The sequence below is a fragment of the Zingiber officinale genome, chromosome 7B (genome assembly GCF_018446385.1).
Source record: "Zingiber officinale cultivar Zhangliang chromosome 7B, Zo_v1.1, whole genome shotgun sequence".
NCBI classification, from domain to species: Eukaryota; Viridiplantae; Streptophyta; class Magnoliopsida; order Zingiberales; family Zingiberaceae; genus Zingiber; species Zingiber officinale.
This window is the reverse complement of record NC_055999.1, coordinates 112,637,891-112,698,838: the sequence shown is the minus strand read 5'-3', so window position 1 is coordinate 112,698,838 and position 60,948 is coordinate 112,637,891. Positions and strand designations below refer to the sequence as shown.

The window sequence follows — 60,948 nt, the reverse complement described above, 5'->3', positions numbered from 1 at the left end:
GGATGGCATTAAAAGCTATGAGCTGCCTTTTGTTTTCAAAAGTTTATTTTTTGTGGCTTAAAGATTCCTTTCACACGGTCGCCGAGGAAGAGAGTCGTGTGGAGATCGTGAGTCATCCACACGCGCATCCGACTGAAAATGATCTGACTGTCCACTTGTCGCCCATCCAGTCTCTCCCTCGCCCTTTTTATATCCCCGCGTCCTCACCCTTTCATTCCCCACCGATCATCCTTCGAGCGAGAAGACATGCCTCTCGAAGCTTCCGCGGCCGCTGCCTTGGAGGAGATCGGGAAGGAGCTCGCTCTGATTCCGACGTCCCCAGATCTGTCTTTGGGCCGTCAGAAATACGCCGATGAGTGCGAATCTGCCATCAATCAACAGATCAAGTCGGTTCTATTTCTCTCTCTCATTCATTTAACCTTATGTTTATTGTAATATTTTTTCCCTGCCATCGTTCATTCATCTTTTCAATGAAATTTCTTTGTCATTCTCGAGATAAATGACCTGGGATCTCCACAATGCGAGCGAGTTCTTAGCTGCCTTGTTAGTTGATAGTTCTTGGAAAACGCGTCTTGTTTGACTTACCTTTCGTTTGTTCTGTTCTTTAAATTCCTTCTATGAGAAATTTAATTAGATCAATCTCAGTGATCTCGTCAACATTGTTCCATTCGCAGTGTCGAATACAATAATTCGTACGTCTATCATGCCTTGTTCGCTTACTTCGATCGCGACAACGTTGCGCTGAAAGGCCTCGCAAAGTAAGTAGGCGTTTATTCTCTATTTTCATACATGTGTTGTGATTCTTGAGTATATTTGACTTGCTTTTGCTCATTACAGATTTTTCAAGGAGTCAAGTGAAGAGGAAAGGGACCATGCCGAGAAACTGATGGAATACCAAGTAAGTTACAGATTCAAATTTCAAGGTGTTTGTTATTGTCTCTGAACTACGACAACTGATTAATCTCTCCGTGATCAGAACAAGCGAGGAGGAAGAGTGAAACTCCAGTCTCTTGTTATGCCACCGTTTGAATTCGATCATCCCGAGAAGGGAGAAGCATTGCATGGTAAGTTCGAATCTGTGCATCAGCACAAATCTACTCTGTCGTTTTATGTAACTGTTGCATATAAATATTTGTTTCGTCCATTCTCCTCAATATCGATGAACTCTATCCTGTTATTACTTATTCATTAACGATGTTCCAGGAAAGAGACTTTTTTTTTTAAACAAGGATGGCGACTATTCCTAAATTTTTACAATTTAATGTTGGCTCCAAGAATCCTAATATTTTCATTCGGAATCCTAAATTTTTACATCGAGATTGAATTATTTGGTTTTGTACCATACCATTTTATTTATTTTTTTTACTACTCTGCTAAGTTTGATCGAACCTTAGATTTTGTAGAGTCTTTGGTGACATTGTTTTGCTTTGTTTCAGCTATGGAATTGACTTTGGCTCTTGAGAAGTTGACGAACGAGAAGCTGATCCAGCTACACAATGTAAGTGATACTGAACCATGGTCCAATTAGTTAGCGTTATCTCATATTTTAACTTTTACATTGTCTTGAAATTTAATCCAGATTGCTGAAAATTGCAACGATGCTCAACTGGCTGACTTTATTGAGAGTGAATTTCTCGGAGAGCAGGTGACATAATTATGAGGATGGTTTAGCTGATTGTCAACTTTGACACAATTGTTAATTTGTTCAGAAAAATTCAACATAATATCAATAAAATCAGAAAAATTATAGACAAAAACCTATAATAAGATTGAAAGGTCAAGGTAAAAAAAGAAAGCAAAAGCTTTATTTCCAGTTTCTACTCTCCAATAACCAATCTCTATACCGCTATTAGAATACTGTTGGAGTAAATAAGTAATAGCAAACTTATGAACATGTCAAACAACAAGTTAGAAAAATCAAATTTGCTTGCTACTGCTGAAATTTGTAATCTTCATCTTTTTTTTAGGTGGAAGCCATAAAGAAGATATCTGAGTACGTTGCTCAGCTGAGAAGGATAGGGAAAGGACATGGTAAGGATTCCATTATTAAGATAATCTCTAGATGTCTGTTTTGAAATGTTGTAGATAACCTTCAGATGTCTTTTTTGTGATTGGGTATTATATGCAGGGGTTTGGCATTTCGACCAGATGCTCCTCCATTAGTGAGATGTTGTGGCTGCCTAAAGTGTTGAGGTCCTGATCAGTTACATCTGTCTCTAGCTGTAGGTTGTCATTTGCTTCATTCTGTATGTGTAATCTTTATTGCTGTCGAAAGTAGAGAGCAGAACCAGACGGGGTTTCTGGAGGAAATAATATTTGATGTATGACGTCTAGTCTCGATTGACTATGAAACTTGGTTCAAGCATTCGCAATCAACTACATTAACACTACATGTTGGAATAAACAAATGCAATTGTGGGTGGTTGTCATCACTTGAATGGGTTGACCTAATGCCATGGATTTGGGATCCTTCGTTCATAAAAAAAAGTGAATTAGGGGATGGATCACTTATAATTACGACTAGATTATGGCCGTGATCCGGTCATAATTGGTTATGCTTCCTCCCTTGGTTCACTTTGCCTAGATTATAGTTTGGGTTGAGGCAAGTGGTCGGAGGCCACCGAGTGGTCGGAGGCCGCCTCCCGCTCGTCGCCCGACAGCTTGGCAACTTGCCCATTGCTGGCGACCTCCAAGCGGCCTTTGGTTACCCGTCATGGCCCAAACTATAACAGGGGGTAGTGCGATCCAGCTGCAATTGCAAGTGGTCAATTCCCCAGTCCATTTTTTTTTGGACCATGGGCTCTATGCTCATTAAACATAGAGTGATTGTTCTATTTGTTTAATATTTTACTTTCTTTAATTATTCAAAGGAGTATAACTGCTATTTTAGACGCTCATTGAGTAAATCTACAAAGTCCCAATTTGAATAAAGGAGTTTGTTCATAGTGAAATTGTTATTTTACTATGGGAAGCCTCATTAAAATAGATCAAATTGTATTCTTGGATTCGAGAACTAAATTTTCTAGACCAATTGTGTTGATAAATTTGAATAAGCTTTCTCTACAAGGTTTATGAATTGGGATTGGAAGTGGAACATTTTTCAAATCATTAGTTTATGAAACTATTCCCATCCATTTTCTCTCTTGCAGACCATTGGGAATAAGAAGGATGGGAGTATGAACACACGCCTAATAGATTAGGAGAGTAAGTCTCCAAAGGAGCGTGTAGATGAGTAATATGTGAGCGCATGGAATGTGCTAAGGTGCTAATGGAGTTCTAGGGGCCTTGATAGTTGATACAAGTACGAGAGAAGGGGGAGGGGCAAATAATAAGTACTTGTGAAAGATAATCAGGATGACCTTTTTTTTTTTTTTGGCTCTAGTAGATGTGATGCTGCCGAAATCTGTGCGGCTTAAAATTCTCTCATGATGTGGTCGGACCTGTATGGATTGTACAGAGTATCACAGAGTCATCTCGGTAAAGTTCCTATACTTAAATCATAGTGGGATCATGTAAGGAATAGAATATAGACAAAAAAATTATCATTAGACACCGTAGATTCCCTTTTACACCACTTCGAATCATACTATGAAACTCTAATAGGAAATTTAGGGTCCCAATTTTAGGGTTGTGAATTTCGAGTCCAGTGTTAGAAGGACAATTTTACCTGGGGCATCACTACGTGATGTCTCGAGTTGCTTTCGAATGTTCAATGTCCCAGTACCCCATTCCAACACCATGACCCAACTTTCTGACTTGGCCTCCTGAATCACTTTTATAGCTCAAGAGTCCTAACACATCACGCTCCATATGCAAGATCACATCCCAAGCTCCTTTAATCATATTTCATTCAACTTCACTTCTTAGTTTGACATGAAGAGAGAACTAGTAGCCCCTAGGACGTAACACAGATGGTAGACTCATGGTATCTCTGACGTAATAATCAGGGATCGATTCTCAGGAACTGACGACCTATGATTTTCCTACCATGCACCTAATACCTATGTACTTACATTTACCTCCCTCCATATCCGTGGATCAAATACTAGGAGGACTCCTAAGATAGTGGATCTACCTTTTTGAAGAGAAAACTAGTGATAATACCCCTACAACCCACAATCTCAATATCCAATAACCTAGATTTCATAGCAAGATTCTCCAAGTGGTATGGAAGGGAATATATGGTATGTTAGCTTTGCTTCTTCTATATTTTTATTATTCTATTCCTTCTATGATTCTATGATAATTTAAATAGAGATTGTTAGGTTATAATGGTTGCAAATAAAGTTTCATATTAAAAATATATGAAAAAAATCATGGATTTATAAGAGAAAGATATCTCCATTAGTATGAGACATTTGAGGTAGAGTCCAAAAATAAATCATAAAAGCTTAGGCCTAAAGTGGAGAATATAATACCATTATAGAGATATCTTAATTCTTTTGGTCCTAGCAATTAGTATTAGAGCCCGAATTTCTAGAAGGACTAACCGCCGACTATGCACAAGTCATAGTCTAATCGAGCCATATGGGTGGACTATTGACTTCTAATGAAGGAAGTGGGGGCTCTCATGTCTGGATTAAGATGACCAGACATCAGGCAGAGAAGTCTTAGTTGTGCCTAGGAAAGGAAGTCCTAGTAGATCGATTAGAACGAGGGGCAGAAAAGTCTTACTGGGTCAAGGATCAGATGACATCAAGCGAATAGGCTTGAGGAAGCGGTCCATCGTTTGAAGGGGGATTGTTAGGATGCAATAGTTGTAAACAAAGTTTCACATTGAAAACATATGAAATTGATTATAGACTTATAAAGGAAAGATATTTGCATTGGTATGAGGCCTTTGGAGTAGAGACCAAAAATAAAATCATGAGTATTTAGGCCTAAAAGTGGACAATATCATATCATTGTAGAGATATATTAATTTTTTTAGTCCTAACATCAGAGGGACCTTACTAGGATGACTTCAAGCTCTCTCTAACATGTTTTGATCCATGTAGGTTTGACCACATCATAAGAGAAAGCTTCGTCAGTAACTTCCAATAAGGCTGCTCTATTTTGTGATAGGATCATATATCAATAATAATATAAGCGGATGGTATGTCTCCAGTAGACCTAGGAGGAAAGCCGCTCAAAATAGGTGGCAATGTTGATGGTATTGTGTTGGAGTGTTGTCGGATGTGTTAGAATTGTTGACATCACTAGAGGGAGGCTGAATAGTGATTCACTTTGTTTCAATCAATCGACCGTGTGCTCACTTGCAAAAGGTTAATATGCAGTGGAAAAATAAAAAGAAACAAACGAAAAACAAACATAAACTTGAGTTTTTTTATGTGATTCGGCCCCCCCCCCCCCCCCCCACACACACACACATTCCAACTCTATAGCCTGACATCCTAACATAAATACCACTATTCTTTCTCTTTGTCAAAGACCTTCCAGAAACGGGCGCGACGCCGAGTATCTTGTCGTACTCGATGTCATAGTCCTTCTTGTTATCCAGCTCCACGACATCCTCCTCATCCATGTCGTAGTCGATGTCAATTTTTTTTTCTTTTCCCCTTCCCCTTCCAAAACAACTTTTACTTCTTTTATATTTTTTCAACATTACTTTTAGATACCTCAATCAATTGTACTCCTTTCTATGTCATGTTTATGGAAGGATCGAAGATTTCTGTCTTACTCCTCTTCCTCTAAGGTACCATCTTGAGGCATATAGGACTATCAATAGTAGCAACTCTATAATTATAGTGACTTCGGTCACATCTTCTCCTAGTCCTGGTTTTAGAAGCAACTAGTTCAAGATGAGGATCCACTACATGGTCTCTTGGTTCAGACTGGATAACTTTATCTTCTATCATTTTAAGTAATTATTTCACCCTTTTATTTATTTGAATATTTTTTTTATTATTAGCTCCTTGATTTAGTTTTGATGAATAATGCAGTTACGACATTCACTATTACTAGGGTATCTTGCTTCTATAGCAAGTAATGATGATGTCTCAGATGGATGCGAAAAATCATCGAGATAAGGAAGATTTTCAACCAATATATTTTCAAAAGGAGTAGGGACTAGCTCAACAATAACTTATCAAAAAAAATAAAATTATTTAGAAATTGACAATAACTTAGAAATGAAGAGGAGCCTTGGCGTAACGGTAAAGTTGTTGATAAATGACCAAAAGGTCACGAGTTTTAATCCTGTAAATAGCCTCTTATAAAAAAGTGGGGTAAAATTGCGTACAATGGATCCTTCTATGAGACCCCGTATGGCAGGAGCTTCATACACCGAGTTACCCTTTTTTTTATTTAGAAATTGTCAATGAAAGAAAGTTAGGTGAAATTCTTGATATTTACCTCTCTAAATGAGATTTAGCTCAACAATGCCCTAACCTTACTAATATATATAGGAGTAGTCATCCACTTATTTATTCATGTCTATTCATTATTATAATATGATCTCTGATTGAGACATGCTCCAAAAATCAAACTTATTTCATAAACTAAGTATTACATACATACTAATGTCATCCATATAAAAAATCAAATTGACTAACAAAAAATAATTTATAGCCAAAAGACCCGCAAATCCCTTTAGGTAAGGAAGTGAGATGGTTGTTTGATATATTTTAGAGAAATAAATTGATCAATAACTTCAACTCAATTGAATCTACCTAGATTGTCAAAAACTCGTAAATCCCTTTAGGTAAGGAAGTGAGATGGTTGTTTGATATATCTTAGAGAAATAAATTGATCAATAACTTCAACTCAATTGAAGCTACCTAAATTGTCAAAATCATCAATAATATCTAGAAGATTTATAGGAATCTTATATGTAATAGAAGAAAACAATACACAAATAAATATATATATATACAAAATATACAATTTACAAAATACTAAAACATCATCATTTACTTCAATTCTATAGGACTATATTTAAAGAAACTCAATTTTTGATCTAGTAGGTTCTTTTATAAAAAAAAAAAAATGAGCAAGAAAGAGGTCACCGTATGCATTAGTTGAATTTATAGGAACTTAAACATCTTTGTCTAGAATACCAAGCAATAGAGACACATCTCTTCTGGTGAAAGTAACTAGAACACCTGAAAATCCAAAATATTTGAGACGTTGAATTCCAAATATGAAATATATTCACCAATAGATCCACAATTTACTTAATATCTTATATATCTAAAAAAAATAGTAAAAGTGAACTGTTTAATGATATCTTTGTGTGTATCATGTAAATGAACAGAATCATGTTGCTTTCCTTTACTTATTGTACAACCAAAAAAATATTAAAGTGACCTAAAACAATAGTCCATTGGAATTTTTGCCAACACCTACAATTTTAAAAAATAAAAATTAATAAATGAAAAAACCAAATTCTCACATTCCTATTAATTTGATGATGCACAAAGTGTGGTTACTGTAAGTACCCTGGGTTGATTTTGATACGATCAGCCAAGTTAAGTTAGTTCATGTTTATTTTTTATGCCTTGTGTCTAAGTGTGCAAGAGCTTAGGAACACAAAAAGTCAAGCGAAAGACACAGCGGATGAGAAGGATGATATGGGAAGTGAGTCGACGGGCTCGGTACATCCGAGTGACGATAAACTATGGAAGAGTATACTGGTGGAGCGAGGACACACACAACAATCCGAGGGACGAGAAGTCAGGGAGGAAACCTGCTTAAAGAGAAGACTGGAGTTGAGTTCGGGTGAGCCCAATTCCGAACAGTCGGAGCATCTCCCAAACGAGAATGGGAAAGAGATTGTTCAAATGAATAGTGCTCGAGAAGCCTCCAATGGCTTTGGAGGTGTCTTAAGCTTCGGTAGAGAAGTTGTCGCATTCGAGACCCGAGGTGCCTCAAATGTGCCTGAGGCGCCTAGCATAAAAAAGCACGAAGGCGCCTTGAGCGAACTCGAATGTACCTTAAGCAGAGGTGTGAAGGCGTCGTCAATCCTCATGAAGGTGCCTTTCAACGTGGCAGAGACATTGGTGACTATGCCACTAAGGATAAAACTTTAACCACACTAGAGGCGTCTTAGATCCTTTTGGAGGTGCCTCCGAGCCACATCAACCAATGGTAACATCATCTCAGGAGACTATAAAAAACACCATGGAGTTGCGAATTTAACAACAATAATTGTATTGATTTTCCTTGTTTTTTTTAAGCATTCAAAGTTTGTAAGAGACTACTACGCCTGCACGAAAGAGATTTTTCTTAGTGAAGCTTATAATTGTCTTGGATTAACAATCACCTAGGTTGTAACCAAGTAAATCTTTTTATTCTCTTACTTTATTTTTGTTATTGATTTTAATGTTAATTATTTGTGAGTAATTAATTTGACTATCCTTGCTAAGTAAAAGTCGATTAACTTATTTTCAGGATTATTCACCCCCTCTAACCAGTCTAATACAGTCTACCCGTTATAAGATTTTAAAATTGATAAAACTCTATGTCACGCCCACCAATGAATTTTGATTAAAAGTTATCGATGGATTTTCAGATTTCAAGAAAATAGCGTGGTGGTTAAGGACAATGCAAACCAATACAAAATTAAATCAAAGGAATGCAAGTTAAAGTGTGACAAAGTCTAAACATGTGTAAGAGATGGAGACTACAATAGAAATATGAAACATACCTGATCGAGAAGTTGAAATACAATACTAGGTCAGCGATCCAAGATAGGAGAGGAGACAGATGACCAACGTCAGGATACAGAATGAGAAGTCAAACTAAACCCTAAACTTGAATGGGAGAGGGAAAGATTATCAATAGATCCTAAGTCACTTTCGGCGAGCTGATAGATCTACGTGGAGGATTTCGACTTTTGAGGAAATTATTTTCGACGAGCTAATAGAGAGAGAGGAGATTTAATTTCTGTGAACTGGGAGAGCGAAGAGATGTCTAGATTGTATGCATCCGAATCAAATATTTTTTTTTTATTTTGAATATGTTGCTCTGATTTTTGGGAATGGGATAAGCAGTTGGCGAGAGGCGTATTATCTGAAATAAATGCACTTTTTGAAAAATAACTACTTTAGTGTGTTCTTTAATTAGGAATTCTGAAATTTTATAGGTGAGCTTTAGTCAATCACCGAATATCTTTTTGTACATTTACTTTCTTGATTTCTTTTAGAACGTTGTTTCACTTTAAATCAACACAAAGACCATGATCAACTGGGAAGCAACACGCGACTTCTGTGGGTCTCATTTGCTATTGTCTTCGCAACAAGCGCGAGGCTGCCACACGTCTTCCTTATTAGGGCATCCATGCGGATCCTCTCCATAATATATTTTTAAAAAATACATAAAAAATATTATAAAAAAAGACGGGCTTTGCATTGGGGGCACGTGGGTGACGTGTAGCAGGGGCCACCAAAAAAAGTGGGCATTGATTACTTATTTAATTTTATTATTTTTTTTTTGAAATCTAATTTTTTAAGGAGAGAATTAAAGATATTTGATATTCAACGAATTTATCTATAAATATTTACTTAATTAAATATTTAATTATAAATTTTAAAATATTTGAAAAATGAAATATCTGAATGATAATATGAAAATCAGATAAAAATATCAAAAAAAGGAAATGGAATTATTAGTTCCGTTTGCACCGTGGATGGCATTAAAAGCTATGAGCTGCCTTTTGTTTTCAAAAGTTTATTTTTTGTGGCTTAAAGATTCCTTTCACACGGTCGCCGAGGAAGAGAGTCGTGTGGAGATCGTGAGTCATCCACACGCGCATCCGACTGAAAATGATCTGACTGTCCACTTGTCGCCCATCCAGTCTCTCCCCCGCCCTTTTTATATCCCCGCGTCCTCACCCTTTCATTCCCCACCGATCATCCTTCGAGCGAGAAGACATGCCTCTCGAAGCTTCCGCGGCCGCTGCCTTGGAGGAGATCGGGAAGGAGCTCGCTCTGATTCCGACGTCCCCAGATCTGTCTTTGGGCCGTCAGAAATACGCCGATGAGTGCGAATCTGCCATCAATCAACAGATCAAGTCGGTTCTATTTCTCTCTCACATTCATTTAACCTTATGTTTATTGTAATATTTTTTCCTTGCGATCGTTGATTCATCTTTTCGATGAAATTTCTTTGTCATTCTCGAGATAAATGACCTGGGATCTCCACAATGCGAGCGAGTTCTTAGCTGCCTTGTTAGTTGATAGTTCTTGGAAAACGCATCTTGTTTGACTTACCTTTCGTCTGTTCTGTTATTTAAATTCCTTCTATGTGAAATTTAATTAGATCAATCTCAGTGATCTCGTCAACATTGTTCCATTCGCAGTGTCGAATACAATAATTCGTACGTCTATCATGCCTTGTTCGCTTACTTCGACCGCGACAACGTTGCGCTGAAAGGCCTCGCAAAGTAAGTAGGCGTTTATTCTCTATTTTCATACATGTGTTGTGATTCTTGAGTATATTTGACTTGCTTTTGCTCATTACAGATTTTTCAAGGAGTCAAGTGAAGAGGAAAGGGAGCATGCCGAGAAACTGATGGAATACCAAGTAAGTTACAGATTCAAATTTCAAGGTGTTTGTTATTGTCTCTGAACTACGACAACTGATTCTAAATCTCTCCTTAATCAGAACAAGCGAGGAGGAAGAGTGAAACTCCAGTCTCTTGTTATGCCACCGTCTGAATTCGATCATCCCGAGAAGGGAGAAGCATTGCATGGTAAGTTCGAATCTGTGCATCAGCACAAATCTACTCTGTCGTTTTATGTAACTGTTGCATATAAATATTTGTTTCGTCCATTCTCCTCAATATCGATGAACTCTATCCTGTTATTACTTATTCATTAACGATGTTCCAGGAAAGAGACTTTTTTTTTTAAACAACGATGGCGACTATTCCTAAATTTTTACAATTTAATGTCGGCTCCAGGAATCCTATTATTTTCATTCGGAATCCTAAATTTTTACATCGAGATTGAATTATTTGGTTTTGTACCATTCCATTTTTTTATTTTTTTTTACTAAGTTTGATCGAACCTTAGATTTTGTAGAGTCTTTGGTGACATTGTTTTGCTTTGTTTCAGCTATGGAATTGACTTTGGCTCTTGAGAAGTTGACGAACGAGAAGCTGATCCAGCTACACAATGTAAGTGATACTGAACCATGGTCCAACTTGTTAGCGTTATCTCATATTTTAACTTTTACATTATCTTGAAATTTAATCCAGATTGCTGAAAATTGCAACGATGCTCAACTGGCTGACTTTATTGAGAGTGAATTTCTCGGAGAGCAGGTGACATAATTATGAGGATGGTTTAGTTGATTGTCAACTTTGACACAATTGTTAATTTGTTCAGAAAAATTCAACATAATATCAATAAAATCAGAAAAATTATAGACAAAAACCTAGAATAAAATTGAAAGGTCAAGGTAAAAAATGAAAGCAAAAGCTTTATTTCCAGTTTCTACTCTCCGGTAACAAATCTCTATACCGCTATTAGATTACTGTTGGAGCAAATAAGTAATAGCAAACTTATGAACATGTCAAACAACAAGTTAGAAAAATCAAATTTGCTTGCTACTGCTGAAATTTGTAATCTTCATCTCATTTTTAGGTGGAAGCCATAAAGAAGATATCTGAGTACGTTGCTCAGCTGAGAAGGATAGGGAAAGGACATGGTAAGGATTCCATTATTAAGATAATCTCTAGATGTCTGTTTTGAAATGTTGTAGATAACCTTCAGATGTCTTATTTGCGATTGGGTATTATATGCAGGGGTTTGGCATTTCGACCAGATGCTCCTCCATTAGTGAGATGCCGTGGCTGCCTAAAGTGTCGAGGTCCTGATCAGTTACATCTGTCTCTAGCTGTAGGTTGTCATTTGCTTCATTCTGTTTGTGTAATCTTTGATGCTGTCGAAAGTAGAGAGCAGAACCAGACGGGGTTTCTGGAGGAAATAATAATTGATGTATGACGTCTAGTCTCGATTGACAATGAAACTTGGTTCAAGCATTCGCAATCAACTACATTAACACTGCATGTTGTAATAAACATATGCAATTGTGGGTGGTTGTCTTCACTTGAAAGGGTTGACCTCATGCCATGGATTTGGGATCCTTCGTTCATAAAAAAAAAGTGAATTAGGGGATGGATCAGTTATAATTACGACTAGATTATAGCCGTGATCCGGTCATAATTGGTTATGCTTCCTCTCTTGGTTCACTTTGCCTAGATTGTAGTTTGGGTTGAGGCGAGTGGTCGGAGGCCACCTTCCGCTCGTCGCCCGGCAGCTTGGCAACTTGCCCACTGCTGGCGACCTCTGAGCGGCCTTTGGTTACCCGTCATGGCCCAAACTATAACAGGGGGTGGTGCGATCCAGCTGCAATTGCAAGTGGTCAATTCCCTAGTCCATTTTTTTTGGACCATGGGCTCTAGGCTCATTAAACCTAGAGTGATTGTTCTATTTGTTTAATATTTTACTTTCTTTAATTATTCAAAGGAGTATAACTGCTATTTTAGACTCTCATTGAGTAAATCTACAAAGTCCCAATTTGAATATAGGAGTTTGTTCATAGTGAAATTGTTATTTTACTATGGGAAGCCTCATTAAAATAGATCAAATTGTATTCTTGGATTCGAGAACTAAATTTTCTAGACCAATTGTGTTGATAAATTTGAATAAGCTTTCTCTACAAGGTTTATGAATTGGGATTGGAAGTGGAACATTTTTCAAATCATTAGTTTATGAAACTATTCCCATCCATTTTCTCTCTTGCAGACCATTGGGAATAAGAAGGATGGGAGTATGAACACACGCCTAATAGATTAGGACAGTAAGTCTCCAAAGGAGCGTGTAGATGAGTAATATGTGAGCGCATGGAATGTTCTAAGGTGCTAATGGAGTTCTAGGGGCCTTGATAGTTGATACAAGTACGAGAGAAGGGGGAGGGGCAAATAATAAGTACTTGTGAAAGATAATCAGGATGACCCCTTTTTTTTTTTTTTTTTGGCTCTAGTAGATGTGATGCTGCCGAAATCTGTGCGGCTTAAAATTCTCTCATGATGTGGTCGGACCTGTATGGATTGTACAGAGTATCACAGAGTCATCTCGGTAAAGTTCCTATACTTAAATCATAGTGGGATCATGTAAGGAATAGAATATAGACAAAAAAATTATCATTAGACACCGTAGATTCCCTTTTACACCACTTCGAATCATACTATGAAACTCTAATAGGAAATTTAGGGTCCCAATTTTAGGGTTGTGAATTTCGAGTCCAGTGTTAGAAGGACAATTTTACCTGGGGCATCACTACGTGATGTCTCGAGTTGCTTTCGAATGTTCAATGTCCCAGTACCCCATTCCAACACCATGACCCAACTTTCTGACTTGGCCTCCTGAATCACTTTTATAGCTCAAGAGTCCTAACACATCATGCTCCATATGCAAGATCACATCCCAAGCTCCTTTAATCATATTTCATTCAACTTCACTTCTTAGTTTGACATGAAGAGAGAACTAGTAGCCCCTAGGACGTAACACAGATGGTAGACTCATGGTATCTCTGACGTAATAATCAGGGATCGATTCTCAGGAACTGACGACCTATGGTTTTCCTACCATGCACCTAATACCTATGTACTTACATTTACCTCCCTCCATATCTGTGGATCAAATACTAGGAGGACTCCTAAGATAGTGGATCTACCTTTTTGAAGAGAAAACTAGTGATAATACCCCTACAACCCACAATCTCAATATCCAATAACCTAGATTTCATAGCAAGATTCTCCAAGTGGTATGGAAGGGAATATATGGTATGTTAGCTTTGTTTCTTCTATATTTTTATTATTCTATTCCTTCTATGATTCTATGATAATTTAAATAGAGATTGTTAGGTTATAATGGTTGCAAATAAAGTTTCATATTAAAAATATATGAAAAAAATCATGGATTTATAAGAGAAAGATATCTCCATTAGTATGAGACCTTTGAGGTAGAGTCCAAAAATAAACCTTAAAAGCTTAGGCCTAAAGTGGAGAATATCATACCATTATAGAGATATCATAATTCTTTTTTTCATAAGAATTAGTATTAGAGCTCGAATTGCTAGAAGAACTAACCACCGACTATGCACAAGTCATAGTCTAATCGAGCCATATGGGTGGAATATTGACTTCTAATGAAGGAAGTGGGGGCTCTCATGTCTGGATTAAGATGACCAGACATCAGGCAGAGAAGTCTTAGTTGTGCCTAGGAAAGGAAGTCCTAATAGATCGATTTGAACGAGGGGCAGAAAAGTCTTACTGGGTCAAGGATCAGATGACATCAAGCGAATAGGCTTGAGGAAGCTGTCCATTGTTTGAAGGGGGATTGTTAGGATGCAATAGTTGTAAACAAAGTTCCACATTGAAAACATATGAAATTGATTATAGACTTATAAAGGAAAGATATTTTCATTGGTATGAGGCCTTTGGAGTAGAGACCAAAAATAAAACCATGAGTATTTAGGCCTAAAAGTGGACAATATCATATCATTGTAGAGATATATTAATTTTTTTATTCCTAACATCAGAGGGACCTTACTAGGATGACTTCAAGCTCCCTCTAACATGTTTTGATCCATGTAGGTCTGACCACATTATAAGAGAAAGCTTCGTCAGTAACTTCTAATAAGCCTGCTCTATTTTGCGATAGGATCATATATCAATAGTAATATAAGCGAATGGTATGTCTCCAGTAGACCTAGGAGGAAAGCCGCTCAAAATAGGTGGCAATGTTGATGGTATTGTGTTGGAGTGTTGTCGGATGTGTTAGAATCGTTGACATCTCTAGACAGAGGGTGAATAGTGATTCACTTTGTTTCAATCAATCAACCGTGTGCTCATTTGCAAAAGGTTAATATGCAGTGGAAAAATAAAAAGAAATAAACGAAACACAAACATAAACTTGCATTTTTTATGTGATTCGGAACCCCCCGATTCCGACTCTTTGGCCTAACATCCTAACATAAATACCACTATTCTTTCTCTTTGTCAAAGACCTTCCAGAAACGGGTGCGACGCCGAGTATCTTGTCGTACTCGATGTCATAATCCTTCTTGTTATCCAGCTCCTCGACATCCTCCTCATCCATGTCGTAGTCGATGTCAATTTTTTTTCTTTTCCCCTTCCCCTTCCAAAACAACTTTTACTTCTTTTATATTTTTTCAACATTGCTTTTTGATACCTCAATCAATTGTACTCCTTTCTATGTCATGTTTATGGAAGGATCGAAGATTTCTGTCTTACTCCTCTTCCTCTAAGGTACCATCTTTAGGCATATAGGACTATCAATAGTAGCATCTCTATAATTATAGTGATTTCGGTCACATCTTCTCCTAGTCCTGGTTTTAGAAGCAACTAGTTCAAGATGAGGATCCACTACATGGTCACTTGGTTCAGACTGGATAACTTTATCTTCTATCATTTTAAGTAATTATTTCACCCTTTTATTTATTTGGATATTTTTTTTATTATTAGCTCCTTGATTTACTTTTGATGAATAATGCGGTTACGACATTCACTATTACTAGGGTATCTTGCTTCTATAGCAATTAATGATGATGTCTTTGATGGATGCGAAAAATCATCGAGATAAGGAAGATTTTCAACCAATATATTTTCAAAAGGAGTAGGGACTAGCTCAACAATAACTTATCAAAAAAAATAAAATTATTTAGAAATTGACAATAACTTAGAAATGAAGAGGAGCCTTTGCGTAACGATAAAGTTGTTGCTATATGACCAAAAGGTCACGAATTTGAATCCTGTAAATAGCTTCTTATAAAAAAGTAGGGTAAGGTTACGTATTATGGATCCTTCTGTGGAACCCCGTATGACAGGAGTTTCGTACACCGAGTTACCCTTTTTTTTATTTAGAAATTGTCAATGATAGAAAGTTAGGTGAAATTCTTGATATTTACCTCTCTAGGTGAGATTTAGCTCAACAATGCCCTAACCTTACTAATATATATAGGAGTAGTCATCCATTTATTTATTCATGTCTATTCAATATTATAATATGATCTCTGATTGAGACATGCTCCAAAAATCAAACTTATTTCATAAACTAAGTATTACATACATACTAATGCCATCCATATAAAAAATCAAATTGACTAGCAAAAAATAATTTATAGCCAAAATACCCGCAAATTCCTTTAGGTAAGGAAGTGAGATGGTTGTTTGATATATCTTAGAGAAATAAATTGATCAATAACTTCAACTCAATTGAATCTGCCTAGATTGTCAAAAACTCGTAAATCCCTTTAGGTAAGGAAGTGAGATGGTTGTTTGATATATCTTAGAGAAATAAATTGATCAATAACTTCAACTCAATTGAATCTACCTAGATTGTCAAAATCATCAATAATATCTAGAAGATTTATGGGAATCTTATATGTAATAGAAGAAAACAACACACAAATAAATATATATACAAAATATTTACAAAATACTAAAACATCATCATTTACTTCAATTCTATAAGACTATATTTAAAGCAACTCAATTTTTGATCTAGTAGGCTCTTTTATAAAAAAAAATGAGTAAGAAAGAGGTCACCGTATGCATTAGTTGAATTTATAGGAACTTAAACATCTTTGTCTAGAATACCAAGCAATAGAGACACATCTCTTCTGGTGAAAGTAACTAGAACACTTGAAAATCTAAAATATTTGAGACGTTGAATTCCAACTATGAAATATATTCACCAATAGATCCACAATTTACTTAATATCTTATATATCTAAAAAAAATAGTAAAAGTGGACTGTTTAATGATATCATTGTGTGTATCATGTAAATGAACAGAATCATGTTGCTTTCTTTTACTTATTGTACAACCAAAAAAATATTAAAGTGACCTAAAACAATAGTCCTACTACAAGAAAGACCCTCATAGACATCGGTGGAACAACAGCGATTTTATGCAAAAACCGATGTCTTTGAGTATTTTACACCGGTTTTTCCAAAAACCGGTGTCTATATGCGCAGATTTTCGCTCATAGATATCGGTTTTTTAAGCCGATGTCTATTAGCGCCTTTTTTTCGTTAATAGACACCGATTTTAACAGCGATTTTTAAAGCCCGGTGTCTATGATAAAATAAAATAATTTATTTTTCCCACCCATACTTAGTCGAAATTTGCAACACTTCACTCTTCCCTCCAAACCTAAACCTATATCGCGCCGTCCTCCTCGCAGACCATCCAACCATCTGTCTCAGCTTCATCTTCCTCTTCCCCTCCTTAGATTGACGCCTCTTCCTCTCCCGATCAGGATTGACTCACGACGGATCTCCTCCACCTCCTCCCTTTGGGTAAGAAGAGGAACCCTTCTTCGCATTTCGAGAAAGGAGAGGTGACGAGTTGGCCTTGTTTTCTAGGGTTTCAGAGTAGTAGCGGCGGAGGGAGGCAAGATGAAGACGACTTGGGGGAGGCTGATACTAAGTTCCACCGATCCGATGAAGACGATCAAATCGTGCCTTTTATTTCTAAATTCTAAGTTTGCAGGAACCTCACCGCTGCCCTCTTTCCTCTCTCCCTCTCCATCAAATTCCAACTTTGTCTCTCTTCCTCTCACATTCTATTTTGTTTTACTATGGAAGCGGCTTAGTGATTATTAACCCCTTGGATCTCTTGGCGGCAATGTTTGCAGCAACCCCAGATCATACTGTTGAAGGAAGGGACGGACACCTCGCAGGAGAAGGCGCAGGTTGTGAGCAACATCAATGCTTGCACCGCCGTGGCGGGAGTGGTTCGCACGACGCTGGGTCCACGTGGAATGGACAAACTCATCTACGATGATAAGGGGAATACCACCATATCTAACGATGGCGCCGCCATCATGAAGCTGCTTGATATTGTCCATCCTGCCACCAAGATTCTCGTTGACATCGCCAAGTCTCAGGACTCTGAGGTAAGAAATTTCCGCCTGGATCGGTTGTAGAACATGAAGTCCTGTTTGACTCGTGAAATTTTTCACATTTTTCAGTTTTGTTATCTATTCAGTCCGCAGAAAATAGTTTTTAGAAAAATGTGAAAACTATTCTGCTAAAACTGACGAACAGAAAATTAAAATTGTGAATTTTCATCAAATTTTCCTCATGTAGTATTGTAAAATAGAAAAATCAAACCATCTTCATTAAAATTGTTAAAATTTCTCACGATTTTAACTTTCTATTGTCAGTTTCAGCAGATCTGTTTTCACATTTTTCTGAAAATTATTTTCTAAAAACTGAGAACAGAAATTGAAAAGGCTGAAAATTTTAATGAGCTCGTGGCCTAAGAACATGAAAAGGCACTCTCTTCTCCTGATGAATATTGGATGACTTGATTTCCATGTTAAAAATTGGCTTTGAAGTTTTGTTGAAGTAGCAGGGATAAACAATTTAACTAATCTGAAAATTTGATCAATTAGGTTAGATACAGTGCACAAAGATAAGTTTCTTACTCGTTACAAATATCTTTATGGGGAAAGAGACACTTCGCACAAAATGATCACTATGTATCCACAACATTATGTGCCAATGCCATTTTGAGTATTAAAAAAGACGTTAATATATTAGCTCAACTGCCAGCTTTTGGTAATGTCTTAAATCCTGCATATTCTGGTTGGTGATGGGACAACAACAGTGGTGCTTTTGTCTGGTGAGTTCCTAAAGGAGGCAAAACCTTTTATTGAAGATGGAGTTCATCCCCAAAATCTTATTCGAAGTTACTGGACTGCATCTTTTTTGGTAAGAATTAACCTGTTTTGTGATTGAGTGCAAATGTCAACTGTTGAAAATCACATGTCATATTTTCTAGGCCATCAACAAAATTAAAGATCTTGCCGTAAGCATAGAGGGAAAAAGTCTTGAAGAGAAGAAATCCTTGCTGGCTAAATGTGCAGCTACTACACTTTCTTCAAAGTTAATTGGTGGTGAGAAGGAGTTTTTCGCAAACATGGTTGTGGAGGTTGTCCTTGCAATTGGCAATGATGATAGGCTTAATTTGATTGGGATAAAAAAGGTTAAGCTTGTATTTCTAACATTCTTAACCAGTTCAGTTGATTTGGATTTCATACTACAGTTTTTATACTTAATGGTAGATTGGTAGTACTTGTATATTGTCCCTGTGTTATGTGACGCTAACTATATAGATTTACCATTTTTCAAGTGAAGAACTATTTTCACAAATTTGACTGACTTTGATATTGCCCAACGCTGGCAACGGCAGTCGACGAGGAAGAAGGACAGCAGATTGTGTTGTTCGCTGCTGTCGGTGAATAGGGTTTGATTTCTTCTCTTCTGGAGGTGTCCACCTCTCGATCTCTCATTTTCGTGCCGACCACAAGTTCCCACCTCTCGATCTGTTTCTTCTCTTCTGGAGGTGTCCAGTGTAAGCTCAGGGTTTGTTGTTGTTCGAGCTGATGCTTTCTCTAGATTTTGACTGTATTTGTGTGGCTAATCACAATGATTTTGCAGAGTGAAACAAATCTCGTGCTATAATCTCTCTTGTGGTTACCAGAAGATTCCTCCTTTCAGCAACAATCATTTATATGAATCCTTCCGGGACTTCATCTAAAGACTTCTTTTTTTCTGGTCGACAACATTAATCTTTCACTAATACATGTTTTGGCATATTGTCTTTCTTTTCTGCATCAAAATCATTTATTTGGCCGCTGTCAGTTCCTAATTAGGCTAGCTTCACTTAGAAAATTCTATCATTTCACTGCATATTTTTTGGTTATGTTCTATTTGCTCAACTGCATTAGATCCCCAATAGAGCCCAGTGCTCTCATGGGCTCCGTGTAAACAAATGTTTCTTTTTCTTTTCCAATTTGGAGCTAGTGTGCTATTATGCTTTCATTTTGTTTGAAGAAAGCTATACTAAAAATAGGGCAACCTATTAATCGTTCATGTCTTTTTCTTGCTATGAAGGGCTTCCCCTCTGAACGTACTACAACATGGACTCCATTAAGGAAAAATATTATGGCAGCAGGTGAGTCTCTCTCCTACAATATAGTGTGGTCCTATGTGGTTGTTTACAAGTTAAGATTTTCAATTAATTTAATCTCTTTTTTCAAAGGTTATTGCCTTCTTGACTTTGCCAAATGTAGATGTCAACCTGCTTCTAATTTATTGATCCTACAGTGATTAGACCAGGTTTCTAGCTTATCTGTTTGTAGATTTTAAAACATTTTATCCAACTTGCTGATGAACCAATCAAACTTTAAGACATCACCATCTTATGAATTCTTTAAAACGTAAACTGTGTTTTATATGTTTTCCTTCTTTTATTCTCCAATCAGGATTGAGTGTAGACTGTTTAAGGATCATATGCAGAACATGTCTTTGTCTCCTCATGCTGGTCATGGGATTCCTACACAGTCCATTGAGGAAAATCAAGGGGGTAGAAATTAATAGATGCCAGGAAATAGGTGATAGTATTGTAGTGTGGATGAAATTTGGACTCAATAGGAAATGGGATTTGAGAAACTGCAGTAGAAGTCAGAGATATCCCTGATTGGTATGACAATCTTAAAATTAAAATTAATTAATTGCTATGTATTTCTTTGCATCTGACATGATCTATGAATCATATCAGGCCACCAAACTTTTAGATTTTTTGCTTTTTCTGGGAATTAGGTTTTTATGTAACTTGGAACTTTGGAGTTTATAAACAAAGTACTCCTTTCCCTTTACTCTTCCATTTTGCTACTGGACAGAGCTGGAATTGGGCCTCTTTATGTCATCAAAATCCAAACTTGTTTTGGCATATTGTTTCTATCAGGCATAATGTTAATACCAAATAAATATTTATGTTATGCTTGTTTATACAAGACGTGCATGCGAGTTCAGCTTGCTTTATGCTTTAAGCTTGAAAGCCTATCAGAAAAACTTTTTCTATTATGATGTTACTTATAAGCAATTCATGTTTACAAAGATTTCATGATGAAGATTACTTAAATGATTATTTGTATTATATGCAGTAATGGATAAACTTGAATTGGTTTGAACCTTTTGATGTGATTAACAATTCAATTTTAATTATTGTTCCTATTTTTCTGTGTTTGTAAGAATTCTATTGTAATGCTTATTCCTATTTTTCTGCATTTGGATCCTCTGTATGAGTATATTTTCCTTCGTAAATTAGTAGTCTTAACTCTTATCAGTTCACTTCTATTAATCTCTTGTGTATTCTTTGGTTCTCTTTCATATTATCCCATTTTCTGAGAAGACAATAACAGTTTTGTTTTGTAGAAGAATAGGACACATTGCTGGCAGATTGTTCTAATACAAGTTGCCTTATAACAGATTATTTCAAATGTGCAGATCAAAGAAGCTGAGCAAACAAGTAAAAATTACCACCAAAAGGTTACGTATCTCATTTTCAATCTCTATTTGAGTAGAATTTACAGCATCTTTAATTTCCCTTATGTAAGCAACAAGCTGCTTTATATCCATATTGACTATTTTATTTTATTTAGGTAAGAGAACTGGAGAATCAATTAAATGGTGAGAGGACAACCATGAAGGATGTTGCAAAGTTCCCAAAGCCTCCAATGGCTCCTTTAAGATGGGTTCCTCCTTTACAAAGAATCACCAATCAGTTGTCACCCTTAGGACATCAAACAAGCAGAGGTGCCCATCCAGTAATAGATAAAGAGAATTGTCTATTAACAAATAAAACTACTGGGGAAGATTTAGTTAAATCTATGCACAGAGCAAGAAGGATAACGTTGGCACCAGTAAGAAGAATATTTGTGTACTATCTATTACCTTTTGATGTTGTAAGAAGAATAGTTATGTGTAATTTGTTGATACTGACTTGATGTGCACAATATCTATTATCTTTTTAAGTTATAAGAAGAATATTTATGTGTTGGTTATATGATATTGACTTGGTGTGTTTAGATACATCGGTGCATTTTTATTTATGATTTTCTTAGTGAATTAATAATATTAACTTAATTTTATGATTTTCTTGGTGATAATATTAGTTTTTCACTATTTCATAAATCAAATTTGTGTCGTTAAACAATACTGATATTACACCGGTTTTCCACCGCTGCAAAACCGGTGTCCTTAACTAATATTACATCGGTCGTATACCGCTGCCAAAACTGGTATTATTAACATATAATATTACATCGGTTTTACAACCGATGTCGTTAAGTGATACTACACCTGTTTTAACCCGATGTCTAAAATGGCAGACCTTTTACATCGCCTACATAGACATCGATCGAAAATGTAATAGACATCGGTAGAAAACCGATGTCTATGAGGGTTTTTGTTGTAGTGGATCCAATGGAATTTTTGCCAACACCTACAATTTTAAAAAATAAAAATTAATAAATGAAAAACCAAATTCTCACATTACTATCAATTTGATGATGCACAAAGTGTGGTTACTGTAAGTACCCTGGGTTGATTTTGATACCAGCCAAGTTAAGTTAGTTCATGTTTATTTTTTATGCCTTGTGTCTAAGTGTGCAAGAGCTTAGGAACCCAAAAAGTCAAGCGAAAGACACAACGGATGAGAAGGATGACATGGGAAGTGAGTCGACGGGCTCGGTACATCCGAGTGACGATAACCTATGGAAGAGTATACTGGTGGAGGGAGGACACGCACAGCAATCCGAGGGATGAGAAGTCAGGGAGAAAACCTGCTTAAAGAGAAGACTGGAGTTGAGTTCGGGTGAGCTCAATTCCGAATAGCCGGAGCATCACCCAAACTAGCATGGGAAAGAGATTGTTCAAATGAATAGTGCTCGAGACGCCTCCAATGGCTTTGGAGGCGTCTTAAGCTTCGGTAGAGAAGTTGTCGCATTCGAGACCCGAGGTGCCTCAAATGTGCCTGAGGCGCCTAGGATAAAAAAAGCATGAAGGCGCCTTGAGCGAACTCGAATGTAGCTTAAGCAGAGGTGTGAAGGCGCCGTCAATCCTCATGAAGGTGCCTTTCAACATGGCAAAGACGTTGGTGACTATGCCACTAAGGATAAAACTTTAACCACACTAAAGGCATCTTGGATCCTTTTGGTGGTGTCTCCGAGCCACATCAACCAACGGTAACATCGTCTCAGGAGACTATAAAAAACTCCATGGAGTTAGGAATTTAACAACAATCATTGTATTGATTTTCCTAGCTTTTTTTTAGCATTCAAAGTTTGTAAGAGGCTTCTCCGCCTGCACGAAGAAGATTTTTCTTAGTGAAGCTTATAATTGTCTTGGATTAACAATCACCTAGGTTGTAACCAAGTAAATCTTTTTATTCTTTTACTTTATTTTTGTTATTGATTTTAATGTTAATTATTTGTGCTTAATTAATTTGACTATCATTGCTAAGTAAAAGTAAAAAATTAGATTAACTTATTTTCAGGACTATTCACCCCATCTAACCAGTCTAATACAGTCTATCCGTTATAAGATTTTAAAATTGATAAAACTTTATGTCACGCCCACCAATGAATTTTGATAAAAAGTTATCGATGGATTTTCATATTTCAAGAAAATAGCGTGGTGGTTAAGGACAATGCAAACCAATACAAAATCAAATCAAAGGAATGCAAGTTAAAGTGTGACAAAGTCTAAACATGTGTAAGAGATGGGGACTACAATAGAAATGTGAAACATACCTGATCGAGAGGTTGAATTACAATACTAGGTCAGCGATCTAATATAGGAGAGGAGAGAGATGACCAATGTCAGGATACAGACTGAGAAGCCAAACTAAACCCTAAACTTGAATCGGATAGGGAAAGATTATCAGTAGATCCTCAGTCACTTTCGACGAGCTGATAGATCTACGTGGAGGGTTTCTACTTTTGAGGAAATTGTTTTCGACGAGCTAATAGAGAGAGAGGAGATTTAATTTCTATGAACTGGAAGAGCAAATAGATGTCGAGATTGTATGCATCCGAATCAAATAATTTTTGTTTATTTTGAATATGTTGCTCTGATGTTTGGGAATGGGATAAGCAGTTGGCGAGAGGCGTATTATCAGAAATAAATGCACTTTTTGAAAAATAACAACTTTTGTGTGTTCTTTAATTAGGAATTTTGAAATTTTATATGTGGGCTTTAGTCAATTACCGAATATTTTTTTGTACATCTACTTTCTTGATTTCTTTTAGAACGTTGTTTCACTGTAAATCAACACAAAGACCATGATCAGTTGGGAAGCAACACGCGACTTCTGTGGGTCTCATTTGCTATTGTCTTCGCAACAAGCGCGAGGCCGCCACATGTCTTCCTTATTAAGGCATCCATGCGGATCCTCTCTAATATACCCGGTGATTTCTATTTTTAAAAAATATATAAAAAAATATTTAAAAAAAGAGGAGGGTTCTATAAGATAGAAATCTGAAATATACTTGATCGAGAGGTTGAATTACAATACTAGGTCAGTGATCTAAGATAGGACAGCAGAGAGATGACCAACGTCAGGATACAGAATGAGAAGTGAAACTAAACCCTAAACTTGAATGGTAGATGGAAAGATTATCAGTAGATCCTAATTCACTTTCAACGAGCTGATAGATCTACGTGGAGGGTTTCGACTTTTGAGGAAATTGTTTTCGACGAGCTAATAGAGAGAGAGGAGATTTAATTTTTGTGAACTGGGAGAGCGAAGAGATGTCGAGATTGTATGCATCCGAATCAAATAATTTTTTTTATTTAGAATATGTTGCTCTGATGTTTGGGAATGGGATAAGCAGTTGGCGAGAGGCGTATTATCGGAAATAAATGCACTTTTTGAAAAATAACAACTTTAGTGTGTTCTTTAATTAGGAATTCTAAAATTTTATATGTGGGCTTTAGTCAATTACCGAATATCTTTTTGTACATCTATTTTCTTGATTTCTTTTAGAACGTTGTTTCACTGTAAATCAACACAAAGACCATGATCAATTGGGAAGCAACACGCGACTTCTGTGGGTCTCATTTGCTATTGTCTCCGCAACAAGCGTGAGGCCACCACACGTCTTCCTTATTAGGCATCCATGCGGATCCTCTCCAATATACTTGGTGATTTCTATTTTTAAAAAATATATAAAAAAACTATTAAAAAAAAAAGCGGCTTTGCATTGGGGCCACGTGGGTGACGTGTAGTAGGAGCAACCAAAAAAAGTGGGCATTGATTACTTATTTAATTTTTTTTATTTTTTTTTTGAAATCTAATTTTTTAAGGATAGAATTAAAGATATTTGATATTCAACGAATTTATCTATAAATATTTACTTAATAAAATATTTAATTTTAAATTTTAAAATATTTGAAAAATGAAATATGAGAATGATAATTTGAAAATAAGATAAAAATATCAAAAAAAGGAAATGGAATTATTAGTTCCGTTTGCACTGTGGATAGCATTAAAAGCTATGAGCTGCCTTTTGTTTTCAAAACTTTATTTTTTGTGGCTTAAAGATTCCTTTCACAAGAGAGTCGTGTGGAGATCGTGAGTCGTCCACACGCGCATCCGACTGAAAATGATCTGACTGTCCACTTGTCGCCCATCCAGTCTCTCCCCTGCCCTTTTTATATCCCCGCGTCCTCACCCTTTCATTCCCCACCCATCATCCTTCGAGCGAGAAGACATGCCTCTCGAAGCTTCCGCGGCCGCTGCCTTGGAGGAGATCGGGAAGGAGCTCGCTCTGATTCCGACGTCCCCAGATCTGTCTTTGGGCCGTCAGAAATACGCCGATGAGTGCGAATCTGCCATCAATCAACAGATCAAGTCGGTTCTATTTCTCTCTCTCATTCATTTAACCTTATGTTTATTGTAATATTTTTTCCCTGCGATCGTTGATTCATCTTTTCGATGAAATTTCTTTGTCATTCTCGAGATAAATGACCTGGGATCTCCGCAATGCGAGCGAATTCTTAGCTGCCTTGTTAGTTGATAGTTCTTGGAAAACGCGTCTTGTTTGACTTACCTTTCGTTTGTTCTTTTCTTTAAATTCCTTCTATGAGAAATTTAATTAGATCAATCTCAGTGATCTCGTCAACATTGTTCCATTCACAGTGTCGAATACAATAATTCGTACGTCTATCATGCCTTGTTCGCTTACTTCGACCGCGACAACGTTGCGCTGAAAGGCCTCGCAAAGTAAGTAGGCGTTTATTCTCTATTTTCATACATGTGTTGTGATTCTTGAGTATATTTGACTTTGACTTGCTTTTGCTCATTACAGATTTTTCAAGGAGTCAAGTGAAGAGGAAAGGGAGCATGCCGAGAAACTGATGGAATACCAAGTATGTTACAGATCCAAATTTCAAGGTGTTTGTTATTGTCTCTGAACTACGACAACTGATTCTAAATCTCTCCGTGATCAGAACAAGCGAGGAGGAAGAGTGAAACTCCAGTCTCTTGTTATGCCACCGTCTGAATTCGATCATCCCGAGAAGGGAGAAGCATTGCATGGTAAGTTCGAATATGTGCATCAGCACAAATTTACTCTGTCGTTTTATGTAACTGTTGCATATAAATATTTCTTTCGTCCATTCTCCTCAATATCGATGAACTCTATCCTGTTATTACTTATTCATTGATGATGTTCCAGGAAAGAGACTTTTTTTTTTTTAAACAACGATGGCGACTATTCCTAAATTTTTACAATTTAATGTCGGCTCCAAGAATCCTAATATTTTCATTCGGAATCCTAAATTTTTACATCGAGATTTAATTATTTGGTTTTGTACCATTCCATTTTTTTTATTTTTTTTACTACTCTGCTAAGTTTGATCAAACCTTAGATTTTGTAGAGTCTTTGGTGACATTGTTTTGCATTGTTTCAGCCATGGAATTGACTTTAGCTCTTGAGAAGTTGACGAATGAGAAGCTGATCCAGCTTCACAATGTAAGTGATACTGAACCATGGTCCAACTAGTTAGCGTTATCTCATATTTTAACTTTTACATTGTCTTGAAATTTAATCCAGATTGCTGAAAATTGCAAAGATGCTCAACTGGCTGACTTTATTGAGAGTGAATTTCTCGAAGAGCAGGTGACATAATTATGAGGATGGTTTAGCTGATTGTCAACTTTGACACAATTGTTAATTTGTTCTGAAAAATCCAACATAATTTCACTAAAATCAGCAAAATTATAGACAAAAACCTAGAATAAGATTGAAAGGTCAAGGTAAAAAAAGAAAGCAAAAGCTTTATTTCCAATTTCTACTCTCCAGTAACCAATCTCTATACCGCTATTAGAATACTGTTGGAGCAAATAAGTAATAGAAAACTTATGAACCTGTCAAACAACAAGTTAGAAAAATCAAATTTGTTTGCTGCTGCTGAACTTTGTAATCTTCATCTCATTTTCAGGTGAAAGCCATAAAGAAGATATCTGAGTACGTTGCTCAGTTGAGAAGGTTAGGGAAAGGACATGGTAAGGATTCCATTATTAAGATAATCTCTAGATGTTTGCTTTGAAATGTTGTAGATAACCTTCAGATGTCTTATTTGCGATTGGGTATTATATGCAGGGGTTTGGCATTTCGACCAGATGCTCCTCCATTAGGGAGATGCTGTGGCTGCCTAAAGTGTTGAGGTCCTGATCAGTTACATCTGTCTCTAGCTGTAGGTTTTCATTTGCTTCATTCTGTATGTGTAATCTTTGATGCTGTCGAAAGTAGAGAGCAGAACTAGACAGGGTTTCTGGAGGAAATAAAATTTGATGTATGACGTCGAGGTCTAGTCTCATTGAGTAAGAAACTTGGTTCAAGCATTCACAATCAACTGGATTAACACTGCATGTTGGAATAAACATGTGCAATTGTGGGTGGTTGTCATCACTTGAAAGGGTTGACCTCATGCCATGGATTTGGGATCCTTCGTTCATAAAAAAAGTGGATCAGGGGATGGATCACTTATAATTACGACTAGATTATGGTCGTGATCCGACCATAATTGGTTATGATCCCTCCCTAGGTTCACTGTCCCTAGATTATAGTTTGGGTTGGGGCGAGTGGTCGGAGGCCACCTCCCGCTCGTCGCCCGGCAGCTTGGCCACTTGCCCACCGCTGGTGACCTCCGCGCAACCTTTGGTTACCCGTCATGACCCATCATAAGAGAAAGCTTCGTCAGTAATTTCCAATAAAGCTGCTCTATTTTGCGATAGGATCATATATCAATAGTAATATAAGCAGATGGTATGTCTTCAGTAGACCTAGGAGGAAAGCCGCTCAAAATAGGTGGCAATGTTGATGGTATTGTGTCGGAGTGTGGTCAGATGTGTTAGAATCATTGGCATCACTAGAGAGAGAGTGAATAGTGATTCGCTTTGTTTCAATCAATCGACCATGTGCTCATTTGCAAAAGGTTAATATGCAGTGGAAAAAAAAAGAAACAAACGAAACACAAACATAAACTTGAGTTTTTTTATGTGATTCGGAACCCCCCCCTCCCCCGGATTCCTACTCTATGGCCTAACATCCTAACATAAATACCACTATTCTTTCTCCTTGTCAAAGACCTTCCAAAAGCGAAGAAACCTTTTATAACAACCTGTTCTTACAAGTAACATAAACTAAATACAAAGATAAAGTTGAAAATAAATACAATATAAATAAACTATTTTTACAAGAGATATTTTGCTTTGCTCGTTGTTTGTTTCTTTGAATTTGAAACCTAAAGTATAGAATGCAGAAATACGTTCCCTCAAAACCTCTAAGAACTATCCAAGAATAGATGCTTTGAAACTTCCACAAAATCCTCTTTTCTAGGGTTGTTATAGTGACTAAATCATCCTAACAATCAACTCTTTACTCTCAATAGTCAATCATGTGCTCAAATTTGAATATTGCTTTTGTTCTACCAGTAGAATTGTCAGTCGACTACATAAACAATAATAGTCGGCTGATGCATCATTGATCAAGTTTTCAGATGAACTGTAAAATCTTTTGTTCAATCTACAACATCATCAGTCGAGTCCCTCACTCGACTTCTGCAGAAGTCAATTACTAACACCCAACATTTGATTGCTCACACCTTAAATCCCCTTAAATTCCAAACTAGTGATTTCAGACTCATCGGTCGATTGTCATTACCATAGCAGTTAACTAATACTTTTTCATTCTTGTCAAGTCTAAACTCTCATCCTTGCCCAATATCTGATTGACTTCAACCTACTAAGACTTCATCTGTCCAAAATCCAATTAGCCTTGATCTTCTACGACTTCACTTGCCTAGTATTCGGTCAACCTGAACCTGTCAAGTCTTCACCACTGTCGAACATTCAGTCCTCTTTGATATGTTTGGATTTTTCTGCTCATGTTTAACATCTGATCCTCCATGACATGTCAGGATTTCACTTCTTGTTTGGCTCATCATGACATATCAGAACTTACTTCCACATACCTAACATCCGGTCCTCCATAATTATTAGGACTTTTATCCATATGCTTAGCATCTGATCCTCTATGTCTTGTTAGAACTGTTGGATCGTAAGCGTTCGATAGAGGGGGGTGAATATCGATTAAAAAAAAATTGAGAGCAAGTACGCAGCGGAATGATTAAACAAAAAGAAATGACACAAGTAAATTTACTTGGTTCGGAGTCTGTGTCGACTCCTACTCCAAGGCTCGCATGCAAGGGTGCTTTCAATGGGCAATTCACTAGCAATTCGAAAATGTTTACAACTAAAAGTACACGAACGCTAAAAAAAATAAAATTGACAAGATAAAGAAGAATGAAAAAGCAGAGTGTTGTCAGCAGCGTCGCAGGAGCACCAGAGATCGAATCGATCGTTGTTGTTTTTTGACTCCAGCCTTTACCCTCCTTATATAGGAGGTTCGGAGCGCCTGGATCCTTTCGGGCGTCCTGAATATGACGTAGCCGAGCCAACCAGGGTGCTCCACGTGGTGAAGCGATGTTTTGGATAAATATTGCATTTCAGGCCCCCGGGTCCCTCCCGGGCACTCGGACCTTCGGGCGCTCGGACCACTCTTCTCCAGCAAGTCCTTCTCCTGCACGAAAGAGTTAGTCCGAGGCAAAATGCAAATAATATTATCCTGCAAAACAAAGTGTTAGCACAGTTTAAAATGAACAAGCAGAGTATTAGCTAGATTCCGTCTCCTCGATTCCGGAATCTAGTCACGATCTCAACTTAGATATCTGAAATGGGTCTAAGTCGGATCGACGCCTAATGTTCCCTTCCCGGGAACGCGTCCTCACAGTCACTCCCCTCCAGTGACTTACCTTCACTTACCTACCAGACGTTCGATTATCCCTTTGACCCGTCTGGGCTTCGTGCCAGCTATCCGGTCATCCCGTCGACCTAGTTGGACTTCGTGCCAAACGTCCGGTCAGCCCGTCGACCCGTTTGGACTTCGTGCCAGCTATCCGGTCGACCCGTTGACCTAACTGGGTTTCGTGTCAAACATCAGGTCAGCCGTCGACCTGTCTAAGCTTCTCCTGCACACTCGATCAGAGTGTTAGATAATGACAAAACTAACTTAACCTATTTTGTCATTCATCAAAACTTGAGTTAGACCGTTAGTGCTAACCACACCAACAAGAACTTCCATTCACATGTCTATCATTCAATCCTTTATGACATGTTAGTGTTAGTATGGTTAGCACTAACGGTCTAACTCAAGTTTTGATGAATAACAAAATAGATTAAGTTAGTTTCGTTGTCATCTACACTCTGACCACGTGTGCAGGAGAAGTGATAAGCATTTTATTTACTGCGTGTCACGATTGGGCTTATCAAATTAATAAAATATATATTCCACTGAACCCCTTAATTAAACAATAATGTTGTAGTAACGAGCCCAGGATCGATCCGAGGAACCAACGATAGGATGTAATTTAGGATTGTCTTTTATTCCTATTTTTGGGGTTTTAGTATGTAAATGGGGTTGGGGGGAATTAAACTTGAATTTAAATCTAACAAATGAAAAACACAGCAATTAAGAAACTAATCTAATGCATAGAGTAAATCTAACTAGGTGTCACCGATTAGTCCAATACGCATTGTCACGCTACGTAATGAATTTCATCAACAACACACTAAAACTAAGGTATGAAATAGCGGGACAATAATGAAACCTAATCTTAAGCAACAATTAAAACCTTAACTACAGAAACTAAACCACACAACAGTGCTACAATTACGCTAAAGCGGAATTAAGAACAATTTCAAACTCTATTGAAACTAAATTACCCAATGCACTTGAATTAAAACAATTAATCTAAAGAACTATGATTATTAAATCAAAACATAATAAACTGAAATCGAAATCTATCAATAGTAAAAAGAATGCAAAAGTTAATGTAATACCCCGGTTCTGAGATTCTGGTTAAGTATGGCTTAAAAGGTTAGATGGTACTATCCATATCACCAAGGTGCACCTTCCTTTTCGGAAGCCCAAACTCAAAGAACTCCAAAGTTAAGCGTGCTTGGCTTGGAGAAATCTGAGGATGGGTGACCTCCTGGGAAGTTTTCCAGGGTGCGTGCGAGTGAGGACAAAGCACGCTGAAAGGACCTCCGGTGGTCTGTGGAGCTAGTCGTCAACCCGATGGGCAATTTAGGTAATGTTCTCGGTTCGGTTCGGGTGGTGTCCGCCCGGGCCGGGGCGTTACAGATGGTATCAGAGCGACCTTGCGACCGTGAGTGCGCCTGTGGCAGGAGTACCCAGGGCACCACCTAGCGAGGGAGATTCTGGGATTTGTTTGTGGTGTGATTCGTGGTTACACAACGAGGACGTTGTGTCTTTAAGTGGGGGTGATTGTAATACCCCGGTTCTGAGATTCTGGTTAAGTATGGCTTAAAAGGTTAGATGGTACTATCCATATCACCAAGGTGCACCTTCCTTTTCGGAAGCCCAAACTCAAAGAACTCCAAAGTTAAGCGTGCTTGGCTTGGAGAAATCTGAGGATGGGTGACCTCCTGGGAAGTTTTCCAGGGTGCGTGCGAGTGAGGACAAAACACGCTGAAAGGACCTCCGGTGGTCTGTGGAGCTAGTCGTCAACCCGATGGGCAATTTAGGTAATGTTCTCGGTTCGGTTCGGGTGGTGTCCGCCCGGGCCGGGGCGTTACAGTTAAACCCTAAACCATCTCTACATCAAATTACTTCTCAAACGAGTCTCTCCTTGCTGTCACACAAGGAAGCTCGGTGAAACCTCACTTTGGCAATTGGAGGAGACAATCTCAGTATCTAGCTCAACTCAACCTTTACCAGATTCACCGGACACCCCTCCAAGCGAATCTAACGAAGATTGAAGCTGCCAAAACTCCAGAAATCTGTAATTCTACTGTGCTGGAAACTCTGAGCTGTGGTGGAGTCGATGATGGATCGAAGATCGTCGGAAGGGTTCAGGTACCACCGGAGGACCACCGCCGGTGAACAACTGAGAAGCGGAGCCACTGCATCGGAGGAACACCGCCGAGCAGGGTAGAAACAGAGTCGCCGAAGCAGAATCGTCGCCGCAGGACCACCTTGAAGCGATGCTCAGATACGGAAGCTGGACGCCAGTAGAAGGAAGTGTCAACGCCAATGAAACTCACTGAGAAGTGGATCTGAAGTGGAGATGGGAGCGTCGGCGGAGGAAGACGAAGCTACAGTGGAAAATCGCGATCCAACGCTGAGCTGAGTACACTGTAGCTTCTCAAAGCTTTTATACCCCTTTCAAATCTGATCGGATGGCTGAGAATGTTTCGGACTAAATCAATGGTGAAAAGTCATCCAAAATCTGATCCGAAGGTGCTGATGTTGATCTAAGGTCTGGATCTACTCTCCCTTAGGTTGGATCGTCCAGATCATCACTGGATGGTCCAGATCTGCCCAGTCTTCAATGAACGGTCCAGATTTGATTAGGCTTGATCAATGGCTAGATGAACTCAGATCTGGATCAAAACTTCTGGATCTTCATCAATGGCTCAGATCTGCTCCCCATTAGGTTGGATCGGCCAGATCTTCAACAGATGGTTCAGATCTCTCCTATTCTTGATGAACGGCCCAAATCAACCCAAAGCTTGATCTTCTCGTTTAAATTCTGATTCGACCCCAATTTCGGTCCAAATAGATCCAAATCTAAGATCCTTTGATGCCTACAAAATAAGAATCAAATATTAGCATCAAATAGTACAAAAATAAGATAATTTGTAATTAAGTCCAAAAATACACATTATGCACAAAATGTGATGTAACCATAATTTTAACCTATGAAACCAACATCAAAATCATGCATAAATGAATCAAAATAATGCAGTAAAATCATGGTTATTAAGAAGCCCAGACAGGTCATTGTAAGGAACATGTGACATGTTTTAAGTGAAAGAAGACCAGACATTACAAGAACAAATGCCCATAGAGGAAATCCAAGAATCGAGAGGGGCGATTGAGGTTAGTGATTTTAAATTTTATGAAAAATCCTATTTTAGCTATGCATACTAGTAATAATTTAAATATTTTCGATTATGATAGCAATTTGGATATGCATTATAAATCTTCCATTGTTGGTTCTAACAATTCACCTAATTCAAATTTAATTATTAATGAATAAAAAATAAATTAATTTGAAATTAATTAAAAATAAATTGATTAATTTAAATAATAATCTCAAACTTAATCAAGACCTTGATCAAGTCAATAAAGACTAAGATCAAGTTGACACAAACCTTGGGATGAAAGTCTTAATCTGACTAATCAAAAAATTAATTTTAAAGATAAATCAATTAATTCAGGATTAATTAATAATTTTTTAATAAAGATAACCATGAATTAATCAATCCAAATCTAATTAATAATCCAACTATAAATAATTCAAATATAAATAATTCAAATATAAATAATAAGAATTTAATCTATAAGAATTTTTAAAAATCAAATAAACCATTTTCAAAATTCACAAAAATAGAAAAACAGTTTTTAAATCTAAAAATCAGAAATTGAATTTTAAAATTAAAGAAAACAAATCTTTGAATTTTGAAAAACGTAATGTTAATTTTAAAATTTAAAATTCGGATAAAAATTAATTTTCAAATCTAAATTCAAAGTTTAAAAATTCGAAAAATCAACTATTAAATTAAAAAAATGATAAAGTTCAAAGTTAAGAAGTTTAAATAATAAAAATCAGCTTTCAACTTCAAAAATTCAAGTTTTGAAATGTAAAAATTCAAAAGAAAAGTTTTAAAAATTTAAAATTCAGAAAACAAAAGTTCTGTAAAATCAGAAAACAAAATGTTATTTTGAAACATAAAATTAGGAATCTCAAAAGAATATTAATATATTATCTAAATCTTAAAATATAGACTATTTACAAGTCTAAGTTAAATTCAACTCAACAACTTAAAACTCATAAACAAAGTTACAATCACGCACCATTTAATTATGCAACAATCTGTAATAGAATTAATTACGCTAATATAGTAATCTATAATTGCACCAATAAATGACGAGCATGCAATAAATGTTAATAACAGTAAGGGTTAAGAAATTGTGTATCTCCGGTCGAAACGTCGGACGTGCCGACTGTCTTTAAGGAATTTATTGCCGCCCATGGTGCAGAGGCTCTCCGGCAAAATCCTCCCAAGATCCGACAACCGCTCGCGTCGCTCGTAGGTGGACTCCAAAACGAGCACCGCACTCGGACTCAACCTCAGATCGCGAACCAAGCCTCAGAACCACTCGGAAAGAAAGAAGAAGAAGTAGAAAGAAAGGAAGAAGGAATGCTTTGCTTTCTGGAGTGAGTTGAGAAGGAAGTGAGGAAGTGTATTTATATACTTGAAGCAGTGCAGAGGAAGAGACACACACTTTGCTTATGCTTCCTCTTCTCATGCGCGGATGCGCTGGATGCGTTGCTTCGCATCCTCACGCAACGCGGACAGAACCGAAGTGCTGCTTCGCTTCCTCACGCGGACCAAACCAGGTGTGAACCAAACCGGCTAACAAAAACGAACCGGGTGAACCAAACCGGACTGGCAAAAATGAACCAGGCCGCCCGTAAGCGCGAGGCCCACGAGCTGGGGATTTGCACCCCCCCTGCGCGCGATGATCGCGTGCGTCGCGCCCGGTTTATGGATTTTCGGTTCGAACCCCCTGAAACCACCTGATTTGGGCTTAGCCCGCGCATGCGTGTATGTCCTCCTTAACTTGACTAAGCTAGCATGGAAGCCTTCCATATATAAAGGCTTCTAAGCTTCTTTAGCTTAGCAATGTGGGACTAAAGGGAATTGAATTAAAAATCCCAACAATCCCCCACTAATTCAAATTATTTTAGTCAAAAACAAAGATATGTTCTGAGGCTTGGTTGCAATGAGCTTTCAGTGAAAATACCTTCCGGTTTGAATTTTCACATAAGTACACCAATCTTATTCACATAGGTTTGAAGAGAACAGAGTCTTGATCTTAAACCTTTTATATGTGAAGATCAATTGGTAACAACTCATCACTGGCGACGGTTGAATCCTTCTGGGTTGGTGCATTACGGTCATGCCACCGAATCTTGTTTCATAAGTGCTAAGGAGAGTTGCCTAGACCCCTCACACTGCGGCCTCACAGTTACACTTACATAGGTGAGTTCTCCAAGGATGTACTGCAAGCATCCTGTCATTAAGACCTTGAACTCATTAAGAGCTCCTAAGCTCATCCTTACTAGCAGTCAAGCATCTATCCAGGGAAGAGACTATGAGATTACATCTCAATCAATTTGATGCTTACGTTTCACCCTTATAGCTTGTTTGTACCACACTGAACCTATTTTTTGGGATCTTCAATCAGATAGGTTGGGTTGCCGCTATAGATGAAACCAGGACAGGCCTCAGTCTCATTCCCTTACTGGATCTCTTGATTTTCTCATAATCAAGTCCTTTAGTGAGTGGATCAGCAATATTATCTTTTGAACTTACAAAGTCCAATGACACCACTCCAAGAGACACTAGCTCACAATAGACTTCAATCTTATTCGTACATGTCTCTTCTGTTTCTGGTTATACTTGGAGCTTCTAATCTGAGATATTGTTGTTTGATTATCACAGTGCACTGAAATAGAAGGTATTGGCTTCATCATCAAGGGAATTTCAGAAAGAAGACCCTTAAGCCAATCAGCTTCAGTTACTGTGGTATCCAAAGCACACAATTCTGCCTCAGATGTAGATCGGGTTATAATTGTCTGTTTAACAGACCTCCAAGCAACTGCACCGCCTCCAAGTGTAAAGATATAACCAGTAACGCCTTTATACTCAGCAGTGTCAGCTATCCAACTAGCATCACTATATCCCTCCAGGACTGCATGGAATCTCCCATACCATAAGCCCAAGGATATAGTGTCTTTCAGATATCTGAGTACTCTGTCTAATGCATCCCAATGCGTTCTGTCCGGACAGCTGGTAAACCTGCTCAATTTCGTTATAGCAAAAGAAATATCAGGTCTAGAACAATTAGCTAAATACATTAGACTACCTATTATTTGTGAGTATCTTAATTGAGACACTGCCACACCACTATTATTCTTGTGGAGAGTTTTTGAAGGGTCATATGGTGTGACAACAGATTTAACTTGGCTATAGCCATATTTCTCTAATACTTTCTCAACATAGAGTGACTGAGAAATTGCTATTCCATCAGTTGATCGAGTCAACTTCAGCCCTAAAATCATATCAGCACAACCCATATCCTTCATATCAAACTTACCACTTAAGAGGGCCTTAGTCTCATTTATAATAGAAAGGTTAGTTCCAAATAGTAGAATATCATATACATATAAGCATAGGATAATACAATTATCACCTTTCATTTTAGCATATACACATTTATCAGAGTCATTCACTTCAAAGCCAAATGATAGCATAGCTCTATCAAATTTCTTGTGCCACTGCTTTGGGGCTTGCTTCAAACCATAAAGAGATTTGACTAACCTACAAACTTTGTTCTCATTTCCAGAAACTACATATCCCTTAGGTTGATCCATATATATCTCTTCTTCAAGATCTCCATTAAGGAATGTCGTTTTGACATCCATTTGATGGATCTCAAGATAATATATGGACGCCAATGCTATTAACACTCAGATTGTAGTAATTCTTGTAACAGGAGAATAAGTGTCAAAATAGTCAATCCCTTCTTTCTGTTTGAATCCCTTAGCAACTAGGCGGGCTTTGAATTTATCTACTGACCCATCAGGTTTTAGTTTTCTTTTAAACACCCATTTACATTCTATAGTGTTACACCCAGGAGGTAAATCTACCAACTCCCAAGTGGCATTAGAGATAATAGAGTCCATTTCACTTTTAATGGCCTCTTTCCAGTGCTTAGCTTCAGGAGAAGCCATAGCATCTCTATATGTCACAGGGTCACCTTCTATATTATAGGTGATAAAGTCCTGGCCTAAATCCGTAGACACACGTTGCCTCTTGCTCCTTCTCAGTTCTGTATACTCACTAGATTCATCTAGTCTAGAGTGACTTGAGGAAGGTGTATCCACTACGGATAATGGTACCTCTACGGAAGAAGGCTCATTTCTAGTAGGAATACTAGATTGAGGTATTCTCGTCTTCATAGGAAATATATCCTCAAAAAATGTAGCATCGCGAAGTTCTACAATAATATTTGCATCTATTCCAGGAATTTCTGATTTAATAATCAGGAACCTATATGTAATACTATTTTGAGCATAACCCAAGAAGATACCATCTACAGTCTTTGGACCAAGTTTTTTCCTTCTGTGTTCAGGTACTAGTACCTTTGCTAGGCACCCCCACACTTTAACGTATTTCAAACTTGTCCTTCGGCCTTTCCAAAGCTCATATGGGGTTTTATCCCTTGACTTCATTGGGACTCTATTTAGTGTTAGGATCGGTTGAGCTAGAGGGGGGGTGAATGGCTCACTTCTTTTGCTGACCAACTTTGTTTTGCACAGCGGAAATCTGAAGGCAATGCTAACACCGGTATTTACTTGGTATCCACCTCCTCAAGGAGGTGACTAATCCAAGGATCCACACCACTCACACTCTTTCACTATCGAAAACCCTCCTTCTCGGAATCACACCGAAGGTGGAGAAACCTTAACAGAAATACACCTCTCCCTTTTCTTCAAAATAAATATCACAAACGCTACAAAGAAGAAGTAGAGAAGGATTACAAGATTTAACCAGCTTCTTCTTTGCAGGTGAGATTTCAGTACGTAGTAGAGAGGAGCTTAAACCCTTTGCTTTGAATCTTTATCACTTGAGAGCTTTCAAAAGGCTTGGAGAGCAATGGAACAGTATATGTTTCGTTGTACTTGTTTTCCCGTTTCTTTCCGTGTTTTATACGTTGAGAAAACTAGCCGTTTCTCACGCCGCCGTCGCCGTGGATCGATTGAAGTCATATTCCAATCGATTCACAACTATCCGTTGGAAGCCATCGCGTCAAGATCAACGGTGCAGATTCTTTTATTTGACTTGGATCGATTGGAGGCAGCGTTTGAATCGATTCAGCCGCTTGCTCATGAAATCGCAGCTTCTTGAATCGATCGGCCGATCGATTCAATACATTGAATCGATCGGCTGATCGATTCAGAGTGATTCTGTGCTTCGCACAAAATGTTCACGGATCGATCGGCCGATCGATTCAATCCCTTGAATCGATCGGCTGATCGATTCTGTGCTTCGCACAGAATGTTCACGGATCGATCGGCCGATCGATTCAGTACCTTGAATCGATTGGCTGATCGATCCAGACGCATTCTGTGCTGCGCAAAACTTTACCAATCGATCAGCCAATCGATTGCCTTACCTTCAATCGATCGGCTGATCGATTCAGAGGCAATTTGCCGCACAGCCATGTCTGAATCGATTTTCCAATCGATCTCTGACAGTGAGCCTATCACACACATAATCTTGTGACTTGCAGGAGCTTCTCTTGCCAAGAATCTGGTCCCCGACCTTCTTGGACTTCTCTTGCCTTGCATCTGGTCTTCTGACCTGCAAGAACTCTTTTTGCCAAGAATCCAGTCCTCGACCTTCTTGGTCTTCTCTTGCATCTGGTCTTCTGACCTGCAAGAAACTCCTCCTGCAAACTCACAATGCATGTTAGTTCCACCGTATTAACCTAAACTTAAATAATTGTCAACACATTGAAACTTCCAGGGCATGATTGCACCAACAATCTTCCCCTTTTTGATGTTTGACAATCTATTTAAGTTTAGGCTAATTTCCAATACAATGATAAATAATGATTGTAGCTTACTGAAATAATAATTGCATAATTGCAGTAAGCTTGATTTTAATTTACTACGATAGACATAAGCAATAAGCATGAACTTCAACATAGATCTCCCCCTTTGTCAAAAATCAAAAACAAATAACTCCCCCTCAATAAGTGCACAAGGCAAATATGATAAATCCAAGGAATGCTCCCCCTAAAACACATATATCAACAGAACATAACAACACTGAAGAGTAGAATCAAAAGGAGAGTGTAGCAAAAACATATATCATACATTCAAAATAAAAGAGAGTTCACAAAAAGGACTCCAGAATAACCATCCATCCAACAAATAAAAACATATCACATAGGAACATAAAACTCGATAAGCTCGTCGCCAGGAGGAGGGGGATCAGGATCAGCAGCTGGAGCAGACATAGTAGCCGGAGCAGGAACCACCGCAGAGTCAGGATCAGGGGCATCCTCAGCAGGAGGAACAGGGGCGGGGGATGGACCAGACTGAGACGGGTGAACCGTCACCCACGAGCCCACTAAGTCCACTAGTGTATCTAGAGTCCGCTGCATCGAAGTCATAGTCGCCTGCATCGAAGTATGCTGCTGGACCACGGTGTCCAACGTGGTACGCAGGCTGGCTACCTCTAGGGTCAGCTCCTCAAGGCGAGTGGAAACCGTCTCCTCAAGAGTCGGAGAAGCTGGCCCGGGGAACTCCTCCTCAGCCTCATCCTCCGCAGGAGCCAAGGCCTGTGCATCCCCCCTGTGGCGAGCTCGGGGTCCCTCCCCAAAAGCACGGCCATCGATCCATCTAACTCCAGCTGGACCACCAATTAGACCCGACTTCTTGAAAGAGCGTGAAGAAATCCGAGAATAAGCCACGGTCATGTGCTCCAAACGTCCCCTGGAGACATCAACCTTCTGGGACGCCAGCCAATCTGTGATAAGATGCCCGAAATGCATATGTATCGTCTGCTGCACGGGCTGGGTGAAATGGATGATGCAATGAAAGATATTCAGAGTGATGTTGATGTCAAGGGAATGACGAATGGCGTAGAGAGCAAACATATGAGGCGGTCGTAGAGTGGCTAGGGCGCGAGAGGCAATGGGAAGAGGCAGTTGATGATCACTTTAAACAAAGCGGCATTTTCAGCCGATAACTCAAGAGAAGAGAATTTGGTGACATGAGCATCTGGCCCATCCGGACGCGGACGACCAAAGAGAAATTGATGCATGGATGCGATGCTAATACGCTCAAAAGGTGGAGGGAGCTCATCGGGAAGAGTGGGATAAAAGACAAAATCATTATCTGAAGGTAGACATTTAAGATAAGATTGAAGAATCTCATAGGAGAAGTCTAGGCTCCGTTTTGCTACACGAGTACGATAATGTACACCATCTGTAGTGTGTAAATTATTATAAAATTCGGAGACTAGACCTATATTGATATCCCTCTCACAAGTCAACAAGGAGTCAAGTTTATAATGTTTGAACCTATTATAGGTATCAAAGCAAGATGATCTATAATATTGCAAATTCACTGATCTAGGGGATATAAGTTTGAAAGCATTTTTGGTGAAAGCTTGTTGCATTGCAGCATTTGGAAACCTAGGGTCAGTGGGAGGTTGAGGACGTGAGGAAGGGACAGACGACCCTTCGCCCGATTCATGGACCTTTTGTTTCTTTCTGTGGGATAGAAAACAAATGCAGGACATGCCCAGGGTTGACAGTGAACGGGAAGGAATGCAAGTAATGCAAAGATTCAAGGGTAATGCAATGCATGAGGGATAATGCAATGCATAAAGACACAAAAAAATACAGTTTAGGGCAAAAATAGGAGCAAAAAGAGCAGACAAGGAGTAGAGCAACGAGTTTTACCTAGGTTTAGGGTTTTGAGTCCGCATTTTGTGTGAGGACGCGGAGAAGAGGAAAGGAGCTGCCCAGTGTGTCGAGAGAGAACTGGAAGAGAAGTGGAATAGCTCCTCTTCGCCGGAGAAGAACGCCGGAGTGACGATCGAGACAGGCAGAACCGTCACCTGGGAAGTCGCCTAGGGCAAAAGCCGCGTCGAGAGAGAGAAAGAGAAAATAAAAAATTAAGGGATCGATTCGGATCCACGGGTTTAAGACGGGTTTTAGGGCTTCGATCGACCGATCGATTGAGAGGAAATGAATCGATCGGTCGATCGATTCACAATGCTTCTGTGAAAGTCGAACAAAAGTCTGAATCGATCCATGGATCGATTCAGACGCCTTCTGTGGAAAAACGAAAGGGTGTCTCAATCGATCCATTGATCGATTGAGGTTCTCTGAATCGAACCATTGATCGATTCAGATGCCTTTTGTGGAAAACCGACGAGCATCTCAATCGATCCATTGATCGATTGAGGTACGCTGAATCGATCCATTGATCGATTCAGGCGCCTTCTGTGGCCAAGTGCGAGCCTCCCAATCGATTGACCAATCGATTGGGAAGCCTGATAGTTCTGCATGTCTGAAAAACTTTCAGAACCAAGATTTGGAAAAACACAACTAATTGTACACTACTCCAAAAATCACGAAATTTTGCATAGACACTATATATGTCCCATATTATCAAGGAAAAATAAAGTTTAATAAAAATAAACTCGTCTTAATGAAAACTTACACAAAACCACAAATTATTGAAAACTTCAAAGATATGAGGAAGTTTGTATCTATCTTTTTCATAATAATCCCCATCCAATAACACACTTCAACCAATGTTTCAGAAGTGAGTTGTGACATGATCAATTGGAAATTTCCAATCATAATCGTAGGGCAACGGGCACATGAGTTGTACACTTGCTTTCCCTATGATTGGACAAATGAATGTTTCATGTGAAAATCATTTTTCTTGGCCAACTTAATGCATCATAACAAGCATTATGACCAAGATAAATGTTCCTAACCTCTCACCCCCATCTAAATCACACAAAGAAGATAACCCTATGTGTTTGTGAGAGGCAAAAATTAAGGTGAAGAACCCAAAGGCTCTACCTATAAAGTGACCATGGAGGATTTGATTTAATCAATACAACACATTCCTAATTCTCTTCTAAGAAAGCTAAATTCAACTTCGGGAAGAGGTTTGGTGAAGATATCGGCTAAGTTAGATTTTGATCCAACATAATTTAAAATGATATCACCTCGAGTTACATGATCACGGATAAAATGATGTTTAACCTCTATGTGTTTCATTCTTGAATGATGAACGGGATTTTTTGTTAAGTTGATTGTACTCACATTATCACAAAGTACTTGAACATTGTTATAGGTAAGTTTATAGTCTTCTAGAGTATGAGTCATCCACAATAATTGCGATACACACTCTCCCATGGCAATATATTCCGCTTCGGTTGTGGAGAGAGCTACACAGTGTTGTTTTCTACTTGACCAACTTACTAAAGAGGACCCTAGAAATTGACAACTACCACTAGTGCTTTTGCGATCCAACTTGCATCCGGCATAATCGGAATCGGTATAGCCCACTAGGTCAAAAGTTTCGGTTCTAGGATACCAAAGACCAACATTTTGAGTCCCCTTGAGATAACGAAGAATTCGCTTAACGGCACTCAAATGTGACTCCTTGGCACAAGATTGATACCTAGCACATATACCTACGGCGAAAAGTATATCCGGTCTACTAGCCGTGAGATAGAGAAGACTTCCTATAGCACTACGATACACTTTGGAGTCAACTTCTTTCCCTCAATGTCTTTATCCAACTTAGTATTTGTGGCCATGAGGGTAGATATTTCCTTTGCATTTTCCATTCCAAATTTCTTAAAGAGCTCTTTGACGTATTTAAATTGATGAATGTAAATGTCTTCTTTTGTTTGCTTAATTTGTAACCCTAGGAAAAATGTCAATTCACCAACCAAACTCATTTCAAATTCACTCTCCATGTGATTAATGAATTCATTTAAATAATCTTTATTTGTAGAACCACAAATAATGTCATCTACATATACTTGGGCCACAAACAAATCATTACCATTATTTTTCAAGAATAAAGTAGGATCAATTTTTCCTCTATGAAACCCTTTTGATACTAGAAATGTTGACAAACGTTCATACCAAGCCCGAGGAGCTTGTTTTAGTCCATATAAGGCCTTTTTAAGTTTATATACATGGGTTGGACACTCCAAATTTTCAAATCCCGGTGGTTGCTCAACATATACTTCTTCCTTTATTACACCATTTAAAAATGCTGATTTTACATCCATTTGGTACAATTTGAAGCCCTTGTGGGCGGCAAAGGCCAACATCATTCTAATTGACTCCAATCTTGCTACGGGTGCATAAGTTTCATCATAGTCCAACCCTTCTACTTGATTGAAACCCCTAGCGACCAATCTAGCTTTGTTTCTCACCACTATCCCTTTATCATCAATGTTCCTAAAAACCCATTTTGTATCAATAATTGATTTGTTGTTAGGCCTAGGAACTAAATCCCAAACTTGACTTCTCTCAAATTGAGATAATTCATCTTGCATTGCTAAAATCCAATACGGATCAAACAAGGCATCATCAATGGTTTTTGGTTCTATTTGAGATATTAGGGCAACTTGACTTCCTTCATTTCTAAAGTAAGATCGAGTTCTCACTCCTTGAGTAATGTCTCCTACTACTTGATCTAAGGGATGATTTACATGAGTCCTAATAGGTCTTGAGTCTTGATTTGTTATAATTTCGGGTTCAAGTGGCTAAGGTTCATTTTTCTCACCATCACTTTCTTGATTTTCTTCTCCTTGATGATTTACCTCATTTAGTGTTAGTTTCTCTAACTCAAATTGTAATTCTTCATTGTTTGTTCTTATAGCGTTTAAAGAGGGATTTTCTTCAAATACAACATTTAGTGATTCTTCAACTAGTTTTGATCTTTTGTTGTAAATTCGGTATGCCTTGCTATGACTTGAGTATCCTACAAGAATCCCCTCATCCGCCTTAGCGGAAAACTTTCCCAAGTGATCCTTGGTGTTTAGAATATAGACCTTACACCCAAATACTCTAAGATGCTTAATTGTAGGTTGTTTACCAAACCACAATTCATGAGGTGTTTTTCCTAGAAACCTATGTATTAAAGTTTGATTTTGGACATAACAAGCCGTATTGATTGCTTCGGCCCATAGGAAACTATGTAGTGAATATTCATTTAACATGCTCCTAGCGGCCTCTTGTAACACCCTATTTTTCCTCTCAACAACTCCATTTTGTTGAGGTGTTCTAGGGGTTGAAAACTCATGTTTGTAGCCTTTTTCCATACAAAAACTTGTGAATCTATCATTTTCAAACTCACCTCCATGATCACTTCTTATTTTGTTTATCTTATGAGCCTTTTCATTTTCTACTCTATTACAAAAAGCAATCAAGGTATCTAGAGTTTGATCCTTATGTTTCAAGAAAAACACCCATGTATATCTAGTGTAATCATCCACAATTACAAAGCAATATCTACTACCATTTAAAGAACTATATTTGCTACTATCAAATAAATCCATGTGAATGAGCTCTAAAGCATTTGAAGTACTTACAACATTTTTACCTTTATGAGTAGCTTTGGTTTTCTTACCCATTTGACATGCATCACATATTTTGTCTTTTTGAAACTTCAACTTTGGCAATCCATGCACCAACTCCTTCCTTGAGAGATTTTTGATATTCTTCATGTTGGTGTGAGCGAGTCTCCGGTGCCAAAGCCACGTCTCCTCTTCTTTGGACATGAGACACTTAGCAAACACATTAGTAGCACCAAATAGTTCAACTTGATAAATATTTTCTTTTCTATGGCCTATGAGAACATTGGTGTTTAGTTCACTATGTTTGACTACGCATTGAGATGAGTTGAACTCAACTCTATACCCCGAGTCACATAGTTGACTAACACTCAAGAGATTAAAAGCCATGCCTTTTACTAGTAACACATTTTTTATTACAAATTTCTCGGAAATTCTAATATCTCCAATTCCTATAACTTTTAGCTCACCACTATTACCAAAGGAAACAGTACCTTTACTTTTGTGTCTAAATGATGAAAATTTTGATGAGTCTCCCGTCATATGCTTAGAGCATCCACTATCTACGAACCATGTTGTTGGATGCTCCCCCTTTGCGCATGCCTGTTTAAACACGATGAACCAAATGTTTTGGTACCCACACTTTGGGTCCGGTAGCATCAATAACAAATTGCTTGGGTACCCAAGCTTGAACAACCTTAACCCTTGAAGCATGGTTTCTACTAATTAGGGACATGAATTTAACTTCCTTATCTTGAGATTTGAAACCTAGTCCCGCTTTATTGTACACGCCTCTTTGAGCTCCTAGAATCATGTCTAAGTATTTTGAGCTTGAAGTAAATTTTACTAGAGCACATCTAAAATCATCAACTTGTGATTTCAATGATACATTTTCTTTTTCAAGATCATCAACATCATTTTTGTCATTTTCATGAAGCATGCAACTTTCACATGGCACAATTTCATTTTTGAGTGATTTCAATTCATTTTGCAATCTTTTAACCTTCCCTTTTGATTTAGCTAGTGCATTGGTTAAGCATGCAATGGTGGCATACATCTTATCAAGCTTGGGAGAAATTACCTCATCATCACTAGAAGATGACTCACTTGAAGACTCCACATCTTCTTCATGACTATCTTCATCTTCACTATCTTCTACATGACTTAAGGCCATGAGAGCCATGTGCTTTGAGCTCTTCCTTTCATCTTCTTCCGATGAGCTTGATGATGAGTCATCCCATGTGGCTTTCAACGCCTTCTTCTTTTTCTTGATCTTTTCCTCTTGCTTCTTCAACTTTGGACACTCCGTTTTGTAGTGCCCCTTTTTCTTACATTCATAGCAAATTATATCAGTTTTATTCTTAGAATCCACAAGAGATTTACCTTTTCTTTTCTCATCATTGAAGATTTTCTTAACATCCTTTTTGTCAAACTTCCTTGAATGTCTCATCATTCTTCGAACGAAGTTTGCCATTTCACTTGATGATAGCTCTTCATCACTATCACTATCTCGTTCGGATTCTGAAGATGACTCCTTCTCCTTTTTCTTTTCCTTGTGCTTCTTTTTGCTCTTTTCACCTGCAACCAATGCTATACCTTTCTCCTTATGGCTTGTGTTAGCTTGCTCATGCAATTCAAGTTCACAAAATAATTCATCCAATTTCACTATTGACAAATCCCTTGAAACCTTATAAGCATCCACCATGGATGACCATAAAGAGTTTCTTGGGAAAGATTTTAAAGCATACCTAATGAGATCTCGGTTCTCCACACTCTCTCCAACTGAATGAAGACCATTTAGGAGTTCCTTGAATCTCCCATGTAGTGAGCTCACCGTTTCTCCATCCTTCATGGTGAAGTTTTGAAGTTGATTTATGAACAAATCCCTCTTTGCAATTCTTGAATCCTTGGTGCCTTCATTTAGTTCAATAAGCTTATCCCACAAATCCTTGGCACTCTTAAAGGGTCCAACTTTGTTGAGTTGTTCCGAGCTTAATCCACATTGAAGAGTCACAATCGCCTTTGCATTTGCTTGAGCCTTCATTTTTTGTTCAACAGTCCACTTGGATGACTCAAGCATTTTTCCATTTTCAGTTGGCGCCATGAATCCCTCCGTGATTGAGAACCACATATCAATTTCGGTCATGAGATAGTGTTCCATGCGGCTCTTCCAATAAGCAAAATTGCCTTCATAGAATGGTGGTCGTGAAGTACTATGTTCCTCCTTCATTGACATCTTGTAGCTCTTTAACTTGTGCTTTCTTGACGATGAATCCTCAAAAGCAAACCAATGCTCTGATACCACTTGTTAGGATAGGTTGAGCTAGAGGGGGGGGTGAATGACTCACTTCTTTTGCTGACCAACTTTGTTTTGCACAGCGGAAATCTGAAGGCAATGCTAACACCGGTATTTACTTGGTATCCACCTCCTCAAGGAGGTGACTAATCCAAGGATCCACACCACTCACACTCTTTCACTATCGAAAACCCTCCTTCTCGGAATCACACCGAAGGTGGAGAAACCTTAACAGAAATACACCTCTCCCTTTTCTTCAAAATAAATATCACAAACGCTACAAAGAAGAAGTAGAGAAGGATTACAAGATTTAACCAGCTTCTTCTTTGCAGGTGAGATTTCAGTACGTAGTAGAGAGGAGCTTAAACCCTTTGCTTTGAATCTTTATCACTTGAGAGCTTTCAAAAGGCTTGGAGAGCAATGGAACAGTATATGTTTCGTTGTACTTGTTTTCCGTTTCTTCCGTGTTTTATACGTTGAGAAAACTAGCCGTTTCTCACGCCGCCGTCGCCGTGGATCGATTGAAGTCATATTCCAATCGATTCACAACTATCCGTTGGAAGCTGTCGCGTCAAGATCAACGGTGCAGATTCTTTTATTTGACTTGGATCGATTGGAGGCAGCGCTTGAATCGATTCAGCCGCTTGCTCATGAAATCGCAGCTTCTTGAATCGATCGCCGATCGATTCATCTGAATCGATCGGTGATCGATTCAGACGCTTCGCACGAATGTTCACGGATCGATCGGCCGATCGATTCAATCCCTGAATCGATCGGTGATCGATTCAGAAGCTCTCGGGAAGTCCACGATCGATCGGCCGATCGATTCAAGATTTGAATCGATCGGCTGATCGATCCAGACGCATTCTGTGCTTTACGCATCGATCAGCCAATCGATTGCCTTACCTTCAATCGATCGGCTGATCGATTCAGAGGCAATTCGCCGCACAGCCATGTCTAAATCGATTTTCCAGTCGATCTCTGACAGTGAGCCTATCACACACATAATCTTGTGACTTGCAGGAGCTTCTCTTGCCAAGAATCTGGTCCCCGACCTTCTTGGACTTCTCTTGCCTTGCATCTGGTCTTCTGACCTGCAAGAACTCTTTTTGCCAAGAATCCAGTCCTCGACCTTCTTGGTCTTCTCTTGCATCTGGTCTTCTGACCTGCAAGAAACTCCTCCTGCAAACTCACAATGCATGTTAGTTCCACCGTATTAACCTAAACTTAAATAATTGTCAACACATTGAAACTTCCAGGGCATGATTGCACCAACATTTAGCACATGATATGCAGTGTATAGAGCCTCTCCCCACATAAAGTTGGGTAACCCAGAACTGCCTAATATGGAATTAATCATATCTTCAAGGGTTCGATTTTTTCGTTCTGCTATACCGTTGGATTGAGGACTATATGGAGTAGTTACCTCATGGATTATACCTGTATCTTGACAAAATTTTTGAAACAGGTTCGAGGTAAATTCTCCACCCCTATCAAACCTTAACCTCTTAATAGTTTTATCGGTTTGATTCTCAGCTTCAGATTTAAAAATCATAAATTTATCTAAAGCTTCATCCTTGATTTTTAGCAAATAAACATAACAATAACGAGAGTGATCATCAATGAAGGTAATGAAATACCTTTTATGGTCTCTCATTATCACACCGTTAAACTCACAACAGTCAGTATGAATCAATTCTAAAATATCAGAATTTCTATCAACTGATTTGAAGGGTTTACGGGGTTGTTTATATTGCACACAAATTTCACATTTTTTCTTATCATTTATAGCATGCTTAGGGATCATGTCAAGATTCATCATCCTTTTTATGGTATTAAAATTGACATGTCCTAATCTGTCATGCCACAGATCATAAAACTCAATGTTATATGAACAACCAATATCAAAAGTTTTATTTAAAGTAGCATTTTCTACATTGAGTTTAAATAAACCTTCATTAAGGTAACATTTTCCAATAAAGGTTCCTAAATGTAATATTACAACTTTATTACATTTGAAGTTCAACTCATAACCAGCATGGACTAACTTTGATCCGCTAATCAAATTCCGACGGACCGCTGGAACATGATGCACCTCATGCAGTGACAGGACTTTTCCAGAGGTGAACCTCAGGTCAACTTGTCCTATCCCAAACACCCTGGCTGCAGAATGGTTCCCCATGGTCACGGAAGTGCCTTCAATTACCTGATAAGTAAGGAAGGTAGAGTGATCAGCACAACAGTGTACATTAGCACCTGTATCAACTAACCATTCATTGCGTTGATAGATCAAGTTTAGTTCGGGTTTGAAGGTAACAAACCTATCGCTGGTGTCGTCACCAGCAGTCACGACATTTACTTGTGCCTTGGTGTTGGACGTATTGCTTTGATTTTTCTCCTTGTCCTTTCGCTTAGGGTAGAATTTGGCATAATGTCCAACCTGTCCACGTGCCCAGCAAGGCTTAAGTTTGGTTCCAGTTTTCTTTTGAACCTTTGGGTTCGGTTTCATCTTGTTTTTCATTTTCTATTTTTTGAATTTCTTCTTGTCAGATGAGACTACTACATTCGCCTTTGGAATAAAATCCATAGGCATTCTTGTATCATCATTTTTATGTTGCTTCCGATGTTCTTCTTCTATATTTAAGGCAATCATCAAATCTTCGAGAGAGATTTTACCTCTCCGATGTTTAAGAGTCATGCCAAAATCTTCCCAACTCGGAGGCAATTTTTCGATGATTGACAAGACCTAAAATTTTTCAGGTAATGACATATCTCCTTCAGCAAGACCATGAATTTGGACTTGGAATTCATGTGTCTGCTCTATCACAGATTTGCCTTTAACCATTTTGAAGTTTAGGAATTTTGCCACAGTGTACTTTTCTAAATCAGAATCTTCAGAGTTGTATTTTTTATCCAAAGATTTCCACAGCTCTTTAGCTGAAGCGGTTGAACAGTACACATCAAATAGTGCGTCTGAGAGGGCAGATAGGATTCTCCCATGGCAGAGATAATCCCTTTGCTTAAACCTCTCTAAGGCAGCACTACGGGCAGGTTCCTCTTCATTGGGTGAAGGAGGGTCTGTTTCTATAACGGAGAATAACCCTAGCGTAGTAAGCCAAAATTTCATTCGTTGTTGCCAACGTCTGAAGTTTTGCCCGAAAAATCTTTCGGGTCGGGCGCTAGCCTCATCAGACCCCGTTACCCTATCGTTCATCATGTTTATTGATGCTACAATAAATTCTCTAAAATTGTAATAGAACTAATTACGCTAATACAGTAATCTATAATTGCACCAATAAATGACGAGCATGCAATAAACGTTAATAACAGTAAGGGTTAAGAAATTGGGTATCTCCGGTCGAAGCGTCGGACGTGCCGACTGTCTTTAGAGAATTTATTGCCGCCCACGGTGTAGAGGCTCTCTAGCAAAATCCTCCCAAGATCCGACAACCGCTCGCGTCGCTCGTAGGTGCACTCCAAAACGAGCACCGCACTCGGACTCAACCTCAGATCGCGAACCAAGCCTCAGAACAACTCGGAAAGAAGGAAGAAGAAGTAGAAAGTAAGGAAGAAGGAATGCTTTGCTTTCTGGAGTGAGTTGAGAAGGAAGTGAGGAAGTGTATTTATACACTTGAAGCAGTCCAGAGGAAGAGACGCACACTTTGCTTATGCTTCCTCTTCTCACGTGCGGATGCGCTGGATGCGTTGCTTCGCATCCTCACGTGACGCGGACAGAACCGAAGCGCTGCTTCACTTCCTCACGCGGACCAAACCAAGTGTGAACCAAACCGGCTAACAAAAACGAACCGGGTGAACCAAACCGGACTGGCAAAAATGAACCGAGCCGCCCGTAAGCGCAAGGCCCAACAGCTGGGGATTTGCATCCCCCCTGCGCGCGATGATCGCGTGCGTCGCGCCCGGTTTATGGATTTCCGGTTCGAACCCCTTGAAACCACCTGATTTGGGCTTAGCCCACGCAAGCGTGTAGGTCCTCCTTAACTTGACTAAGCTAGCATGGAAGCCTTCCATATATAAAGGCTTCTAAGCTTCTTTAGCTTAGCAATGTGGGACTAAAGGGAATTGAATTAAAAATCCCAACACAATCAATAAAATTTCACTTGATAAAACTAGAAATCTTAATAATTAAAATGTGTCAAAGTGAGTTGACACATTTAATATTAACACAAAATGTATCAAATCGAGAATTTGATATATAATTAGAAACTAATATATTAAGTGTTTGATTGATTTGACTTGATTGATGGCATGTTCAAATTGACATGCTCATGCATATCTTAATTAATTGCAATATGTCATGTCTCACATGCCATATATTTTTTCCATGATTTTAATTGCTTATCTTAGAATTGATAGATAGGGAAAATATAGGACAGAAGATATAGGCTTGATTGATACTTGCACAACATAATACCAAGGTGTGGCGAAATGATAGTATGTTAAGAAAACTTAGTCCAAATAGTCAGGTGGAGTAAGGAGTGTCATACTTGATCTGCTTAACTAAGTGGAACTAACTGAAGTTACCAACCACATCCTATACTAGTTAAACCATTAGTTAAGTGTTCAATTTCTTGAACCAGCTTTGTCTAAGGAAGTGGTCATTGCTTTGATACCCAAAAAGGTCAGTGTGTCTCGCCACGACCTGGAAGCCTAAAATGTGCACTTAATTGATCGACGATTAAACCTAAATCTAACACAAAGTCAAAGAATCCTTAGAACTCAAACTAAATCAATAAAAATAAAATTAGAATACTCATCTCACAAAACATATAAGGCTACTGTGTTTGTGTATCCTGAGACACATAGAATGGGTGAGATATTAAGGCAACTTAAATTGAAAATATTTATAAAAAGGTTATCAAAAATTTATAGGAATATTTTATTAAAAATATTTTCAAAATAGTGATTCATATAATGATGTTGAATGATATTTCATGTTTGATTGGATGTAAATATATATATTTTTTTCAAAATTCTATACATCTTTGAAATGATTGTTGTTGTTCGACACTTAACTTCTAGATCCTTAGGTCAACCATAACACACCCAAACCTACAAGATATATAGGATTCCTTGTTGCTAACAAGAATGTCCTAAGGGGTGTCAAGTTAAGGGGAGACTCTCTTGAAAGATCAATATTTAAAAAGAATCTTGTTTCTTAAAAAAAAAATATTGACATCTTTTTTAACAAAAAAAGGCTTATTTTCAAATTCTCTTCTTACAAAATTTTCAAAGATATTTATACTTCAAAATTATTTCTTCTTTGAAAATATGCTTCAAATTTTTTAAAGCATTTTTGAAAAGATGATTTCAAATTATGTTCTCTCAATTTTTTTTCAAAATGTTTTTCAAATCACCCTTCTATTTCAAAATTTTCTAAGCATAATTATATTTTAAAATTCCTTTCTTGTTGGGAAATTTCTGATTTCAAGAAGGTTAAGGGTTAAGTTTTTTACTAAGGAAATATCCTATTGTTGATACAACACCAAAGGATATCCTTAGTAGTTTAACTATTTTTTATATGTGCCAAAGGGGGAGAAAAATAGTGTTAATCTATAATTCTTAATTTGGCATAAACCCTATATGTTAGGCTAACTAATTTAGCCTAGCTTAAATTTATTGTCAAACAAAAAAAAAAAGAGATTGTTGGTGCAATCGACCTCTAGAGTTTTGAATGTTTATTTAAACAAAATGTTTAAGGGAATTTGGTCAAAGCTGACCAAATAATTTGACCATAGTTGATCAAGTTAAGTGAAGAGTCCAAGCAAATTCAAGGTCCACTTAAAACTTGGAAATGAGTGAGAAGTCCAAGTAGGACTAGATACATGGCAAGTTGGTAAAAATACCTAGTGGGACTAGGCAAAGGAAAGTCTTGGTTGGGAACCAGGCAGTAACTGTACTAGCGAGGCTAACTAGTGGAAATCCTAGTTGGGAACCAGATAATGGAAGTCATGGCGAGTGTAGGTAGTGGAAGTCATTGTTGGGAACCAAGCAGTGAAAGTCCTAGTTGGGAACTAGATAAAACAAGTTCAAGTGGAGTTAGCTGGGAGATGATTGCTTGACAAAGAAAGAAGTCTTGAAGGAATGAACTCCAAGCAATTACACCTATTACGTTTAGGTAAACTAAGTACTAGGTTTTGCTTGTTATTTACTTATTTGTTTTGCATGAAAACAATAGTTGGATGAACTAGTCTAAGTCATTAGACTCAGGATCTGGTTGACCGGAAGGCAGTCCAATTGGTCGAAAAGTCAGGTCTCAAACAAGTTTAGGCTGAGCTCAGGACAAGGTGTTCGATTGACTGAGAGGTCAAAATTTTATCTCAAAAAGGATTGAGTTTCCAGCCACATTAGCAACGTCCAGGCGACCGGAGGGCCTCCAGTCGACTGGAGAAGTGTCGATCCAGTTGTATAAAAGGGGGGTCGAGGCAGCATCTTCTAGCAACTCTTGAAAACATCCATCTCCATGCTAGTGCTCAAAAAGTGCTCTAAAGTTATGCTCGTGTGTTTCGGGAAGCGCCAGGAGGAGTATCGCGGCACTCAGACTTTCCAGCCGGCTCACGATAAGCTTATTTTTCTTTTATGCTTGTTATTATATCATTTATCTATTTTTCATATTTGTGATTGTCCTTACAACATGTAAGAGGTTTCTTTGCCTCCAGAAGAGTACTAAAATGTGAAAGATACTAGTAGATGACCGCTTCGTGCATAGCCTTGGATATATTAACCCTGGGGGTTGGGAACCAAGTAACTTTGGTGTTCTTTGTATTTCTTTCTTTTGTTCTTTAAGTTTCTTTATTTCGTTGTGCTACCAATGACTCTGATAGAAAAAGAACAGAGAAATTTCAATTGTGCTATTCACCCCCTCTAGCATTGAACAAGATCCTACGTTACTAGTGTAATATATCTAATCATTTGATATTGCAAGTGCAATAGAGCCGTTAATTTGAGTTGAGCCTATTGGATTGGCTCGACCCGCCAAACAATTTAAGCAGGTTAGTTTGAAATTTTATCAACTCATTTAAAAGCGGGCCTAAACGAGCTAATCCGCACAAGTTACAAGTCCAAGAGGGTCGCGGCAGGCTCAGGTCGGCCCGCAAGTTGAGAAGGAAAAAAAATTGAAAATTTTGAATAGAAATAAGACTTCAAGTCAAAGTTTATTTATAAAATGATTAAATTCAATAAATTTTAGGGATTTTACTATAAAATTTTTTAATTTTTTGATGCGCTAGCCCGCCTAATCCGCAACCCGTCTTAGGTTGGGTTCGGGATTTCCCATCCCGCCAGGATGGTGGGCCAGCCCCTGCCCTGCCAAATGACTGATTTTAGATGGGACGACCTGTCTAGCAGATCTATTTGCAATTGTTAAAATCCAAAGTGGATCAAGTTCAAACATACGACAAAGGAAAAGTTTGGCAAGTGTTGGTAGATAAAAAAAGTCCTAGGTCGAGGATGGCATACTTGGCAAATAAGAAAGTCCTAGTAAGTTAAGAATGACCAAATACCTAACATATAAGAAGGTTGTTGAGGACAGCTAAATACCTAATAGATGTGAAATCCCAGTAGATCAAGAACTACCAAAAACGTGATAGATGACAAGTCTTGATAGGTCCAGACGGCCACATACACAGTAAACGAGAAGTCTTGGAGGTAAAATCTCTTAGCATATAAGTTGTGAGAGACTATAAGTGACCTATATTTTAGAGGTTGGTAGTGCTCTTAGTAGAGGCTCAACCAAGAAATGGTTATTTTGTGGGTCAAAGTCAATGATTCAGTCGATTAGTGATCATATATACTCAGGTGAGATTGGTAGCAAATAGAAAGCTTTGTTCAAGTTGAGTTGACTTTCAGTCAATTGATGCCTAAGTAGTCGACTAGGCACTTGACCAAAAATGTATTTCTTATGAACAGAAAGGTTTTGTTCCAAGATGAGTCAACCAAACCTTAGATGAGTTGATTAAGAAATAGGTGTTTTAAGGTCAAAGTCGATAATTCAATTGACTGATATGGTTAGTCAACCAAGAAGTCAGTTGATGACAGACTACCCACAAATAGAAAGATTTTGTTTTGAGTTGAGTAGAGTAGATGACAATTCAGTATTCGAATACTTGACTTATCAACTAGGCAGTCGAGATGTATTTCTTGAGAACAGAAAAGTATGGTTTCGAGATGAGTAAATTGAAAGATATTTTATTCCAAGAAAACAAAGGAATGTTTTTGTTTGAAACAAAATCGACTCAACATTTGATAGAAACTACATTAGTCGACTGAATTAATTTTTAAATTTGAAATATTATACAACATTGATTAGGAACTTATAAAAAAAATCAACTCATCTTGTGTGGAGCCGATAGAGAATAAATTGAGTTGACTAATGAGTTTGAAAGAATTGACTACATTAAAATGGCTCGAGAGTCAAACTTATGAGCTGATCCAAAATAGTCGATTGATAGGTGTCAAAGTCAACTGGCATGGACAACAATCAACTGAAAAGGTATTAAGCCAATTGAGAAGGTGTAAAGTCGACTGATGACAACAGCTAAAGCGACCATGCACAGATCTAGCTCCAATCAATTGATGGCTTAAAAGAGTCGATGAACATTAACGCAAACCGGAGTTTATCCACTAGGTTATATAGGAGAGACAAAGGGAACTCTATATAAAACCCTTTTGACAACAATTCTACTACGACAACTTTTTATTATGTTATTTTTATTTACAAGCTAATCTCAAGGTCTTTAACTCTGAGCTCCATAGTTTACAAATTCTTTTATTGCATATAATTTCCTTATTTATTGTAAAAGGTTTCTCTATCTTTAGAAGTTTTCTAAGAGGGAGAAAGTTTCCATAGGTCGTGGAGTAAGAACCCGAAACCAAGGTCCCAAATCATATGATTTTTTAGTTCAGTTCTTTCTTAGTTATTGCATTACTTCCATCTCTAGAGCCATACTTTGTCACAGTAGGAACTATGCTTCATGATCTACCCGCTGAAGGGAAAGATAAAAGAGTGAGACGAGACAAAATTTTGAAATTGGACTCAATATGAGGATTTACATAATCAATAAGAGAAAAGAAATCTATACAAGTAATTATGCTTCCAAATCATAGATAAGCATCATGTCAATAAGAACCATCCAGGAGAGAATGTCTTTTTCTTTCTAAAATCTCCTTATCTGGAAGAGCTTTTAGCGACCTATCTTTCCAAACGATTTAGACAACTAACTCTTATGAGCATTTGGTTAATGGTATGATAAGGTCCCAAGTATAGGATCGAGTCACAGGTCGAGATCCGGATTCATACTTGGTCATGCAACACGTAAGGGGGGAAGGGAGGAGGAAAAAGACTCGTCCTAGACAGAGTCCAAATCACTCAAGGGGGAAGGCTCATCCTAGACAGAGTCTCAATTACTCAATTTTTATTCCCCTTTATTAATAGTGATACTCCTTATATAAAGAGTCAAACATGACAAGATTAGGAAAGATCAACCATAAAGGAAAATAAGGAATCAAAAATAGAAAAGTTAATTAGTCCATTATTTGTTTTCTTCTATAGCAGTAGTTAAATTAGGTCATTATTTATTTTCTACTAATTAGGCTGATACGGTGCATAAAGGTATAACCTGGTCAAGGGGGCACGACAGTCAGAAGTCAAGGGGATTTGGTAGTCAGAAGTCAATGGGGCGTGATAGTTAGAAGTCAAGGGGATGTGACTGGCAGAAATCGAGGGGACGTGGCAGTCAGAAGTCAAGGAGACGTGGTATTAAGTCATGGGGGTTGTGACCCATCTAGCAAGCGGTCTAAAGTTCCAAGCCGGGAGTTGAGGTAGGTTACACGGGTAAAAAGGCCCAGGTCAGAAGCTTACTCTGAATGCTCGGTCAAGAGGTCTAGGTCAGGGGCTCAAAAAGGTTGTTCGAGTAAGAGATCCTGGTTTGGAGTACAAATGGGTGCATTGGTTGAGGTGCTCTAGTCGAAAGGCCGGGAGAATAACATCAGGAATAAGGAAGAAGGGGAAGGAACCATTCCGGTTGGGATTTATAGAGCGGACTTTCCGGGTCCGGCTATGCAGGTCAAGCTTTACAGACAGAGACATACATATCAGGATTTGCAGACTGAGACTTACAGGTCAGGATATGTTGGTCAGGATAGATTGGTCAACCAGAGCTTCTCCCATCAAGTCGGTAGGCCACTACACGACAATTAAGCCGGAGAATAACAACCACCTATCAGAGAATAACCACTAGGTGTCAGGGTACATTCCAATGGTCTGTGACTCATTACCAGAAGAACTTTCCTGCAACTGATGATAGAATGTCACATGTCATTTACCGCCAGACAAAGCCTGACACCCGACACTTCAGGACGCTTGTCAAGTTCAAGAACTACACAAAGTCATATAAAAAGGGAGGACCTCTCCCTTATGCGGGTACGCACACTCATCCTTTTTCATACTCGTCTTCTAATTTTCTGGTTCCTTAATTGCTTTTATGGGGAAAAAGCACCTGACTTGAGCGTCGGAGGACCTGCTCCGAGGACTTTTTCCCTAGTTCTTGGTCTCTGATGACCTGGGTGCGTGTCGGAGTGTGCGCAGGAGACCCTCGCCTCGTCGTCCTAGTCATCATCTTCCGTCATCCTCCCGCGGTGGCCCTTGCAGGAAGTGCAGTGCCAGCAACACGTCTCAACGACCCCCGTCAACGCCGTCGACAGCACAGCCGACTTCCGTCTGACTCAGCTTCTGGATGGGATCATAGGCAATAGCTAATTTATTTCTAATAGCTAATTAGGTAGTAATTAATTCTCTTCCAACTATAGTGATGTTCAACAAAGGTGTCCACCTCGGCGTCCACATCATCACTCCCCTCCTCGATACTGAGCTTGTCCTCAAGCTCGAAAGCGAGGTATAACGCCACTAATAGCATGAAGGGAAATTTCTGAATTCACTTCCCCCTCTTCCTCACCTTCCTTGTCATCATCAGACACTTCAATCCAAAACAGGCATTTACACTTGTGACCCGTGGAATAGGATTCATCACAGTTAAAACAAAGACCATTGGCTCTCCGTTCTGCCATCTCGGCACGAGTCAGACGCTTGAAAAATGAAACAGGTGGAATCTCCTTGCTGATGTCCGGGGTCCTGGTCTTCGCCAAAGGAGGGCCTCCATTGCTGGTGTTGAGCTTGGTTGTGGTCCCGCACCAATTCGTGTGTAGCAGCCCCCCACCTTGATGGAAGCACTGCTTCCGTTCTAGTGCCATGGCCATATTCATTGCAATGCCTAGGTTTTCAGGCTTCTGCAGTTCGATGTCGATACGGAGATTTTCGACTAGCCCTGCAATGAATAAGTTAACTTGTTGTTGTGGTCAGAGGTCCGAGGTCCGAGCGAGGTGAGATTGAAATTGGCGCTGGTAGTCTTCTACAAAGCATGTCTACTTCAGATTTGCTAGCTCTCCCAAAGGGTTGTTGTTTAGGTGCGGGCCAAAGTGGATATGACAGTGGTCTCTGAACTGCTTCCAAGTCATCTCTGACTCTTCTTGCTCTACCTGATCAAACCAAAGTTAGGCTTCCCCTACCAAGTGGAAGGCAGCAAGGCCAACCTTGTCAGCCTCTGTGGTCCTTTGGTTTGTAAAAAAAATTTCACACTTTTTAACCCAGCTCAGCAGATCCCCTTCTCCAGAATAGGTGAGGAACTCAATCTTTGAGTATCGCGGAGTCATGATGCCGATGGTTAGCAGTTCAGGTCTGACCTCTGAGCCTCTAGAAGGGTCATACTCTGCACTGGTAGGGTTGTCTGCAGTGTGCAAAGATCGTCGCCTAGCATCTTGAACAGTATGGGAAATCTCGGCAATCTGCTCCTCTAATCCTTACTGGCAGGAAATGATCTGCTCCATGAAAACTTGTTGTTGTGACATCAATCTTTCCAAGAAGACCTCGAGTTTGGATGTGATAGGATCCGTGTCACCCATGACCGGCTCTGATACCAAGTTGATATGGTCCCGAGTATAGGATCGAGTCACAAGATCTGGATCCGTACTTGGTCATGCAATACGTAAGGGGGGAAGGGAGGAGGAAAAAGACTCGTCCTAGACAGAGTCCAAATCACTCAAGGGGGAAGGCTCGTCCTAGACAGAGGCCCAATTACTCAAATTTTCTCTCCTCCTTTATTAATAATGACACTCCTTATATAAGGAGTAAAACATGACAAGATTAGGAAAGACCAACCATAAAGGAAAATAAGGAATCAAAAATTAAAAAGCTAATTAGGCCATTATTTATTTTCTACTATAGCAGTAGTTAAATTAGGTCATTATTTATTTTCTACTAATTAGGCAATAGCTAATTTATTTCTAATAGCTAATTAGGTAGTAATTAATTTGCTTCCAACTATAGCAATGTTCAACAAAGGCATCCACCTTGGCGTCCACATCATGGTACCACAAGAAGATGAATTTCAATCAAAAGGCTAAGCTCAGGATTCAAGGCAAAAATATGTAGAATTGGATTGTTGTTGGGCAAACATTACTCGTTCATGTTCATCTCCTATAAGTTTTAACCAACGAGATTGTATAAAAGGGACTTTATCACTCCCCTGACCATTTCAAGTTTTAACAATTCCAAATCACATGAGACATTTGTACTGGTAGAGAAGCACTGAATAAAGAAATTCATCAGATACATACCTTCATAATTTCCCTCTCAGTTTTGTACAGAGGATCTCTAGGTGCGTCTATGGGTGGTTCCGTGACATTGTAGCTTCCAAAGTTTGATTTTGCACACCGAATGTACTAACAAACCCAAGAAATAAGTTATTAGTTGGGTAAGCAGTAAGCTCTAGTTTACACATGCTATCTGTAATGAACCATAATTATGTTCCACACAGCGTTACAAAATTTGCAACTTTTTTATGCATACCTTTTGAGGCATGGTAGCCAAAACCTTCAGATTTGAGTAGACATCTGTGTCAGGAGGAGTAACATACATCTGCTTGTTGAAAAGCGACAAAGAAAATCGCATCATAAAGGGGAGGAACAGGGCATCATGACCTACCAGAGACATAAAGATAGAAGAGAAGATGCCTCTCGGAAGTCGTAGACGTTGTCATCGGGGTCGGGCGGGTTCCGAATAAAGAAGTCGCAGTGAAAGAGGCGGATCTTGTGGAACTCCTCCTCATTGATACGGTAGTCAATGACGGTCTCAGACTCCCACCCTTGCGTGGACACGAAGCTCTCGACGACGACCATCTCGATGTCGTCTGGCGAGTCGACGGAGGAGGAAATGGGCACGACGCCGAGTATCTTGTCGTACTTGATGTCATAGTCCTTCTTGTTATCCAGCTCCTCGACATCCTCCTGTTGACCTTCGCAATTGTACGGAAATGTCGCAAGTAATAATAAAAGATATCGAATCCACATGGACTAGAATAACCACTAAAGATGTTTCAAAGCGAGTTAGCTAAACAACCAATCAATTGATTTACAAAGTCTAAGTGTAACTATGAAATGTAAACAAAGAAATGAAAGAATAAGAAACAAGAATAAGGGCAATAATAAAGGTATGTTCTAGGAGTTTTTGTTTCTTTGTAATGTTATTCAATGTAATGATCTACTAAATCTTATTTCTCAATTGTCCAGCATTTGTAGAAGGTTGTCGGTTCCCTCTTGCAATAGACAACCAGCATAGGATTGAAATATATCTAAATTTGATCAATTAGGAATAAACCCTATGTTGTCCTTACATGGGCTTGCCTGTCACATGCGTCCCTCGGAAAATCAACATAGAAATCCACTACTTCTCAACCTCATTAAGATATAAAGATGAATACATCCAATCTATCCTACCCTCTTGAAATACTTAATTTCTCTCTCAAGATTACCTCTCAAACGTCCTTACACGGGCATGTTCCTGTCACGAACGCCCCTCGGAAAATCGAATGAGAAACAATCCATACAAGATCCACAA

At 38.5% G+C, this 60,948-nt stretch overlaps 3 protein-coding genes across 3 annotated transcripts; all 3 read left to right on the top strand.

Moving 5' to 3' along the window:
* The first annotated feature begins 226 nt into the window (after positions 1-226).
* Positions 227-2,373, top strand: LOC122004079 (ferritin-3, chloroplastic-like). The gene is made up of 8 exons (XM_042559014.1): positions 227-386; positions 675-758; positions 838-898; positions 977-1,064; positions 1,437-1,498; positions 1,580-1,645; positions 1,968-2,031; positions 2,129-2,373. The coding sequence occupies exons 1-8, from the start codon at positions 247-249 to the stop codon at positions 2,161-2,163; spliced, it is 600 nt and encodes a 199-aa protein (XP_042414948.1). The 5' UTR covers positions 227-246; the 3' UTR covers positions 2,164-2,373.
* Positions 2,374-9,852: 7,479 nt separating this feature from the next.
* On the top strand, positions 9,853-11,985 carry LOC122006951 (ferritin-3, chloroplastic-like). Its single transcript, XM_042562659.1, has 8 exons — positions 9,853-10,012; positions 10,301-10,384; positions 10,464-10,524; positions 10,606-10,693; positions 11,058-11,119; positions 11,201-11,266; positions 11,589-11,652; positions 11,750-11,985. The coding sequence occupies exons 1-8, from the start codon at positions 9,873-9,875 to the stop codon at positions 11,782-11,784; spliced, it is 600 nt and encodes a 199-aa protein (XP_042418593.1). The 5' UTR covers positions 9,853-9,872; the 3' UTR covers positions 11,785-11,985.
* A 13,596-nt stretch (positions 11,986-25,581) lies between these two features.
* On the top strand, positions 25,582-27,699 carry LOC122006950 (ferritin-3, chloroplastic-like). The gene is made up of 8 exons (XM_042562658.1): positions 25,582-25,741; positions 26,030-26,113; positions 26,199-26,259; positions 26,341-26,428; positions 26,803-26,864; positions 26,946-27,011; positions 27,334-27,397; positions 27,495-27,699. The coding sequence occupies exons 1-8, from the start codon at positions 25,602-25,604 to the stop codon at positions 27,527-27,529; spliced, it is 600 nt and encodes a 199-aa protein (XP_042418592.1). The 5' UTR covers positions 25,582-25,601; the 3' UTR covers positions 27,530-27,699.
* Positions 27,700-60,948: the final 33,249 nt, after the last annotated feature.

What these genes read in the sequence shown, in the direction of transcription:
- LOC122004079 (XM_042559014.1), top strand. Translation starts at nt 247, where the DNA reads ATGCCTCTCGAAGCTTCCGCGGCCGCTGCCTTGGAGGAGATCGGGAAG. An exon ending in GCCATCAATCAACAGATCAA is followed by an intron (nt 387 to 674) that starts GTCGGTTCTATT and finishes TTCCATTCGCAG; the next exon opens with TGTCGAATACAATAATTCGT. An exon ending in GTGAATTTCTCGGAGAGCAG is followed by an intron (nt 1,646 to 1,967) that starts GTGACATAATTA and finishes TCTTTTTTTTAG; the next exon opens with GTGGAAGCCATAAAGAAGAT.
- LOC122006951 (XM_042562659.1), top strand. Translation starts at nt 9,873, where the DNA reads ATGCCTCTCGAAGCTTCCGCGGCCGCTGCCTTGGAGGAGATCGGGAAG. An exon ending in AGAAACTGATGGAATACCAA is followed by an intron (nt 10,525 to 10,605) that starts GTAAGTTACAGA and finishes CTCCTTAATCAG; the next exon opens with AACAAGCGAGGAGGAAGAGT. An exon ending in GTGAATTTCTCGGAGAGCAG is followed by an intron (nt 11,267 to 11,588) that starts GTGACATAATTA and finishes TCTCATTTTTAG; the next exon opens with GTGGAAGCCATAAAGAAGAT.
- LOC122006950 (XM_042562658.1), top strand. Translation starts at nt 25,602, where the DNA reads ATGCCTCTCGAAGCTTCCGCGGCCGCTGCCTTGGAGGAGATCGGGAAG. An exon ending in GCCATCAATCAACAGATCAA is followed by an intron (nt 25,742 to 26,029) that starts GTCGGTTCTATT and finishes TTCCATTCACAG; the next exon opens with TGTCGAATACAATAATTCGT. An exon ending in GCGCTGAAAGGCCTCGCAAA is followed by an intron (nt 26,114 to 26,198) that starts GTAAGTAGGCGT and finishes TGCTCATTACAG; the next exon opens with ATTTTTCAAGGAGTCAAGTG.